The sequence below is a fragment of the Oncorhynchus mykiss genome, chromosome 21 (genome assembly GCF_057628025.1).
Source record: "Oncorhynchus mykiss isolate SJ-2025 chromosome 21, ASM5762802v1, whole genome shotgun sequence".
In the NCBI taxonomy this organism is placed as follows: domain Eukaryota; kingdom Metazoa; phylum Chordata; class Actinopteri; order Salmoniformes; family Salmonidae; genus Oncorhynchus; species Oncorhynchus mykiss.
Genome location: NC_143042.1, coordinates 35,806,315 through 35,865,353, shown reverse-complemented (window position 1 = coordinate 35,865,353; position 59,039 = coordinate 35,806,315). Strand labels below are relative to the sequence as shown.

The window sequence follows — 59,039 nt, the reverse complement described above, 5'->3', positions numbered from 1 at the left end:
ATAAATATATATTTTAAACAACTGCATTTTCACAAATGTAATATATAATCGCCAAGCCCATTCAAAAATAATTAGGGGACTGACTCCGGAAGAATGATGAAGTGGCTAGTCACTTTCATGGCGTATAGGCATACATTTACACACAAACACACTGGACCAACATTGTCCTTCTCGCGAGATAAATATAAATAATACGTTTTTTCATACCAGATTGACATCATTTACATTGTCATACTAGCCAGATTAATAAGAATAAATTATATGTTCCTTGGAGAACACAGAATGATCAAGCTATTGAGTAACAGAAGATCAGAGACCATTGACAGCCATTTTACCAGTAGGTATAGTAAGTTGTCATCTTTCATGTTCAACAACACACCAATCACATGTTACAACAGGAAACACAGCAGGTCAAAAGCAAGCTTACTGTAAGGCCAGGAAGGTCTTCCATATCACTAGAAATAGAAAGAAAGCATCCCTGGGTGGGCTCAAATCACCAACTTTTAAATGAACAGTCTAACGCGCCAACAAATTGCACCACAGAGACTTGTGGTTATACTGACCCTCAGCAGGCCAAAGTCTCATGGAAGCTCACGCCAAGTCAGGAAGGGGGACTTCACAATCTGAAAAATGTCATCCCTGGGTGGTGTCAAAGCACCAACCTTTAGATTGACAGTCAAACACACTAACTGATTGCACAAGAGAGGCTTGTGTTGGCATTGACCCTCAGCATGTCAATTTAACAGGAATCTCACAACAGGTACAGGACGTCACATCGACATCATGGAGCACAACAAACTGAAAACTGTCGTCCCTGGGTGGGCTCGAACCACCAACCTTTAGATTAACAGTCTAACGCGCTAACCAATTGTGCCACAGAGACTTGTGGTGTGTTTAATACTGACGCTAGATCGCTGGCCATTTGTGCTCTCATCCAACTGAACATGGAGTTTACGAAACAACAACACTTTGTTCCAATGGTTGTGTTAACGTGCATCGAAAGTGCAGCAACATTTTCAAGGAAGTAGCCCTGTAGTTTTCTAATGTTTGTTAGCTTTTTGAATGGCCTTAAAAGGGCAAAGATGTAGCGCAATGTTCGTCTGCGCAACATTATATTAAAAGGCATCTGGCAGGAGTAAATTCAGCCACAATCACAAATATATTATGATAAATATATATTTTAAACAACTGCATTTTCACAAATGTAATATATAATCGCCAAGCCCATTCAAAAATAATTAGGGGACTGACTCCGGAAGAATGATGAAGTGGCTAGTCACTTTCATGGCGTATAGGCATACATTTACACACAAACACACTGGACCAACAATGTCCTTCTTGCGAGATAAATATAAATAATATGTTTTTTCATACCAGATTGACATCATTTACGTTGTCATACTAGCCAGATTAATAAGAATAAATTATATGTTCCTTGGAGAACACAGAATGATCAAGCAATTGAGTAACAGAAGATCAGAGACCATTGACAGCCATTTTACCAGTAGGTATAGTAACTTGTCATCTTTCATGTTCAACATCACACCAATCACATGTTACAAGTGGAAACACAGCAGGTCAAAAGCAAGCTTACTGTAAGGCCAGGAAGGTCTTCCATATCACTAGAAATAGAAAGACAGCATCCCTGGGTGGGCTCAAATCACCAACTTTTAAATGAACAGTCTAACGCGCCAACAAATTGCACCACAGAGACTTGTGGTTATACTGACCCTCAGCAGGCCAAAGTCTCATGGAAGCTCACGCCAAGTCAGGAAGGGGGACTTCACAATCTGAAAAATGTCATCCCTGGGTGGTGTCAAAGTACCAACCTTTAGATTGACAGTCAAACACACTAACTGATTGCACGAGAGAGGCTTGTGTTGACATTGACCCTCAGCAAGTCAATTTAACAGGAATCTCATAACAGGTACAGGACGTCACATCGACATCATGGAGCACAACAAACTGAAAACTGTCGTCCCTGGGTGGGCTCGAACCACCAACCTTTAGATTAACAGCCTAACGCGCTAACCAATTGCGCCACAGAGACTTGTGGTGTATTTAATACTGACGCTAGATCGCTGGCCATTTGTGCTCTCATCCAACTGAACATGGAGTTTACGAAACAACAACACTTTGTTCCAATGGTTGTGTTAACGTGCATCGAAAGTGCAGCAACATTTTCAAGGAAGTAGCCCTGTAGTTTTCTAATGTTTGTTAGCTGTTTGAATGGCCTTAAAAGGGCAAAGATGTAGCGCAATGTTCGTCAGCGCAACATTATATTAAAAGGCATCTGGCAGGAGTAAATTCAGCCACAATCACAAATATATTATGATAAATATATATTTTAAACAACTGCATTTTCACAAATGTAATATATAATCGCCAAGCCCATTCAAAAATAATTAGGGGACTGACTCCGGAAGAATGATGAAGTGGCTAGTCACTTTCATGGCGTATAGGCATACATTTACACACAAACACACTGGACCAACATTGTCCTTCTCGCGAGATAAATATAAATAATATGTTTTTTCATACCAGATTGACATCATTTACGTTGTCATACTAGCCAGATTAATAAGAATAAATTATATGTTCCTTGGAGAACACAGAATGATCAAGCTATTGAGTAACAGAAGATCAGGGACCATTGACAGCAATTTTACCAGTAGGTATAGTAACTTGTCATCTTTCATGTTCAACAACACACCAATCACATGTTACAAGTGGAAACACAGCAGGTCAAAAGCAAGCTTACTGTAAGGCCAGGAAGGTCTTCCATATCACTAGAAATAGAAAGACAGCATCCCTGGGTGGGCTCAAATCACCAACTTTTAAATGAACAGTCTAACGCGCCAACAAATTGCACCACAGAGACTTGTGGTTATACTGACCCTCAGCAGGCCAAAGTCTCATGGAAGCTCACGCCAAGTCAGGAAGGGGGACTTCACAATCTGAAAAATGTCACCCTGGGTGGTGTCAAAGCACCAACCTTTAGATTGACAGTCAAACACACTAACTGATTGCACGAGAGAGGCTTGTGTTGGCATTGACCCTCAGCACGGCAATTTAACAGGAATCTCATAACAGGACGTCACATCGACATCATGGAGCACAACAAACTGAAAACTGTCGTCCCTGGGTGGGCTCGAACCACCAACCTTTAGATTAACAGTCTAACGCGCTAACCAATTGCGCCACAGAGACTTGTGGTGTATTTAATACTGACGCTAGATCGCTGGCCATTTGTGCTCTCATCCAACTGAACATGGAGTTTACGAAACAACAACACTTTGTTCCAATGGTTGTGTTAACGTGCATCGAAAGTGCAGCAACATTTTCAAGGAAGTAGCCCTGTAGTTTTCTAATGTTTGTTAGCTTTTTGAATGGCCTTAAAAGGGCAAAGATGTAGCGCAATGTTCGTCAGCGCAACATTATATTAAAAGGCATCTGGCAGGAGTAAATTCAGCCACAATCACAAATATATTATGATAAATATATATTTTAAACAACTGCATTTTCACAAATGTAATATATAATCGCCAAGCCCATTCAAAAATAATTAGGGGACTGACTCCGGAAGAATGATGAAGTGGCTAGTCACTTTCATGGCGTATAGGCATACATTTACACACAAACACACTGGACCAACAATGTCCTTCTTGCGAGATAAATATAAATAATATGTTTTTTCATACCAGATTGACATCATTTACGTTGTCATACTAGCCAGATTAATAAGAATAAATTATATGTTCCTTGGAGAACACAGAATGATCAAGCAATTGAGTAACAGAAGATCAGAGACCATTGACAGCCATTTTACCAGTAGGTATAGTAACTTGTCATCTTTCATGTTCAACAACACACCAATCACATGTTACAAGTGGAAACACAGCAGGTCAAAAGCAAGCTTACTGTAAGGCCAGGAAGGTCTTCCATATCACTAGAAATAGAAAGACAGCATCCCTGGGTGGGCTCAAATCACCAACTTTTAAATGAACAGTCTAACGCGCCAACAAATTGCACCACAGAGACTTGTGGTTATACTGACCCTCAGCAGGCCAAAGTCTCATGGAAGCTCACGCCAAGTCAGGAAGGGGGACTTCACAATCTGAAAAATGTCATCCCTGGGTGGTGTCAAAGTACCAACCTTTAGATTGACAGTCAAACACACTAACTGATTGCACGAGAGAGGCTTGTGTTGACATTGACCCTCAGCAAGTCAATTTAACAGGAATCTCATAACAGGTACAGGACGTCACATCGACATCATGGAGCACAACAAACTGAAAACTGTCGTCCCTGGGTGGGCTCGAACCACCAACCTTTAGATTAACAGCCTAACGCGCTAACCAATTGCGCCACAGAGACTTGTGGTGTATTTAATACTGACGCTAGATCGCTGGCCATTTGTGCTCTCATCCAACTGAACATGGAGTTTACGAAACAACAACACTTTGTTCCAATGGTTGTGTTAACGTGCATCGAAAGTGCAGCAACATTTTCAAGGAAGTAGCCCTGTAGTTTTCTAATGTTTGTTAGCTGTTTGAATGGCCTTAAAAGGGCAAAGATGTAGCGCAATGTTCGTCAGCGCAACATTATATTAAAAGGCATCTGGCAGGAGTAAATTCAGCCACAATCACAAATATATTATGATAAATATATATTTTAAACAACTGCATTTTCACAAATGTAATATATAATCGCCAAGCCCATTCAAAAATAATTAGGGGACTGACTCCGGAAGAATGATGAAGTGGCTAGTCACTTTCATGGCGTATAGGCATACATTTACACACAAACACACTGGACCAACATTGTCCTTCTCGCGAGATAAATATAAATAATATGTTTTTTCATACCAGATTGACATCATTTACGTTGTCATACTAGCCAGATTAATAAGAATAAATTATATGTTCCTTGGAGAACACAGAATGATCAAGCTATTGAGTAACAGAAGATCAGGGACCATTGACAGCAATTTTACCAGTAGGTATAGTAACTTGTCATCTTTCATGTTCAACAACACACCAATCACATGTTACAAGTGGAAACACAGCAGGTCAAAAGCAAGCTTACTGTAAGGCCAGGAAGGTCTTCCATATCACTAGAAATAGAAAGACAGCATCCCTGGGTGGGCTCAAATCACCAACTTTTAAATGAACAGTCTAACGCGCCAACAAATTGCACCACAGAGACTTGTGGTTATACTGACCCTCAGCAGGCCAAAGTCTCATGGAAGCTCACGCCAAGTCAGGAAGGGGGACTTCACAATCTGAAAAATGTCACCCTGGGTGGTGTCAAAGCACCAACCTTTAGATTGACAGTCAAACACACTAACTGATTGCACGAGAGAGGCTTGTGTTGGCATTGACCCTCAGCACGGCAATTTAACAGGAATCTCATAACAGGACGTCACATCGACATCATGGAGCACAACAAACTGAAAACTGTCGTCCCTGGGTGGGCTCGAACCACCAACCTTTAGATTAACAGTCTAACGCGCTAACCAATTGCGCCACAGAGACTTGTGGTGTATTTAATACTGACGCTAGATCGCTGGCCATTTGTGCTCTCATCCAACTGAACATGGAGTTTACGAAACAACAACACTTTGTTCCAATGGTTGTGTTAACGTGCATCGAAAGTGCAGCAACATTTTCAAGGAAGTAGCCCTGTAGTTTTCTAATGTTTGTTAGCTTTTTGAATGGCCTTAAAAGGGCAAAGATGTAGCGCAATGTTCGTCAGCGCAACATTATATTAAAAGGCATCTGGCAGGAGTAAATTCAGCCACAATCACAAATATATTATGATAAATATATATTTTAAACAACTGCATTTTCACAAATGTAATATATAATCGCCAAGCCCATTCAAAAATAATTAGGGGACTGACTCCGGAAGAATGATGAAGTGGCTAGTCACTTTCATGGCGTATAGGCATACATTTACACACAAACACACTGGACCAACATTGTCCTTCTTGCGAGATAAATATAAATAATATGTTTTTTCATACCAGATTGACATCATTTACGTTGTCATACTAGCCAGATTAATAAGAATAAATTATATGTTCCTTGGAGAACACAGAATGATCAAGCAATTGAGTAACAGAAGATCAGAGACCATTGACAGCCATTTTACCAGTAGGTATAGTAACTTGTCATCTTTCATGTTCAACAACACACCAATCACATGTTACAAGTGGAAACACAGCAGGTCAAAAGCAAGCTTACTGTAAGGCCAGGAAGGTCTTCCATATCACTAGAAATAGAAAGACAGCATCCCTGGGTGGGCTCAAATCACCAACTTTTAAATGAACAGTCTAACGCGCCAACAAATTGCACCACAGAGACTTGTGGTTATACTGACCCTCAGCAGGCCAAAGTCTCATGGAAGCTCACGCCAAGTCAGGAAGGGGGACTTCACAATCTGAAAAATGTCATCCCTGGGTGGTGTCAAAGTACCAACCTTTAGATTGACAGTCAAACACACTAACTGATTGCACGAGAGAGGCTTGTGTTGACATTGACCCTCAGCAAGTCAATTTAACAGGAATCTCATAACAGGTACAGGACGTCACATCGACATCATGGAGCACAACAAACTGAAAACTGTCGTCCCTGGGTGGGCTCGAACCACCAACCTTTAGATTAACAGTCTAACGCGCTAACCAATTGCGCCACAGAGACTTGTGGTGTATTTAATACTGACGCTAGATCGCTGGCCATTTGTGCTCTCATCCAACTGAACATGGAGTTTACGAAACAACAACACTTTGTTCCAATGGTTGTGTTAACGTGCATCGAAAGTGCAGCAACATTTTCAAGGAAGTAGCCCTGTAGTTTTCTAATGTTTGTTAGCTTTTTGAATGGCCTTAAAAGGGCAAAGATGTAGCGCAATGTTCGTCAGCGCAACATTATATTAAAAGGCATCTGGCAGGAGTAAATTCAGCCACAATCACAAATATATTATGATAAATATATATTTTAAACAACTGCATTTTCACAAATGTAATATATAATCGCCAAGCCCATTCAAAAATAATTAGGGGACTGACTCCGGAAGAATGATGAAGTGGCTAGTCACTTTCATGGCGTATAGGCATACATTTACACACAAACACACTGGACCAACAATGTCCTTCTTGCGAGATAAATATAAATAATATGTTTTTTCATACCAGATTGACATCATTTACGTTGTCATACTAGCCAGATTAATAAGAATAAATTATATGTTCCTTGGAGAACACAGAATGATCAAGCAATTGAGTAACAGAAGATCAGAGACCATTGACAGCCATTTTACCAGTAGTTATAGTAACTTGTCATCTTTCATGTTCAACATCACACCAATCACATGTTACAAGTGGAAACACAGCAGGTCAAAAGCAAGCTTACTGTAAGGCCAGGAAGGTCTTCCATATCACTAGAAATAGAAAGACAGCATCCCTGGGTGGGCTCAAATCACCAACTTTTAAATGAACAGTCTAACGCGCCAACAAATTGCACCACAGAGACTTGTGGTTATACTGACCCTCAGCAGGCCAAAGTCTCATGGAAGCTCACGCCAAGTCAGGAAGGGGGACTTCACAATCTGAAAAATGTCATCCCTGGGTGGTGTCAAAGTACCAACCTTTAGATTGACAGTCAAACACACTAACTGATTGCACGAGAGAGGCTTGTGTTGACATTGACCATTGGCAAGTCAATTTAACAGGAATCTCATAACAGGTACAGGACGTCACATCGACATCATGGAGCACAACAAACTGAAAACTGTCGTCCCTGGGTGGGCTCGAACCACCAACCTTTAGATTAACAGCCTAACGCGCTAACCAATTGCGCCACAGAGACTTGTGGTGTATTTAATACTGACGCTAGATCGCTGGCCATTTGTGCTCTCATCCAACTGAACATGGAGTTTACGAAACAACAACACTTTGTTCCAATGGTTGTGTTAACGTGCATCGAAAGTGCAGCAACATTTTCAAGGAAGTAGCCCTGTAGTTTTCTAATGTTTGTTAGCTGTTTGAATGGCCTTAAAAGGGCAAAGATGTAGCGCAATGTTCGTCAGCGCAACATTATATTAAAAGGCATCTGGCAGGAGTAAATTCAGCCACAATCACAAATATATTATGATAAATATATATTTTAAACAACTGCATTTTCACAAATGTAATATATAATCGCCAAGCCCATTCAAAAATAATTAGGGGACTGACTCCGGAAGAATGATGAAGTGGCTAGTCACTTTCATGGCGTATAGGCATACATTTACACACAAACACACTGGACCAACATTGTCCTTCTCGCGAGATAAATATAAATAATATGTTTTTTCATACCAGATTGACATCATTTACGTTGTCATACTAGCCAGATGAATAAGAATAAATTATATGTTCCTTGGAGAACACAGAATGATCAAGCTATTGAGTAACAGAAGATCAGAGACCATTGACAGCAATTTTACCAGTAGGTATAGTAACTTGTCATCTTTCATGTTCAACAACACACCAATCACATGTTACAAGTGGAAACACAGCAGGTCAAAAGCAAGCTTACTGTAAGGCCAGGAAGGTCTTCCATATCACTAGAAATAGAAAGACAGCATCCCTGGGTGGGCTCAAATCACCAACTTTTAAATGAACAGTCTAACGCGCCAACAAATTGCACCACAGAGACTTGTGGTTATACTGACCCTCAGCAGGCCAAAGTCTCATGGAAGCTCACGCCAAGACAGGAAGGGGGACTTCACAATCTGAAAAATGTCATCCCTGGGTGGTGTCAAAGCACCAACCTTTAGATTGACAGTCAAACACACTAACTGATTGCACGAGAGAGGCTTGTGTTGGCATTGACCCTCAGCACGGCAATTTAACAGGAATCTCATAACAGGTACAGGACGTCACATCGACATCATGGAGCACAACAAACTGAAAACTGTCGTCCCTGGGTGGGCTCGAACCACCAACCTTTAGATTAACAGCCTAACGCGCTAACCAATTGCGCCACAGAGACTTGTGGTGTATTTAATACTGACGCTAGATCGCTGGCCATTTGTGCTCTCATCCAACTGAACATGGAGTTTACGAAACAACAACACTTTGTTCCAATGGTTGTGTTAACGTGCATCGAAAGTGCAGCAACATTTTCAAGGAAGTAGCCCTGTAGTTTTCTAATGTTTGTTAGCTGTTTGAATGGCCTTAAAAGGGCAAAGATGTAGCGCAATGTTCGTCAGCGCAACATTATATTAAAAGGCATCTGGCAGGAGTAAATTCAGCCACAATCACAAATATATTATGATAAATATATATTTTAAACAACTGCATTTTCACAAATGTAATATATAATCGCCAAGCCCATTCAAAAATAATTAGGGGACTGACTCCGGAAGAATGATGAAGTGGCTAGTCACTTTCATGGCGTATAGGCATACATTTACACACAAACACACTGGACCAACATTGTCCTTCTCGCGAGATAAATATAAATAATATGTTTTTTCATACCAGATTGACATCATTTACGTTGTCATACTAGCCAGATGAATAAGAATAAATTATATGTTCCTTGGAGAACACAGAATGATCAAGCTATTGAGTAACAGAAGATCAGAGACCATTGACAGCAATTTTACCAGTAGGTATAGTAACTTGTCATCTTTCATGTTCAACAACACACCAATCACATGTTACAAGTGGAAACACAGCAGGTCAAAAGCAAGCTTACTGTAAGGCCAGGAAGGTCTTCCATATCACTAGAAATAGAAAGACAGCATCCCTGGGTGGGCTCAAATCACCAACTTTTAAATGAACAGTCTAACGCGCCAACAAATTGCACCACAGAGACTTGTGGTTATACTGACCCTCAGCAGGCCAAAGTCTCATGGAAGCTCACGCCAAGACAGGAAGGGGGACTTCACAATCTGAAAAATGTCATCCCTGGGTGGTGTCAAAGCACCAACCTTTAGATTGACAGTCAAACACACTAACTGATTGCACGAGAGAGGCTTGTGTTGGCATTGACCCTCAGCACGGCAATTTAACAGGAATCTCATAACAGGTACAGGACGTCACATCGACATCATGGAGCACAACAAACTGAGAACTGTCGTCCCTAGGTGGGCTCGAACCACCAACCTTTAGATTAACAGTCTAACACGCTAACCAATTGCGCCACAGAGACTTGTGGTGTATTTAATACTGACGCTAGATCGCTGGCCATTTGTGCTCTCATCCAACTGAACATGGAGTTTACGAAACAACAACACTTTGTTCCAATGGTTGTGTTAACGTGCATCGAAAGTGCAGCAACATTTTCAAGGAAGTAGCCCTGTAGTTTTCTAATGTTTGTTAGCTGTTTGAATGGCCTTAAAAGGGCAAAGATGTAGCGCAATGTTCGTCAGCGCAACATTATATTAAAAGGCATCTGGCAGGAGTAAATTCAGCCACAATCACAAATATATTATGATAAATATATATTTTAAACAACTGCATTTTCACAAATGTAATATATAATCGCCAAGCCCATTCAAAAATAATTAGGGGACTGACTCCGGAAGAATGATGAAGTGGCTAGTCACTTTCATGGCGTATAGGCATACATTTACACACAAACACACTGGACCAACATTGTCCTTCTCGCGAGATAAATATAAATAATATGTTTTTTCATACCAGATTGACATCATTTACGTTGTCATACTAGCCAGATGAATAAGAATAAATTATATGTTCCTTGGAGAACACAGAATGATCAAGCTATTGAGTAACAGAAGATCAGAGACCATTGACAGCAATTTTACCAGTAGGTATAGTAACTTGTCATCTTTCATGTTCAACAACACACCAATCACATGTTACAAGTGGAAACACAGCAGGTCAAAAGCAAGCTTACTGTAAGGCCAGGAAGGTCTTCCATATCACTAGAAATAGAAAGACAGCATCCCTGGGTGGGCTCAAATCACCAACTTTTAAATGAACAGTCTAACGCGCCAACAAATTGCACCACAGAGACTTGTGGTTATACTGACCCTCAGCAGGCCAAAGTCTCATGGAAGCTCACGCCAAGTCAGGAAGGGGGACTTCACAATCTGAAAAATGTCATCCCTGGGTGGTGTCAAAGCACCAACCTTTAGATTGACAGTCAAACACACTAACTGATTGCACGAGACAGGCTTGTGTTGGCATTGACCCTCAGCACGGCAATTTAACAGGAATCTCATAACAGGTACAGGACGTCACATCGACATCATGGAGCACAACAAACTGAAAACTGCCGTCCCTGGGTGGGCTCGAACCACCAACCTTTAGATTAACAGTCTAACGCGCTAACCAATTGCGCCACAGAGATTTGTGGTGTATTTAATACTGACGCTAGATCGCTGGCCATTTGTGCTCTCATCCAACTGAACATGGAGTTTACGAAACAACAACACTTTGTTCCAATGGTTGTGTTAACGTGCATCGAAAGTGCAGCAACATTTTCAAGGAAGTAGCCCTGTAATTTTCTAATGTTTGTTAGCTTTTTGAATGGCCTTAAAAGGGCGAAGATGTAGCGCAATGTTCGTCAGCGCAACATTATATTAAAAGGCATCTGGCAGGAGTAAATTCAGCCACAATCACAAATATATTATGATAAATATATATTTTAAACAACTGCATTTTCACAAATGTAATATATAATCGCCAAGCCCATTCAAAAATAATTAGGGGACTGACTCCGGAAGAATGATGAAGTGGCTAGTCACTTTCATGGCGTATAGGCATACATTTACACACAAACACACTGGACCAACATTGTCTATCTCGCGAGATAAATATAAATAATACGTTTTTTCATACCAGATTGACATCATTTACGTTGTCATACTAGCCAGATTAATAAGAATAAATTATATGTTCCTTGGAGAACACAGAATGATCAAGCTATTGAGTAACAGAAGATCAGAGACCATTGACAGCCATTTTACCAGTAGTTATAGTAACTTGTCATCTTTCATGTTCAACATCACACCAATCACATGTTACAAGTGGAAACACAGCAGGTCAAAAGCAAGCTTACTGTAAGGCCAGGAAGGTCTTCCATATCACTAGAAATAGAAAGACAGCATCCCTGGGTGGGCTCAAATCACCAACTTTTAAATGAACAGTCTAACGCGCCAACAAATTGCACCACAGAGACTTGTGGTTATACTGACCCTCAGCAGGCCAAAGTCTCATGGAAGCTCACGCCAAGTCAGGAAGGGTCAGTTCACATCTCCACAATCTGAAAAATGTCATCCCTGGGTGGTGTCAAAGCACCACTGATTGCACGAGAGAGGCTTGTGTTGACATTGACCCTCAGCACGGCAATTTAACAGGAATCTCATAACAGGTACAGGACGTCACATCGACATCATGGAGCACAACAAACTGAAAACTGTCATCCCTGGGTAGGCTCAAACCACCAACTTTTAAATGAACAGTCTAACGCGCCAACAAATTGCACCACAGAGACTTGTGGTTATACTGACCCTCAGCAGGCCAAAGTCTCATGGAAGCTCACGCCAAGTGAGGAAGGGGGACTTCACAATCTGAAAAATGTCATCCCTGGGTGGTGTCAAAGCACCAACCTTTAGATTGACAGTCAAACACACTAACTGATTGCACGAGAGAGGCTTGTGTTGGCATTGACCCTCAGCACGTCAATTTAACAGGAATCTCATAACAGGTACAGGACGTCACATCGACATCATGGAGCACAACAAACTGAAAACTGTCGTCCCTGGGTGGGCTCGAACCAACAACCTTTAGATTAACAGTCTAACGCGCTAACCAATTGCGCCACAGAGACTTGTGGTGTATTTAATACTGACGCTAGATCGCTGGCCATTTGTGCTCTCATCCAACTGAACATGGAGTTTACGAAACAACAACACTTTGTTCCAATGGTTGTGTTAACGTGCATCGAAAGTGCAGCAACATTTTCAAGGAAGTAGCCCTGTAGTTTTCTAATGTTTGTTAGCTTTTTGAATGGCCTTAAAAGGGAAAAGATGTAGCGCAATGTTCGTCAGCGCAACATTATATTAAAAGGCATCTGGCAGGAGTAAATTCAGCCACAATCACAAATATATTATGATAAATATATATTTTAAACAACTGCATTTTCACAAATGTAATATATAATCGCCAAGCCCATTCAAAAATAATTAGGGGACTGACTCCGGAAGAATGATGAAGTGGCTAGTCACTTTCATGGCGTATAGGCATACATTTACACACAAACACACTGGACCAACATTGTCCTTCTCGCGAGATAAATATAAATAATACGTTTTTTCATACCAGATTGACATCATTTACATTGTCATACTAGCCAGATGAATAAGAATAAATTATATGTTCCTTGGAGAACACAGAATGATCAAGCTATTGAGTAACAGAAGATCAGAGACCATTGACAGCCATTTTACCAGTAGGTATAGTAAGTTGTCATCTTTCATGTTCAACAACACACCAATCACATGTTACAACAGGAAACACAGCAGGTCAAAAGCAAGCTTACTGTAAGGCCAGGAAGGTCTTCCATATCACTAGAAATAGAAAGACAGCATCCCTGGGTGGGCTCAAATCACCAACTTTTAAATGAACAGTCTAACGCGCCAACAAATTGCACCACAGAGACTTGTGGTTATACTGACCCTCAGCAGGCCAAAGTCTCATGGAAGCTCACGCCAAGTCAGGAAGGGTCAGTTCACATCTCCACAATCTGAAAAATGTCATCCCTGGGTGGTGTCAAAGCACCAACCTTTAGATTGACAGTCAAACACACTAACTGATTGCACAAGAGAGGCTTGTGTTGGCATTGACCCTCAGCATGTCAATTTAACAGGAATCTCACAACAGGTACAGGACGTCACATCGACATCATGGAGCACAACAAACTGAAAACTGTCGTCCCTGGGTGGGCTCGAACCACCAACCTTTAGATTAACAGTCTAACGCGCTAACCAATTGCGCCACAGAGACTTGTGGTGTATTTAATACTGACGCTAGATCGCTGGCCATTTGTGCTCTCATCCAACTGAACATGGAGTTTACGAAACAACAACACTTTGTTCCAATGGTTGTGTTAACGTGCATCGAAAGTGCAGCAACATTTTCAAGGAAGTAGCCCTGTAGTTTTCTAATGTTTGTTAGCTTTTTGAATGGCCTTAAAAGGGCAAAGATGTAGCGCAATGTTCGTCAGCGCAACATTATATTAAAAGGCATCTGGCAGGAGTAAATTCAGCCACAATCACAAATATATTATGATAAATATATATTTTAAACAACTGCATTTTCACAAATGTAATATATAATCGCCAAGCCCATTCAAAAATAATTAGGGGACTGACTCCGGAAGAATGATGAAGTGGCTAGTCACTTTCATGGCGTATAGGCATACATTTACACACAAACACACTGGACCAACAATGTCCTTCTTGCGAGATAAATATAAATAATATGTTTTTTCATACCAGATTGACATCATTTACGTTGTCATACTAGCCAGATTAATAAGAATAAATTATATGTTCCTTGGAGAACACAGAATGATCAAGCTATTGAGTAACAGAAGATCAGAGACCATTGACAGCCATTTTACCAGTAGTTATAGTAACTTGTCATCTTTCATGTTCAACATCACACCAATCACATGTTACAACAGGAAACACAGCAGGTCAAAAGCAAGCTTACTGTAAGGCCAGGAAGGTCTTCCATATCACTAGAAATAGAAAGACAGCATCCCTGGGTGGGCTCAAATCACCAACTTTTAAATGAACAGTCTAACGCGCCAACAAATTGCACCACAGAGACTTGTGGTTATACTGACCCTCAGCAGGCCAAAGTCTCATGGAAGCTCACGCCAAGTGAGGAAGGGGGACTTCACAATCTGAAAAATGTCATCCCTGGGTGGTGTCAAAGCACCAACCTTTAGATTGACAGTCAAACACACTAACTGATTGCACGAGAGAGGCTTGTGTTGGCATTGACCCTCAGCACGTCAATTTAACAGGAATCTCATAACAGGTACAGGACGTCACATCGACATCATGGAGCACAACAAACTGAAAACTGTCGTCCCTGGGTGGGCTCAAACCACCAACCTTTAGATTAACAGCCTAACGCGCTAACCAATTGCGCCACAGAGACTTGTGGTATATTTAATACTGACGCTAGATCGCTGGCCATTTGTGCTCTCATCCAACTGAACATGGAGTTTACGAAACAACAACACTTTGTTCCAATGGTTGTGTTAACGTGCATCGAAAGTGCAGCAACATTTTCAAGGAAGTAGCCCTGTAGTTTTCTAATGTTTGTTAGCTGTTTGAATGGCCTTAAAAGGGCAAAGATGTAGCGCAATGTTCGTCAGCGCAACATTATATTAAAAGGCATCTGGCAGGAGTAAATTCAGCCACAATCACAAATATATTATGATAAATATATATTTTAAACAACTGCATTTTCACAAATGTAATATATAATCGCCAAGCCCATTCAAAAATAATTAGGGGACTGACTCCGGAAGAATGATGAAGTGGCTAGTCACTTTCATGGCGTATAGGCATACATTTACACACAAACACACTGGACCAACATTGTCCTTCTCGCGAGATAAATATAAATAATATGTTTTTTCATACCAGATTGACATCATTTACGTTGTCATACTAGCCAGATTAATAAGAATAAATTATATGTTCCTTGGAGAACACAGAATGATCAAGCTATTGAGTAACAGAAGATCAGAGACCATTGACAGCCATTTTACCAGTAGTTATAGTAACTTGTCATCTTTCATGTTCAACATCACACCAATCACATGTTACAACAGGAAACACAGCAGGTCAAAAGCAAGCTTACTGTAAGGCCAGGAAGGTCTTCCATATCACTAGAAATAGAAAGACAGCATCCCTGGGTGGGCTCAAATCACCAACTTTTAAATGAACAGTCTAACGCGCCAACAAATTGCACCACAGAGACTTGTGGTTATACTGACCCTCAGCAGGCCAAAGTCTCATGGAAGCTCACGCCAAGTCAGGAAGGGGGACTTCACAATCTGAAAAATGTCATCCCTGGGTGGTGTCAAAGCACCAACCTTCAGATTGACAGTCAAACACACTAACTGATTGCACGAGAGAGGCTTGTGTTGACATTGACCCTCAGCACGGCAATTTAACAGGAATCTCATAACAGGTACAGGACGTCACATCGACATCAAGGAGCACAACAAACTGAAAACTGTCGTCCCTGGGTGGGCTCGAACCACCAACCTTTACATTAACAGCCTAACGCGCTAACCAATTGCGCCACAGAGACTTGTGGTGTATTTAATACTGACGCTAGATCGCTGGCCATTTGTGCTCTCATCCAACTGAACATGGAGTTTACGAAACAACAACACTTTGTTCCAATGGTTGTGTTAACGTGCATCGAAAGTGCAGCAACATTTTCAAGGAAGTAGCCCTGTAGTTTTCTAATGTTTGTTAGCTGTTTGAATGGCCTTAAAAGGGCAAAGATGTAGCGCAATGTTCGTCAGCGCAACATTATATTAAAAGGCATCTGGCAGGAGTAAATTCAGCCACAATCACAAATATATTATGATAAATATATATTTTAAACAACTGCATTTTCACAAATGTAATATATAATCGCCAAGCCCATTCAAAAATAATTAGGGGACTGACTCCGGAAGAATGATGAAGTGGCTAGTCACTTTCATGGCGTATAGGCATACATTTACACACAAACACACTGGACCAACATTGTCCTTCTCGCGAGATAAATATAAATAATATGTTTTTTCATACCAGATTGACATCATTTACGTTGTCATACTAGCCAGATGAATAAGAATAAATTATATGTTCCTTGGAGAACACAGAATGATCAAGCTATTGAGTAACAGAAGATCAGAGACCATTGACAGCAATTTTACCAGTAGGTATAGTAACTTGTCATCTTTCATGTTCAACAACACACCAATCACATGTTACAAGTGGAAACACAGCAGGTCAAAAGCAAGCTTACTGTAAGGCCAGGAAGGTCTTCCATATCACTAGAAATAGAAAGACAGCATCCCTGGGTGGGCTCAAATCACCAACTTTTAAATGAACAGTCTAACGCGCCAACAAATTGCACCACAGAGACGTGTGGTTATACTGACCCTCAGCAGGCCAAAGTCTCATGGAAGCTCACGCCAAGTCAGGAAGGGTCAGTTCACATCTCCACAATCTGAAAAATGTCATCCCTGGGTGGTGTCAAAGCACCAACCTTTAGATTGACAGTCAAACACGCTAACTGATTGCACGAGAGAGGCTTGTGTTGGCATTGACCCTCAGCACGGCAATATAACAGGAATCTCATAACAGGTACAGGACGTCACATCGACATCATGGAGCACAACAAACTGAAAACTGTCATCCCTGGGTGGGCTTGAACCACAAACCTTTAGATTAACAGTCTAACGCGCTAACCAATTGCGCCACAGAGACTTGTGGTGTATTTAATCCTGATGCTAGATCGCTGGCCATTCGTGCTCTCATCCAACTGAACATGGAGTTTACGAAACAACAACACTTTGTTCCAATGGTTGTGTTAACGTGCATCGAAAGTGCAGCAACATTTTCAAGGAAGTAGCCCTGTAGTTTTCTAATGTTTGTTAGCTGTTTGAATGGCCTTAAAAGGGCAAAGATGTAGCGCAATGTTCGTCAGCGCAACATTATATTAAAAGGCATCTGGCAGGAGTAAATTCAGCCACAATCACAAATATATTATGATAAATATATATTTTAAACAACTGCATTTTCACAAATGTAATATATAATCGCCAAGCCCATTCAAAAATAATTAGGGGACTGACTCCGGAAGAATGATGAAGTGGCTAGTCACTTTCATGGCGTATAGGCATACATTTACACACAAACACACTGGACCAACATTGTCCTTCTCGCGAGATAAATATAAATAATATGTTTTTTCATACCAGATTGACATCATTTACGTTGTCATACTAGCCAGATGAATAAGAATAAATTATATGTTCCTTGGAGAACACAGAATGATCAAGCTATTGAGTAACAGAAGATCAGAGACCATTGACAGCAATTTTACCAGTAGGTATAGTAAGTTGTCATCTTTCATGTTCAACAACACACCAATCACATGTTACAACAGGAAACACAGCAGGTCAAAAGCAAGCTTACTGTAAGGCCAGGAAGGTCTTCCATATCACTAGAAATAGAAAGACAGCATCCCTGGGTGGGCTCAAATCACCAACTTTTAAATGAACAGTCTAACGCGCCAACAAATTGCACCACAGAGACTTGTGGTTATACTGACCCTCAGCAGGCCAAAGTCTCATGGAAGCTCACGCCAAGTCAGGAAGGGTCAGTTCACATCTCCACAATCTGAAAAATGTCATCCCTGGGTGGTGTCAAAGCACCAACCTTTAGATTGACAGTCAAACACGCTAACTGATTGCACGAGAGAGGCTTGTGTTGGCATTGACCCTCAGCACGGCAATTTAACAGGAATCTCATAACAGGTACGTCACATCGACATCATGGAGCACAACAAACTGAAAACTGTCATCCCTGGGTGGGCTCGAACCACCAACCTCTAGATTAACAGTCTAACGCAGTAACCAATTGCGCCACAGAGACTTGTGGTGTATTTAATACTGACGCTAGATCGCTGGCCATTTGTGCTCTCATCCAACTGAACATGGAGTTTACGAAACAAATCAAATCAAAATCAAATCAAATTTTATTTGTCACATACACATGGTTAGCAGATGTTAGTGCGAGTGTAGCGAAATGCTTGTGCTTCTAGTTCCGACAATGCAGTAATAACAAGTAATCTAACTAACAATTCCAAAACTACTGTCTTGTACACAGTGTAAGGGGATAAAGAATATGTACATAAGGATATATGAATGAGTGATGGTACAGAGCAGCATAGGCAAGATACAGTAGATGGTATCGAGTACAGTATGTACAAATGAGATGAGTATGTAAACAAAGTGGCATAGTATAGTATAAAGTGGCTAGTGATACATGTATTACATAAGGATACCGTCGATGATATAGAGTACAGTATATACGTATGCATATGAGATGAATAATGTAGGGTAAGTAACATTTATATAAGGTAGCATTGTTTAAAGTGGCTAGTGATATATTTACGTAATTTCCCATCAATTCCCATTATTAAAGTGGCTGGAGTTGAGTCAGTGTCAGTGTTAGTGGTGGCTGTTTAACAGTCTGATGGCCTTGAGATAGAAGCTGTTTTTCAGTCTCTCGGTCCCAGCTTTGATGCACCTGTACTGACCTCGCCTTCTGGATGATAGCGGGGTGAACAGGCAGTGGCTCGGGTGGTTGATGTCCTTGATGATCTTTATGGCCTTCCTGTGACATCGGGTGGTGTAGGTGTCCTGGAGGGCAGGTAGTTTGCCCCCGGTGATGCGTTGTGCAGACCTCACTACCCTCTGGAGAGCCTTACGGTTGAGGGCGGTGCAGTTGCCATACCAGGCGGTGATACAGCCCGCCAGTATGCTCTCGATTGTGCATCTGTAGAAGTTTGTGAGTGCTTTTGGTGACAAGCCGAATTTCTTCAGCCTCCTGAGGTTGAAGAGGCGCTGCTGCGCCTTCTTCACGATGCTGTCTGTGTGAGTGGACCAATTCAGTTTGTCTGTGATGTGTATGCCGAGGAACTTAAAACTTGCTACCCTCTCCACTACTGTTCCATCGATGTGGATAGGGGGGTGTTCCCTCTGCTGTTTCCTGAAGTCCACAATCATCTCCTTAGTTTTGTTGACGTTGAGTGTGAGGTTATTTTCCTGACACCACACTCCGAGGGCCCTCACCTCCTCCCTGTAGGCCGTCTCATCGTTGTTGGTAATCAAGCCTACCACTGTTGTGTCGTCCGCAAACTTGATGATTGAGTTGGAGGCGTGCGTGGCCACGCAGTCGTGGGTGAACAGGGAGTACAGGAGAGGGCTCAGAACGCACCCTTGTGGGGCCCCAGTGTTGAGGATCAGCGGGGAGGAGATGTTGTTGCCTACCCTCACCACCTGGGGGCGGCCCGTCAGGAAGTCCAGTACCCAGTTGCACAGGGCGGGGTCGAGACCCAGGGTCTCGAGCTTGATGACGAGCTTGGAGGGTACTTTGTTCCAATGGTTGTGTTAAAGTGCATCGAAAGTGCAGCAACATTTTCAAGGAAGTAGCCCTGTAGTTTTCTAATGTTTGTTAGCTTTTTGAATGGCCTTAAAAGGGCAAAGATGTAGCGCAATGTTCGTCAGCGCAACATTATATTAAAAGGCATCTGGCAAGAGTAAATTCAGCCACAATCACAAATATATTATGATAAATATATATTTTAAACAACTGCATTTTCACAAATGTAATATATAATCGCCAAGCCCATTCAAAAATAATTAGGGGACTGACTCCGGAAGAATGATGAAGTGGCTAGTCACTTTTATGGCGTATAGGCATACATTTACACACAAACACACTGGACCAACATTGTCCTTCTCGCGAGATAAGTATAAATAATACGTTTTTTCATACCAGATTGACATCATTTACGTTGTCATACTAGCCAGATTAATAAGAATAAATTATATGTTCCTTGGAGAACACAGAATGATCAAGCTATTGAGTAACAGAAGATCAGAGACCATTGACAGCCATTTTACCAGTAGGTATAGTAAGTTGTCATCTTTCATGTTCAACAACACACCAATCACATGTTACAACAGGAAACACAGCAGGTCAAAAGCAAGCTTACTGTAAGGCCAGGAAGGTCTTCCATATCACTAGAAATAGAAAGACAGCATCCCTGGGTGGGCTCAAATCACCAACTTTTAAATGAACAGTCTAACGCGCCAACAAATTGCACCACAGAGACTTGTGGTTATACTGACCCTCAGCAGGCCAAAGTCTCATGGAAGCTCACGCCAAGTCAGGAAGGGGGACTTCACAATCTGAAAAATGTCATCCCTGGGTGGTGTCAAAGCACCAATCTTTAGATTGACAGTCAAACACACTAACTGATTGCACGAGAGAGGCTTGTGTTGGCATTGACCCTCAGCACGGCAATTTAACAGGAATCTCATAACAGGTACAGGACGTCACATCGACATCATGGAGCACAACAAACTGAAAACTGTCGTCCCTGGGTGGGCTCGAACCACCAACCTTTAGATTAACAGTCTAACGCGCTAACCAATTGCGCCACAGAGACTTGTGGTGTAATTAACACTGACGCTAGATCGCTGGCCATTTGTGCTCTCATCCAACTGAACATGGAGTTTACGAAACAACAACACTTTGTTCCAATGGTTGTGTTAACGTGCATCGAAAGTGCAGCAACATTTTCAAGGAAGTAGCCCTGTAGTTTTCTAATGTTTGTTAGCTGTTTGAATGGCCTTAAAAGGGCAAAGATGTAGCGCAATGTTCGTCAGCGCAACATTATATTAAAAGGCATCTGGCAGGAGTAAATTCAGCCACAATCACAAATATATTATGATAAATATATATTTTAAACAACTGCATTTTCACAAATGTAATACATAATCGCCAAGCCCATTCAAAAATAATTAGGGGACTGACTCCGGAAGAATGATGAAGTGGCTAGTCACTTTCATGGCGTATAGGCATACATTTACACACAAACACACTGGACCAACATTGTCCTTCTCGCGAGATAAATATACATAATACGTTTTTTCATACCAGATTGACATCATTTACATTGTCATACTAGCCAGATTAATAAGAATAAATGATATGTTCCTTGGAGAACACAGAATGATCAAGCTATTGAGTAACAGAAGATCAGAGACCATTGACAGCCATTTTACCAGTAGGTATAGTAACTTGTCATCTTTCATGTTCAACAACACACCAATCACATGTTACAACAGGAAACACAGCAGGTCAAAAGCAAGCTTACTGTAAGGCCAGGAAGGTCTTCCATATCACTAGAAATAGAAAGACAGCATCCCTGGGTGGGCTCAAATCACCAACTTTTAAATGAACAGTCTAACGCGCCAACAAATTGCACCACAGAGACTTGTGGTTATACTGACCCTCAGCAGGCCAAAGTCTCATGGAAGCTCACGCCAAGTCAGGAAGGGTCAGTTCACATCTCCACAATCTGAAAAATGTCATCCCTGGGTGGTGTCAAAGCACCAACCTTTAGATTGACAGTCAAACACGCTAACTGATTGCACGAGAGAGGCTTGTGTTGGCATTGACCCTCAGCACGGCAATTTAACAGGAATCTCATAACAGGTACGTCACATCGACATCATGGAGCACAACAAACTGAAAACTGTCATCCCTGGGTGGGCTCGAACCACCAACCTTTAGATTAACAGTCTAACGCAGTAACCAATTGCACCACAGAGACTTGTGGTGTATTTAATACTGACGCTAGATCGCTGGCCATTTGTGCTCTCATCCAACTGAACATGGAGTTTACGAAACAAATCAAATCAAAATCAAATCAAATTTTATTTGTCACATACACATGGTTAGCAGATGTTAGTGCGAGTGTAGCGAAATGCTTGTGCTTCTAGTTCCGACAATGCAGTAATAACAAGTAATCTAACTAACAATTCCAAAACTACTGTCTTGTACACAGTGTAAGGGGATAAAGAATATGTACATAAGGATATATGAATGAGTGATGGTACAGAGCAGCATAGGCAAGATACAGTAGATGGTATCGAGTACAGTATGTACAAATGAGATGAGTATGTAAACAAAGTGGCATAGTATAGTATAAAGTGGCTAGTGATACATGTATTACATAAGGATACCGTCCATGATATAGAGTACAGTATATACGTATGCATATGAGATGAATAATGTAGGGTAAGTAACATTTATATAAGGTAGCATTGTTTAAAGTGGCTAGTGATATATTTACGTCATTTCCCATCAATTCCCATTATTAAAGTGGCTGGAGTTGAGTCAGTGTCAGTGTTAGTGGTGGCTGTTTAACAGTCTGATGGCCTTGAGATAGAAGCTGTTTTTCAGTCTCTCGGTCCCAGCTTTGATGCACCTGTACTGACCTCGCCTTCTGGATGATAGCGGGGTGAACAGGCAGTGGCTCGGGTGGTTGATGTCCTTGATGATCTTTATGGCCTTCCTGTGACATCGGGTGGTGTAGGTGTCCTGGAGGGCAGGTAGTTTGCCCCCGGTGATGCGTTGTGCAGACCTCACTACCCTCTGGAGAGCCTTACGGTTGAGGGCGGTGCAGTTGCCATACCAGGCGGTGATACAGCCCGCCAGTATGCTCTCGATTGTGCATCTGTAGAAGTTTGTGAGTGCTTTTGGTGACAAGCCAAATTTCTTCAGCCTCCTGAGGTTGAAGAGGCGCTGCTGCGCCTTCTTCACGATGCTGTCTGTGTGAGTGGACCAATTCAGTTTGTCTGTGATGTGTATGCCGAGGAACTTAAAACTTGCTACCCTCTCCACTACTGTTCCATCGATGTGGATAGGGGGGTGTTCCCTCTGCTGTTTCCTGAAGTCCACAATCATCTCCTTAGTTTTGTTGACGTTGAGTGTGAGGTTATTTTCCTGACACCACACTCCGAGGGCCCTCACCTCCTCCCTGTAGGCCGTCTCATCGTTGTTGGTAATCAAGCCTACCACTGTTGTGTCGTCCGCAAACTTGATGATTGAGTTGGAGGCGTGCGTGGCCACGCAGTCGTGGGTGAACAGGGAGTACAGGAGAGGGCTCAGAACGCACCCTTGTGGGGCCCCAGTGTTGAGGATCAGCGGGGAGGAGATGTTGTTGCCTACCCTCACCACCTGGGGGCGGCCCGTCAGGAAGTCCAGTACCCAGTTGCACAGGGCGGGGTCGAGACCCAGGGTCTCGAGCTTGATGACGAGCTTGGAGGGTACTTTGTTCCAATGGTTGTGTTAAAGTGCATCGAAAGTGCAGCAACATTTTCAAGGAAGTAGCCCTGTAGTTTTCTAATGTTTGTTAGCTTTTTGAATGGCCTTAAAAGGGCAAAGATGTAGCGCAATGTTCGTCAGCGCAACATTATATTAAAAGGCATCTGGCAGGAGTAAATTCAGCCACAATCACAAATATATTATGATAAATATATATTTTAAACAACTGCATTTTCACAAATGTAATATATAATCGCCAAGCCCATTCAAAAATAATTAGGGGACTGACTCCGGAAGAATGATGAAGTGGCTAGTCACTTTTATGGCGTATAGGCATACATTTACACACAAACACACTGGACCAACATTGTCCTTCTCGCGAGATAAGTATAAATAATATGTTTTTTCATACCAGATTGACATCATTTACGTTGTCATACTAGCCAGATTAATAAGAATAAATTATATGTTCCTTGGAGAACACAGAATGATCAAGCTATTGAGTAACAGAAGATCAGAGACCATTGACAGCCATTTTACCAGTAGGTATAGTAAGTTGTCATCTTTCATGTTCAACAACACACCAATCACATGTTACAACAGGAAACACAGCAGGTCAAAAGCAAGCTTACTGTAAGGCCAGGAAGGTCTTCCATATCACTAGAAATAGAAAGACAGCATCCCTGGGTGGGCTCAAATCACCAACTTTTAAATGAACAGTCTAACGCGCCAACAAATTGCACCACAGAGACTTGTGGTTATACTGGTCCCCTCAGCAGGCCAAAGTCTCATGGAAGCTCACGCCAAGTCAGGAAGGGGGACTTCACAATCTGAAAAATGTCATCCCTGGGTGGTGTCAAAGCACCAATCTTTAGATTGACAGTCAAACACACTAACTGATTGCACGAGAGAGGCTTGTGTTGGCATTGACCCTCAGCACGGCAATTTAACAGGAATCTCATAACAGGTACAGGACGTCACATCGACATCATGGAGCACAACAAACTGAAAACTGTCGTCCCTGGGTGGGCTCGAACCACCAACCTTTAGATTAACAGTCTAACGCGCTAACCAATTGCGCCACAGAGACTTGTGGTGTATTTAACACTGACGCTAGATCGCTGGCCATTTGTGCTCTCATCCAACTGAACATGGAGTTTACGAAACAACAACACTTTGTTCCAATGGTTGTGTTAACGTGCATCGAAAGTGCAGCAACATTTTCAAGGAAGTAGCCCTGTAGTTTTCTAATGTTTGTTAGCTGTTTGAATGGCCTTAAAAGGGCAAAGATGTAGCGCAATGTTCGTCAGCGCAACATTATATTAAAAGGCATCTGGCAGGAGTAAATTCAGCCACAATCACAAATATATTATGATAAATATATATTTTAAACAACTGCATTTTCACAAATGTAATACATAATCGCCAAGCCCATTCAAAAATAATTAGGGGACTGACTCCGGAAGAATGATGAAGTGGCTAGTCACTTTCATGGCGTATAGGCATACATTTACACACAAACACACTGGACCAACATTGTCCTTCTCGCGAGATAAATATACATAATACGTTTTTTCATACCAGATTGACATCATTTACATTGTCATACTAGCCAGATTAATAAGAATAAATGATATGTTCCTTGGAGAACACAGAATGATCAAGCTATTGAGTAACAGAAGATCAGAGACCATTGACAGCCATTTTACCAGTAGGTATAGTAACTTGTCATCTTTCATGTTCAACAACACACCAATCACATGTTACAACAGGAAACACAGCAGGTCAAAAGCAAGCTTACTGTAAGGCCAGGAAGGTCTTCCATATCACTAGAAATAGAAAGACAGCATCCCTGGGTGGGCTCAAATCACCAACTTTTTTTTAAATGAACAGTCTAACGCGCCAACAAATTGCACCACAGAGACTTGTGGTTATACTGACCCTCAGCAGGCCAAAGTCTCATGGAAGCTCACGCCAAGTCAGGAAGGGTCAGTTCACATCTCCACAATCTGAAAAATGTCATCCCTGGGTGGTGTCAAAGCACCAACCTTTAGATTGACAGTCAAACACGCTAACTGATTGCACGAGAGAGGCTTGTGTTGGCATTGACCCTCAGCACGGCAATTTAACAGGAATCTCATAACAGGTACAGGACGTCACATCGACATCATGGAGCACAATAAACTGAAAACTGTCATCCCTGGGGTGGGCTCAAACCACCAACCTTTAGATTAACAGCCTAACGCGCTAACCAATTGCGCCACAGAGACTTGTGGTGTAATTAATACTGACGCTAGATTGCTGGCCATTTGTGCTCTCATCCAACTGAACATGGAGTTTACGAAACAACAACACTTTGTTCCAATGGTTGTGTTAACGTGCATCGAAAGTGCAGCAACATTTTCAAGGAAGTAGCCCTGTAGTTTTCTAATGTTTGTTAGCTGTTTGAATGGCCTTAAAAGGGCAAAGATGTAGCGCAATGTTCGTCAGCGCAACATTATATTAAAAGGCATCTGGCAGGAGTAAATTCAGCCACAATCACAAATATATTATGATAAATATATATTTTAAACAACTGCATTTTCACAAATGTAATATATAATCGCCAAGCCCATTCAAAAATAATTAGGGGACTGACTCCGGAAGAATGATGAAGTGGCTAGTCACTTTCATGGCGTATAGGCATACATTTACACACAAACACACTGGACCAACATTGTCCATCTCGCGAGATAAATATAAATAATACGTTTTTTCATACCAGATTGACATCATTTACGTTGTCATACTAGCCAGATTAATAAGAATCAATTATATGTTCCTTGGAGAACACAGAATGATCAAGCTATTGAGTAACAGAAGATCAGAGACCATTGACAGCCATTTTACCAGTAGGTATAGTAAGTTGTCATCTTTCATGTTCAACAACACACCAATCACATGTTACAACAGGAAACACAGCAGGTCAAAAGCAAGCTTACTGTAAGGCCAGGAAGGTCTTCCATATCACTAGAAATAGAAAGACAGCATCCCTGGGTGGGCTCAAATCACCAACTTTTAAATGAACAGTCTAACGCGCCAACAAATTGCAGCACAGAGACTTGTGGTTATACTGACCCTCAGCAGGCCAAAGTCTCATGGAAGCTCACGCCAAGTCAGGAAGGGTCAGTTCACATCTCCACAATCTGAAAAATGTCATCCCTGGGTGGTGTCAAAGCACCACTGATTGCACGAGAGAGGCTTGTGTTGACATTGACCCTCAGCACGGCAATTTAACAGGAATCTCATAACAGGTACAGGACGTCACATCGACATCATGGAGCACAACAAACTGAAAACTGTCGTCCCTGGGTAGGCTCAAACCACCAACCTTTAGATTAACAGCCTAACGCGCTAACCAATTGCGCCACAGAGACTTGTGATGTATTTAATACTGACGCTAGATCGCTGGCCATTTGTACTCTCATCCAACTGAACATGGAGTTTACGAAACAACAACACTTTGTTCCAATGGTTGTGTTAACGTGCATCGAAAGTGCAGCAACATTTTCAAGGAAGTAGCCCTGTAGTTTTCTAATGTTTGTTAGCTGTTTGAATGGCCTTAAAAGGGCAAAGATGTAGCGCAATGTTCGTCAGCGCAACATTATATTAAAAGGCATCTGGCAGGAGTAAATTCAGCCACAATCACAAATATATTATGATAAATATATATTTTAAACAACTGCATTTTCACAAATGTAATATATAATCGCCAAGCCCATTCAAAAATAATTAGGGGACTGACTCCGGAAGAATGATGAAGTGGCTAGTCACTTTCATGGCGTATAGGCATACATTTACACACAAACACACTGGACCAACATTGTCCATCTCGCGAGATAAATATAAATAATACGTTTTTTCATACCAGATTGACATCATTTACGTTGTCATACTAGCCAGATTAATAAGAATCAATTATATGTTCCTTGGAGAACACAGAATGATCAAGCTATTGAGTAACAGAAGATCAGAGACCATTGACAGCCATTTTACCAGTAGGTATAGTAAGTTGTCATCTTTCATGTTCAACAACACACCAATCACATGTTACAACAGGAAACACAGCAGGTCAAAAGCAAGCTTACTGTAAGGCCAGGAAGGTCTTCCATATCACTAGAAATAGAAAGACAGCATCCCTGGGTGGGCTCAAATCACCAACTTTTAAATGAACAGTCTAACGCGCCAACAAATTGCACCACAGAGACTTGTGGTTATACTGACCCTCAGCAGGCCAAAGTCTCATGGAAGCTCACGCCAAGTCAGGAAGGGTCAGTTCACATCTCCACAATCTGAAAAATGTCATCCCTGGGTGGTGTCAAAGCACCACTGATTGCACGAGAGAGGCTTGTGTTGACATTGACCCTCAGCACGGCAATTTAACAGGAATCTCATAACAGGTACAGGACGTCACATCGACATCATGGAGCACAACAAACTGAAAACTGTCGTCCCTGGGTAGGCTCAAACCACCAACCTTTAGATTAACAGCCTAACGCGCTAACCAATTGCGCCACAGAGACTTGTGATGTATTTAATACTGACGCTAGATCGCTGGCCATTTGTACTCTCATCCAACTGAACATGGAGTTTACGAAACAACAACACTTTGTTCCAATGGTTGTGTTAACGTGCATCGAAAGTGCAGCAACATTTTCAAGGAAGTAGCCCTGTAGTTTTCTAATGTTTGTTAGCTGTTTGAATGGCCTTAAAAGGGCAAAGATGTAGCGCAATGTTCGTCAGCGCAACATTATATTAAAAGGCATCTGGCAGGAGTAAATTCAGCCACAATCACAAATATATTATGATAAATATATATTTTAAACAACTGCATTTTCACAAATGTAATATATAATCGCCAAGCCCATTCAAAAATAATTAGGGGACTGACTCCGGAAGAATGATGAAGTGGCTAGTCACTTTCATGGCGTATAGGCATACATTTACACACAAACACACTGGACCAACATTGTCCTTCTCGCGAGATAAATATAAATAATATGTTTTTTCATACCAGATTGACATCATTTACGTTGTCATACTAGCCAGATTAATAAGAATAAATGATATGTTCCTTGGAGAACACAGAATGATCAAGCTATTGAGTAACAGAAGATCAGAGACCATTGACAGCCATTTTACCAGTAGGTATAGTAACTTGTCATCTTTCATGTTCAACAACACACCAATCACATGTTACAACAGGAAACACAGCAGGTCAAAAGCAAGCTTACTGTAAGGCCAGGAAGGTCTTCCATATCACTAGAAATAGAAAGACAGCATCCCTGGGTGGGCTCAAATCACCAACTTTTAAATGAACAGTCTAACGCGCCAACAAATTGCACCACAGAGACTTGTGGTTATACTGACCCTCAGCAGGCCAAAGTCTCATGGAAGCTCACGCCAAGTCAGGAAGGGTCAGTTCACATCTCCACAATCTGAAAAATGTCATCCCTGGGTGGTGTCAAAGCACCACTGATTGCACGAGAGAGGCTTGTGTTGACATTGACCCTCAGCACGGCAATTTAACAGGAATCTCATAACAGGTACAGGACGTCACATCGACATCATGGAGCACAACAAACTGAAAACTGTCGTCCCTGGGTAGGCTCAAACCACCAACCTTTAGATTAACAGCCTAACGCGCTAACCAATTGCGCCACAGAGACTTGTGATGTATTTAATACTGACGCTAGATCGCTGGCCATTTGTACTCTCATCCAACTGAACATGGAGTTTACGAAACAACAACACTTTGTTCCAATGGTTGTGTTAACGTGCATCGAAAGTGCAGCAACATTTTCAAGGAAGTAGCCCTGTAGTTTTCTAATGTTTGTTAGCTGTTTGAATGGCCTTAAAAGGGCAAAGATGTAGCGCAATGTTCGTCAGCGCAACATTATATTAAAAGGCATCTGGCAGGAGTAAATTCAGCCACAATCACAAATATATTATGATAAATATATATTTTAAACAACTGCATTTTCACAAATGTAATATATAATCGCCAAGCCCATTCAAAAATAATTAGGGGACTGACTCCGGAAGAATGATGAAGTGGCTAGTCACTTTCATGGCGTATAGGCATACATTTACACACAAACACACTGGACCAACATTGTCCATCTCGCGAGATAAATATAAATAATACGTTTTTTCATACCAGATTGACATCATTTACGTTGTCATACTAGCCAGATTAATAGGAATCAATTATATGTTCCTTGGAGAACACAGAATGATCAAGCTATTGAGTAACAGAAGATCAGAGACCATTGACAGCCATTTTACCAGTAGGTATAGTAAGTTGTCATCTTTCATGTTCAACAACACACCAATCACATGTTACAACAGGAAACACAGCAGGTCAAAAGCAAGCTTACTGTAAGGCCAGGAAGGTCTTCCATATCACTAGAAATAGAAAGACAGCATCCCTGGGTGGGCTCAAATCACCAACTTTTAAATGAACAGTCTAACGCGCCAACAAATTGCAGCACAGAGACTTGTGGTTATACTGACCCTCAGCAGGCCAAAGTCTCATGGAAGCTCACGCCAAGTCAGGAAGGGTCAGTTCACATCTCCACAATCTGAAAAATGTCATCCCTGGGTGGTGTCAAAGCACCACTGATTGCACGAGAGAGGCTTGTGTTGACATTGACCCTCAGCACGGCAATTTAACAGGAATCTCATAACAGGTACAGGACGTCACATCGACATCATGGAGCACAACAAACTGAAAACTGTCGTCCCTGGGTAGGCTCAAACCACCAACCTTTAGATTAACAGCCTAACGCGCTAACCAATTGCGCCACAGAGACTTGTGATGTATTTAATACTGACGCTAGATCGCTGGCCATTTGTACTCTCATCCAACTGAACATGGAGTTTACGAAACAACAACACTTTGTTCCAATGGTTGTGTTAACGTGCATCGAAAGTGCAGCAACATTTTCAAGGAAGTAGCCCTGTAGTTTTCTAATGTTTGTTAGCTGTTTGAATGGCCTTAAAAGGGCAAAGATGTAGCGCAATGTTCGTCAGCGCAACATTATATTAAAAGGCATCTGGCAGGAGTAAATTCAGCCACAATCACAAATATATTATGATAAATATATATTTTAAACAACTGCATTTTCACAAATGTAATATATAATCGCCAAGCCCATTCAAAAATAATTAGGGGACTGACTCCGGAAGAATGATGAAGTGGCTAGTCACTTTCATGGCGTATAGGCATACATTTACACACAAACACACTGGACCAACATTGTCCTTCTCGCGAGATAAATATAAATAATATGTTTTTTCATACCAGATTGACATCATTTACGTTGTCATACTAGCCAGATTAATAAGAATAAATGATATGTTCCTTGGAGAACACAGAATGATCAAGCTATTGAGTAACAGAAGATCAGAGACCATTGACAGCCATTTTACCAGTAGGTATAGTAACTTGTCATCTTTCATGTTCAACAACACACCAATCACATGTTACAACAGGAAACACAGCAGGTCAAAAGCAAGCTTACTGTAAGGCCAGGAAGGTCTTCCATATCACTAGAAATAGAAAGACAGCATCCCTGGGTGGGCTCAAATCACCAACTTTTAAATGAACAGTCTAACGCGCCAACAAATTGCACCACAGAGACTTGTGGTTATACTGACCCTCAGCAGGCCAAAGTCTCATGGAAGCTCACGCCAAGTCAGGAAGGGTCAGTTCACATCTCCACAATCTGAAAAATGTCATCCCTGGGTGGTGTCAAAGCACCACTGATTGCACGAGAGAGGCTTGTGTTGACATTGACCCTCAGCACGGCAATTTAACAGGAATCTCATAACAGGTACAGGACGTCACATCGACATCATGGAGCACAACAAACTGAAAACTGTCGTCCCTGGGTAGGCTCAAACCACCAACCTTTAGATTAACAGCCTAACGCGCTAACCAATTGCGCCACAGAGACTTGTGATGTATTTAATACTGACGCTAGATCGCTGGCCATTTGTACTCTCATCCAACTGAACATGGAGTTTACGAAACAACAACACTTTGTTCCAATGGTTGTGTTAACGTGCATCGAAAGTGCAGCAACATTTTCAAGGAAGTAGCCCTGTAGTTTTCTAATGTTTGTTAGCTGTTTGAATGGCCTTAAAAGGGCAAAGATGTAGCGCAATGTTCGTCAGCGCAACATTATATTAAAAGGCATCTGGCAGGAGTAAATTCAGCCACAATCACAAATATATTATGATAAATATATATTTTAAACAACTGCATTTTCACAAATGTAATATATAATCGCCAAGCCCATTCAAAAATAATTAGGGGACTGACTCCGGAAGAATGATGAAGTGGCTAGTCACTTTCATGGCGTATAGGCATACATTTACACACAAACACACTGGACCAACATTGTCCTTCTCGCGAGATAAATATAAATAATATGTTTTTTCATACCAGATTGACATCATTTACGTTGTCATACTAGCCAGATTAATAAGAATAAATGATATGTTCCTTGGAGAACACAGAATGATCAAGCTATTGAGTAACAGAAGATCAGAGACCATTGACAGCCATTTTACCAGTAGGTATAGTAAGTTGTCATCTTTCATGTTCAACAACACACCAATCACATGTTACAACAGGAAACACAGCAGGTCAAAAGCAAGCTTACTGTAAGGCCAGGAAGGTCTTCCATATCACTAGAAATAGAAAGACAGCATCCCTGGGTGGGCTCAAATCACCAACTTTTAAATGAACAGTCTAACGCGCCAACAAATTGCACCACAGAGACTTGTGGTTATACTGACCCTCAGCAGGCCAAAGTCTCATGGAAGCTCACGCCAAGTCACGAAGGGTCAGTTCACATCTCCACAATCTGAAAAATGTCATCCCTGGGTGGTGTCAAAGCACCAACCTTTAGATTGACAGTCAAACACACTAACTGATTGCACGAGAGAGGCTTGTGTTGGCATTGACCCTCAGCACGGCAATTTAACAGGAATCTCATAACAGGTACAGGACGTCACATCGACATCATGGAGCACAACAAACTGAAAACTGTCGTCCCTGGGTGGGCTTGAACCACCAACCTTTAGATTAACAGTCTAACGCGCTAACCAATTGCGCCACAGAGACTTGTGGTGTATTTAATCCTGACGCTAGATCACTGGCCATTCGTGCTCTCATCCAACTGAACATGGAGTTTACGAAACAACAACACTTTGTTCCAATGGTTGTGTTAACGTGCATCGAAAGTGCAGCAACATTTTCAAGGAAGTAGCCCTGTAGTTTTCTAATGTTTGTTAGCTGTTTGAATGGCCTTAAAAGGGCAAAGATGTAGCGCAATGTTCGTCAGCGCAACATTATATTAAAAGGCATCTGGCAGGAGTAAATTCAGCCACAATCACAAATATATTATGATAAATATATATTTTAAACAACTGCATTTTCACAAATGTAATAAATAATCGCCAAGCCCATTCAAAAATAATTAGGGGACTGACTCCGGAAGAATGATGAAGTGGCTAGTCACTTTCATGGCGTATAGGCATACATTTACACACAAACACACTGGACCAACATTGTCCTTCTCGCGAGATAAATATAAATAATATGTTTTTTCATACCAGATTGACATCATTTACGTTGTCATACTAGCCAGATTAATAAGAATAAATTATATGTTCCTTGGAGAACACAGAATGATCAAGCTATTGAGTAACAGAAGATCAGAGACCATTGACAGCCATTTTACCAGTAGGTATAGTAAGTTGTCATCTTTCATGTTCAACAACACACCAATCACATGTTACAACAGGAAACACAGCAGGTCAAAAGCAAGCTTACTGTAAGGCCAGGAAGGTCTTCCATATCACTAGAAATAGAAAGACAGCATCCCTGGGTGGGCTCAAATCACCAACTTTTAAATGAACAGTCTAACGCGCCAACAAATTGCACCACAGAGACTTGTGGTTATACTGACCCTCAGCAAGCCAAAGTCTCATGGAAGCTCACGCCAAGTCAGGAAGGGGGACTTCACAATCTGAAAAATGTCATGCCTGGGTGGTGTCAAAGCACCAACCTTTAGATTGACAGTCAAACACACTAACTGATTGCACGAGAGAGGCTTGTGTTGGCATTGACCCTCAGCACGGCAATTTAACAGGAATCCCATAACAGGTACAGGACGTCACATCGACCACAACAAACTGAAAACTGTCGTCCCTGGGTGGGCTCGAACCACCAACATTTAGATTAACAGTCTAACGCGCTAACCAATTGCGCCACAGAGACTTGTGGTGTATTTAATACTGATGCTAGATCGCTGGCCATTTGTACTCTCATCCAACTGAACATGGAGTTTACGAAACAACAACACTTTGTTCCAATGGTTGTGTTAACGTGCATCGAAAGTGCAGCAACATTTTCAAGGAAGTAGCCCTGTAGTTTTCTAATGTTTGTTAGCTTTTTGAATGGCCTTAAAAGGGAAAAGATGTAGCGCAATGTTCGTCAGCGCAACATTATATTAAAAGGCATCTGGCAGGAGTAAATTCAGCCACAATCACAAATATATTATGATAAATATATATTTTAAACAACTGCATTTTCACAAATGTAATATATAATCGCCAAGCCCATTCAAAAATAATTAGGGGACTGACTCCGGAAGAATGATGAAGTGGCTAGTCACTTTCATGGCGTATAGGCATACATTTACACACAAACACACTGGACCAACATTGTCCTTCTCGCGAGATAAATATAAATAATATGTTTTTTCATACCAGATTGACATCATTTACATTGTCATACTAGCCAGATGAATAAGAATAAATTATATGTTCCTTGGAGAACACAGAATGATCAAGCTATTGAGTAACAGAAGATCAGAGACCATTGACAGCCATTTTACCAGTAGGTATAGTAAGTTGTCATCTTTCATGTTCAACAACACACCAATCACATGTTACAACAGGAAACACAGCAGGTCAAAAGCAAGCTTACTGTAAGGCCAGGAAGGTCTTCCATATCACTAGAAATAGAAAGACAGCATCCCTGGGTGGGCTCAAATCACCAACTTTTAAATGAACAGTCTAACGCGCCAACAAATTGCACCACAGAGTCTTGTGGTTATACTGACCCTCAGCAGGCCAAAGTCTCATGGAAGCTCACGCCAAGTCAGGAAGGGTCAGTTCACATCTCCACAATCTGAAAAATGTCATCCCTGGGTGGTGTCAAAGCACCAACCTTTAACCAACGCTAACTGATTGCACGAGAGAGGCTTGTGTTGGCATTGACCCTCAGCACGGCAATTTAACAGGAATCTCATAACAGGTACAGGACGTCACATCGACATCATGGAGCACAACAAACTGAAAACTGTCATCCCTGGGTGGGCTCGAACCACCAACCTTTAGATTAACAGTCTAACGCAGTAACCAATTGCGCCACAGAGACTTGTGGTGTATTTAATACTGACGCTAGATCGCTGGCCATTTGTGCTCTCATCCAACTGAACATGGAGTTTACGAAACAAATCAAATCAAAATCAAATCAAATTTTATTTGTCACATACACATGGTTAGCAGATGTTAGTGCGAGTGTAGCGAAATGCTTGTGCTTCTAGTTCCGACAATGCAGTAATAACAAGTAATCTAACTAACAATTCCAAAACTACTGTCTTGTACACAGTGTAAGGGGATAAAGAATATGTACATAAGGATATATGAATGAGTGATGGTACAGAGCAGCATAGGCAAGATACAGTAGATGGTATCGAGTACAGTATGTACAAATGAGATGAGTATGTAAACAAAGTGGCATAGTATAGTATAAAGTGGCTAGTGATACATGTATTACATAAGGATACCGTCGATGATATAGAGTACAGTATATACGTATGCATATGAGATGAATAATGTAGGGTAAGTAACATTTATATAAGGTAGCATTGTTTAAAGTGGCTAGTGATATATTTACGTCATTTCCCATCAATTCCCATTATTAAAGTGGCTGGAGTTGAGTCAGTGTCAGTGTTAGTGGTGGCTGTTTAACAGTCTGATGGCCTTGAGATAGAAGCTGTTTTTCAGTCTCTCGGTCCCAGCTTTGATGCACCTGTACTGACCTCGCCTTCTGGATGATAGCGGGGTGAACAGGCAGTGGCTCGGGTGGTTGATGTCCTTGATGATCTTTATGGCCTTCCTGTGACATCGGGTGGTGTAGGTGTCCTGGAGGGCAGGTAGTTTGCCCCCGGTGATGCGTTGTGCAGACCTCACTACCCTCTGGAGAGCCTTACGGTTGAGGGCGGTGCAGTTGCCATACCAGGCGGTGATACAGCCCGCCAGTATGCTCTCGATTGTGCATCTGTAGAAGTTTGTGAGTGCTTTTGGTGACAAGCCGAATTTCTTCAGCCTCCTGAGGTTGAAGAGGCGCTGCTGCGCCTTCTTCACGATGCTGTCTGTGTGAGTGGACCAATTCAGTTTGTCTGTGATGTGTATGCCGAGGAACTTAAAACTTGCTACCCTCTCCACTACTGTTCCATCGATGTGGATAGGGGGGTGTTCCCTCTGCTGTTTCCTGAAGTCCACAATCATCTCCTTAGTTTTGTTGACGTTGAGTGTGAGGTTATTTTCCTGACACCACACTCCGAGGGCCCTCACCTCCTCCCTGTAGGCCGTCTCATCGTTGTTGGTAATCAAGCCTACCACTGTTGTGTCGTCCGCAAACTTGATGATTGAGTTGGAGGCGTGCGTGGCCACGCAGTCGTGGGTGAACAGGGAGTACAGGAGAGGGCTCAGAACGCACCCTTGTGGGGCCCCAGTGTTGAGGATCAGCGGGGAGGAGATGTTGTTGCCTACCCTCACCACCTGGGGGCGGCCCGTCAGGAAGTCCAGTACCCAGTTGCACAGGGCGGGGTCGAGACCCAGGGTCTCGAGCTTGATGACGAGCTTGGAGGGTACTTTGTTCCAATGGTTGTGTTAAAGTGCATCGAAAGTGCAGCAACATTTTCAAGGAAGTAGCCCTGTAGTTTTCTAATGTTTGTTAGCTTTTTGAATGGCCTTAAAAGGGCAAAGATGTAGCGCAATGTTCGTCAGCGCAACATTATATTAAAAGGCATCTGGCAGGAGTAAATTCAGCCACAATCACAAATATATTATGATAAATATATATTTTAAACAACTGCATTTTCACAAATGTAATATATAATCTCCAAGCCCATTCAAAAATAATTAGGGGACTGACTCCGGAAGAATGATGAAGTGGCTAGTCACTTTTATGGCGTATAGGCATACATTTACACACAAACACACTGGACCAACATTGTCCTTCTCGCGAGATAAATATAAATAATACGTTTTTTCATACCAGATTGACATCATTTACGTTGTCATACTAGCCAGATTAATAAGAATAAATTATATGTTCCTTGGAGAACACAGAATGATCAAGCTATTGAGTAACAGAAGATCAGAGACCATTGACAGCCATTTTACCAGTAGGTATAGTAACTTGTCATCTTTCATGTTCAACAACACACCAATCACATGTTACAACAGGAAACACAGCAGGTCAAAAGCAAGCTTACTGTAAGGCCAGGAAGGTCTTCCATATCACTAGAAATAGAAAGACAGCATCCCTGGGTGGGCTCAAATCACCAACTTTTAAATGAACAGTCTAACGCGCCAACAAATTGCACCACAGAGACTTGTGGTTATACTGACCCTCAGCAGGCAAAAAGTCTCATGGAAGCTCACGCCAAGTCAGGAAGGGGGACTTCACAATCTGAAAAATGTCATCCCTGGGTGGTGTCAAAGCACCAACCTTTAGATTGACAGTCAAACACACTAACTGATTGCACGAGAGAGGCTTGTGTTGGCATTGACCCTCAGCACGGCAATTTAACAGGAATCTCATAACAGGTACAGGACGTCACATCGACATCATGGAGCACAACAAACTGAAAACTGTCGTCCCTGGGTGGGCTCGAACCACCAACCTTTAGATTAACAGTCTAACGCGCTAACCAATTGCGCCACAGAGACTTGTGGTGTACTTAACACTGACGCTAGATCGCTGGCCATTTGTGCTCTCATCCAACTGAACATGGAGTTTACGAAACAACAACACTTTGTTCCAATGGTTGTGTTAACGTGCATCGAAAGTGCAGCAACATTTTCAAGGAAGTAGCCCTGTAGTTTTCTAATGTTTGTTAGCTGTTTGAATGGCCTTAAAAGGGCAAAGATGTAGCGCAATGTTCGTCAGCGCAACATTATATTAAAAGGCATCTGGCAGGAGTAAATTCAGCCACAATCACAAATATATTATGATAAATATATATTTTAAACAACTGCATTTTCACAAATGTAATATATAATCTCCAAGCCCATTCAAAAATAATTAGGGGACTGACTCCGGAAGAATGATGAAGTGGCTAGTCACTTTTATGGCGTATAGGCATACATTTACACACAAACACACTGGACCAACATTGTCCTTCTCGCGAGATAAATATAAATAATACGTTTTTTCATACCAGATTGACATCATTTACGTTGTCATACTAGCCAGATTAATAAGAATAAATGATATGTTCCTTGGAGAACACAGAATGATCAAGCTATTGAGTAACAGAAGATCAGAGACCATTGACAGCCATTTTACCAGTAGGTATAGTAACTTGTCATCTTTCATGTTCAACAACACACCAATCACATGTTACAACAGGAAACACAGCAGGTCAAAAGCAAGCTTACTGTAAGGCCAGGAAGGTCTTCCATATCACTAGAAATAGAAAGACAGCATCCCTGGGTGGGCTCAAATCACCAACTTTTAAATGAACAGTCTAACGCGCCAACAAATTGCACCACAGAGACTTGTGGTTATACTGACCCTCAGCAGGCCAAAGTCTCATGGAAGCTCACGCCAAGTCAGGAAGGGTCAGTTCACATCTCCACAATCTGAAAAATGTCATCCCTGGGTGGTGTCAAAGCACCAACCTTTAGATTGACAGTCAAACACGCTAACTGATTGCACGAGAGAGGCTTGTGTTGGCATTGACCCTCAGCACGGCAATTTAACAGGAATCTCATAAAAGGTACAGGACGTCACATCGACATCATGGAGCACAATAAACTGAAAACTGTCGTCCCTGGGGTGGGCTCGAACCACCAACCTTTAGATTAACAGCCTAACGCGCTAACCAATTGCGCCACAGAGACTTGTGGTGTAATTAGTACTGACGCTAGATCGCTGGCCATTTGTGCTCTCATCCAACTGAACATGGAGTTTACGAAACAAATCAAATCAAAATCAAATCAAATTTTATTTGTCACATACACATGGTTAGCAGATGTTAGTGCGAGTGTAGCGAAATGCTTGTGCTTCTAGTTCCGACAATGCAGTAATAACAAGTAATCTAACTAACAATTCCAAAACTACTGTCTTGTACACAGTGTAAGGGGATAAAGAATATGTACATAAGGATATATGAATGAGTGATGGTACAGAGCAGCATAGGCAAGATACAGTAGATGGTATCGAGTACAGTATGTACAAATGAGATGAGTATGCAAACAAAGTGGCATAGTATAGTATAAAGTGGCTAGTGATACATGTATTACATAAGGATACCGTCGATGATATAGAGTACAGTATATACGTATGCATATGAGATGAATAATGTAGGGTAAGTAACATTTATATAAGGTAGCATTGTTTAAAGTGGCTAGTGATATATTTACGTAATTTCCCATCAATTCCCATTATTAAAGTGGCTGGAGTTGAGTCAGTGTCAGTGTTAGTGGTGGCTGTTTAACAGTCTGATGGCCTTGAGATAGAAGCTGTTTTTCAGTCTCTCGGTCCCAGCTTTGATGCACCTGTACTGACCTCGCCTTCTGGATGATAGCGGGGTGAACAGGCAGTGGCTCGGGTGGTTGATGTCCTTGATGATCTTTATGGCCTTCCTGTGACATCGGGTGGTGTAGGTGTCCTGGAGGGCAGGTAGTTTGCCCCCGGTGATGCGTTGTGCAGACCTCACTACCCTCTGGAGAGCCTTACGGTTGAGGGCGGTGCAGTTGCCATACCAGGCGGTGATACAGCCCGCCAGGATGCTCTCGATTGTGCATCTGTAGAAGTTTGTGAGTGCTTTTGGTGACAAGCCAAATTTCTTCAGCCTCCTGAGGTTGAAGAGGCGCTGCTGCGCCTTCTTCACGATGCTGTCTGTGTGAGTGGACCAATTCAGTTTGTCTGTGATGTGTATGCCGAGGAACTTAAAACTTGCTACCCTCTCCACTACTGTTCCATCGATGTGGATAGGGGGGTGTTCCCTCTGCTGTTTCCTGAAGTCCACAATCATCTCCTTAGTTTTGTTGACGTTGAGTGTGAGGTTATTTTCCTGACACCACACTCCGAGGGCCCTCACCTCCTCCCTGTAGGCCGTCTCATCGTTGTTGGTAATCAAGCCTACCACTGTTGTGTCGTCCGCAAACTTGATGATTGAGTTGGAGGCGTGCGTGGCCACGCAGTCGTGGGTGAACAGGGAGTACAGGAGAGGGCTCAGAACGCACCCTTGTGGGGCCCCAGTGTTGAGGATCAGCGGGGAGGAGATGTTGTTGCCTACCCTCACCACCTGGGGGCGGCCCGTCAGGAAGTCCAGTACCCAGTTGCACAGGGCGGGGTCGAGACCCAGGGTCTCGAGCTTGATGACGAGCTTGGAGGGTACTTTGTTCCAATGGTTGTGTTAAAGTGCATCGAAAGTGCAGCAACATTTTCAAGGAAGTAGCCCTGTAGTTTTCTAATGTTTGTTAGCTTTTTGAATGGCCTTAAAAGGGCAAAGATGTAGCGCAATGTTCGTCAGCGCAACATTATATTAAAAGGCATCTGGCAGGAGTAAATTCAGCCACAATCACAAATATATTATGATAAATATATATTTTAAACAACTGCATTTTCACAAATGTAATATATAATCTCCAAGCCCATTCAAAAATAATTAGGGGACTGACTCCGGAAGAATGATGAAGTGGCTAGTCACTTTTATGGCGTATAGGCATACATTTACACACAAACACACTGGACCAACATTGTCCTTCTCGCGAGATAAATATAAATAATACGTTTTTTCATACCAGATTGACATCATTTACGTTGTCATACTAGCCAGATTAATAAGAATAAATGATATGTTCCTTGGAGAACACAGAATGATCAAGCTATTGAGTAACAGAAGATCAGAGACCATTGACAGCCATTTTACCAGTAGGTATAGTAACTTGTCATCTTTCATGTTCAACAACACACCAATCACATGTTACAACAGGAAACACAGCAGGTCAAAAGCAAGCTTACTGTAAGGCCAGGAAGGTCTTCCATATCACTAGAAATAGAAAGACAGCATCCCTGGGTGGGCTCAAATCACCAACTTTTAAATGAACAGTCTAACGCGCCAACAAATTGCACCACAGAGACTTGTGGTTATACTGACCCTCAGCAGGCAAAAAGTCTCATGGAAGCTCACGCCAAGTCAGGAAGGGGGACTTCACAATCTGAAAAATGTCATCCCTGGGTGGTGTCAAAGCACCAACCTTTAGATTGACAGTCAAACACACTAACTGATTGCACGAGAGAGGCTTGTGTTGGCATTGACCCTCAGCACGGCAATTTAACAGGAATCTCATAACAGGTACAGGACGTCACATCGACATCATGGAGCACAACAAACTGAAAACTGTCATCCCTGGGTGGGCTCGAACCACCAAACTTTAGATTAACAGTCTAACGCGCTAACCAATTGCGCCACAGAGACTTGTGGTGTACTTAACACTGACGCTAGATCGCTGGCCATTTGTGCTCTCATCCAACTGAACATGGAGTTTACGAAACAACAACACTTTGTTCCAATGGTTGTGTTAACGTGCATCGAAAGTGCAGCAACATTTTCAAGGAAGTAGCCCTGTAGTTTTCTAATGTTTGTTAGCTGTTTGAATGGCCTTAAAAGGGCAAAGATGTAGCGCAATGTTCGTCAGCGCAACATTATATTAAAAGGCATCTGGCAGGAGTAAATTCAGCCACAATCACAAATATATTATGATAAATATATATTTTAAACAACTGCATTTTCACAAATGTAATATATAATCGCCAAGCCCATTCAAAAATAATTAGGGGACTGACTCCGGAAGAATGATGAAGTGGCTAGTCACTTTCATGGCGTATAGGCATACATTTACACACAAACACACTGGACCAACATTGTCCTTCTCGCGAGATAAATATACATAATACGTTTTTTCATACCAGATTGACATCATTTACATTGTCATACTAGCCAGATTAATAAGAATAAATGATATGTTCCTTGGAGAACACAGAATGATCAAGCTATTGAGTAACAGAAGATCAGAGACCATTGACAGCCATTTTACCAGTAGGTATAGTAACTTGTCATCTTTCATGTTCAACAACACACCAATCACATGTTACAACAGGAAACACAGCAGGTCAAAAGCAAGCTTACTGTAAGGCCAGGAAGGTCTTCCATATCACTAGAAATAGAAAGACAGCATCCCTGGGTGGGCTCAAATCACCAACTTTTAAATGAACAGTCTAACGCGCCAACAAATTGCACCACAGAGACTTGTGGTTATACTGACCCTCAGCAGGCCAAAGTCTCATGGAAGCTCACGCCAAGTCAGGAAGGGTCAGTTCACATCTCCACAATCTGAAAAATGTCATCCCTGGGTGGTGTCAAAGCACCAACCTTTAGATTGACAGTCAAACACGCTAACTGATTGCACGAGAGAGGCTTGTGTTGGCATTGACCCTCAGCACGGCAATTTAACAGGAATCTCATAAAAGGTACAGGACGTCACATCGACATCATGGAGCACAATAAACTGAAAACTGTCGTCCCTGGGGTGGGCTCGAACCACCAACCTTTAGATTAACAGCCTAACGCGCTAACCAATTGCGCCACAGAGACTTGTGGTGTAATTAGTACTGACGCTAGATCGCTGGCCATTTGTGCTCTCATCCAACTGAACATGGAGTTTACGAAACAAATCAAATCAAAATCAAATCAAATTTTATTTGTCACATACACATGGTTAGCAGATGTTAGTGCGAGTGTAGCGAAATGCTTGTGCTTCTAGTTCCGACAATGCAGTAATAACAAGTAATCTAACTAACAATTCCAAAACTACTGTCTTGTACACAGTGTAAGGGGATAAAGAATATGTACATAAGGATATATGAATGAGTGATGGTACAGAGCAGCATAGGCAAGATACAGTAGATGGTATCGAGTACAGTATGTACAAATGAGATGAGTATGTAAACAAAGTGGCATAGTATAGTATAAAGTGGCTAGTGATACATGTATTACATAAGGATACCGTCGATGATATAGAGTACAGTATATACGTATGCATATGAGATGAATAATGTAGGGTAAGTAACATTTATATAAGGTAGCATTGTTTAAAGTGGCTAGTGATATATTTACGTAATTTCCCATCAATTCCCATTATTAAAGTGGCTGGAGTTGAGTCAGTGTCAGTGTTAGTGGTGGCTGTTTAACAGTCTGATGGCCTTGAGATAGAAGCTGTTTTTCAGTCTCTCGGTCCCAGCTTTGATGCACCTGTACTGACCTCGCCTTCTGGATGATAGCGGGGTGAACAGGCAGTGGCTCGGGTGGTTGATGTCCTTGATGATCTTTATGGCCTTCCTGTGACATCGGGTGGTGTAGGTGTCCTGGAGGGCAGGTAGTTTGCCCCCGGTGATGCGTTGTGCAGACCTCACTACCCTCTGGAGAGCCTTACGGTTGAGGGCGGTGCAGTTGCCATACCAGGCGGTGATACAGCCCGCCAGGATGCTCTCGATTGTGCATCTGTAGAAGTTTGTGAGTGCTTTTGGTGACAAGCCAAATTTCTTCAGCCTCCTGAGGTTGAAGAGGCGCTGCTGCGCCTTCTTCACGATGCTGTCTGTGTGAGTGGACCAATTCAGTTTGTCTGTGATGTGTATGCCGAGGAACTTAAAACTTGCTACCCTCTCCACTACTGTTCCATCGATGTGGATAGGGGGGTGTTCCCTCTGCTGTTTCCTGAAGTCCACAATCATCTCCTTAGTTTTGTTGACGTTGAGTGTGAGGTTATTTTCCTGACACCACACTCCGAGGGCCCTCACCTCCTCCCTGTAGGCCGTCTCATCGTTGTTGGTAATCAAGCCTACCACTGTTGTGTCGTCCGCAAACTTGATGATTGAGTTGGAGGCGTGCGTGGCCACGCAGTCGTGGGTGAACAGGGAGTACAGGAGAGGGCTCAGAACGCACCCTTGTGGGGCCCCAGTGTTGAGGATCAGCGGGGAGGAGATGTTGTTGCCTACCCTCACCACCTGGGGGCGGCCCGTCAGGAAGTCCAGTACCCAGTTGCACAGGGCGGGGTCGAGACCCAGGGTCTCGAGCTTGATGACGAGCTTGGAGGGTACTTTGTTCCAATGGTTGTGTTAAAGTGCATCGAAAGTGCAGCAACATTTTCAAGGAAGTAGCCCTGTAGTTTTCTAATGTTTGTTAGCTTTTTGAATGGCCTTAAAAGGGCAAAGATGTAGCGCAATGTTCGTCAGCGCAACATTATATTAAAAGGCATCTGGCAGGAGTAAATTCAGCCACAATCACAAATATATTATGATAAATATATATTTTAAACAACTGCATTTTCACAAATGTAATATATAATCTCCAAGCCCATTCAAAAATAATTAGGGGACTGACTCCGGAAGAATGATGAAGTGGCTAGTCACTTTTATGGCGTATAGGCATACATTTACACACAAACACACTGGACCAACATTGTCCTTCTCGCGAGATAAATATAAATAATACGTTTTTTCATACCAGATTGACATCATTTACGTTGTCATACTAGCCAGATTAATAAGAATAAATGATATGTTCCTTGGAGAACACAGAATGATCAAGCTATTGAGTAACAGAAGATCAGAGACCATTGACAGCCATTTTACCAGTAGGTATAGTAACTTGTCATCTTTCATGTTCAACAACACACCAATCACATGTTACAACAGGAAACACAGCAGGTCAAAAGCAAGCTTACTGTAAGGCCAGGAAGGTCTTCCATATCACTAGAAATAGAAAGACAGCATCCCTGGGTGGGCTCAAATCACCAACTTTTAAATGAACAGTCTAACGCGCCAACAAATTGCACCACAGAGACTTGTGGTTATACTGACCCTCAGCAGGCAAAAAGTCTCATGGAAGCTCACGCCAAGTCAGGAAGGGGGACTTCACAATCTGAAAAATGTCATCCCTGGGTGGTGTCAAAGCACCAACCTTTAGATTGACAGTCAAACACACTAACTGATTGCACGAGAGAGGCTTGTGTTGGCATTGACCCTCAGCACGGCAATTTAACAGGAATCTCATAACAGGTACAGGACGTCACATCGACATCATGGAGCACAACAAACTGAAAACTGTCGTCCCTGGGTGGGCTCGAACCACCAACCTTTAGATTAACAGTCTAACGCGCTAACCAATTGCGCCACAGAGACTTGTGGTGTACTTAACACTGACGCTAGATCGCTGGCCATTTGTGCTCTCATCCAACTGAACATGGAGTTTACGAAACAACAACACTTTGTTCCAATGGTTGTGTTAACGTGCATCGAAAGTGCAGCAACATTTTCAAGGAAGTAGCCCTGTAGTTTTCTAATGTTTGTTAGCTGTTTGAATGGCCTTAAAAGGGCAAAGATGTAGCGCAATGTTCGTCAGCGCAACATTATATTAAAAGGCATCTGGCAGGAGTAAATTCAGCCACAATCACAAATATATTATGATAAATATATATTTTAAACAACTGCATTTTCACAAATGTAATATATAATCGCCAAGCCCATTCAAAAATAATTAGGGGACTGACTCCGGAAGAATGATGAAGTGGCTAGTCACTTTCATGGCGTATAGGCATACATTTACACACAAACACACTGGACCAACATTGTCCTTCTCGCGAGATAAATATACATAATACGTTTTTTCATACCAGATTGACATCATTTACATTGTCATACTAGCCAGATTAATAAGAATAAATGATATGTTCCTTGGAGAACACAGAATGATCAAGCTATTGAGTAACAGAAGATCAGAGACCATTGACAGCCATTTTACCAGTAGGTATAGTAACTTGTCATCTTTCATGTTCAACAACACACCAATCACATGTTACAACAGGAAACACAGCAGGTCAAAAGCAAGCTTACTGTAAGGCCAGGAAGGTCTTCCATATCACTAGAAATAGAAAGACAGCATCCCTGGGTGGGCTCAAATCACCAACTTTTAAATGAACAGTCTAACGCGCCAACAAATTGCACCACAGAGACTTGTGGTTATACTGACCCTCAGCAGGCCAAAGTCTCATGGAAGCTCACGCCAAGTCAGGAAGGGTCAGTTCACATCTCCACAATCTGAAAAATGTCATCCCTGGGTGGTGTCAAAGCACCAACCTTTAGATTGACAGTCAAACACGCTAACTGATTGCACGAGAGAGGCTTGTGTTGGCATTGACCCTCAGCACGGCAATTTAACAGGAATCTCATAAAAGGTACAGGACGTCACATCGACATCATGGAGCACAATAAACTGAAAACTGTCGTCCCTGGGGTGGGCTCGAACCACTAACCTTTAGATTAACAGCCTAACGCGCTAACCAATTGCGCCACAGAGACTTGTGGTGTAATTAGTACTGACGCTAGATCGCTGGCCATTTGTGCTCTCATCCAACTGAACATGGAGTTTACGAAACAAATCAAATCAAAATCAAATCAAATTTTATTTGTCACATACACATGGTTAGCAGATGTTAGTGCGAGTGTAGCGAAATGCTTGTGCTTCTAGTTCCGACAATGCAGTAATAACAAGTAATCTAACTAACAATTCCAAAACTACTGTCTTGTACACAGTGTAAGGGGATAAAGAATATGTACATAAGGATATATGAATGAGTGATGGTACAGAGCAGCATAGGCAAGATACAGTAGATGGTATTGAGTACAGTATGTACAAATGAGATGAGTATGTAAACAAAGTGGCATAGTATAGTATAAAGTGGCTAGTGATACATGTATTACATAAGGATACCGTCGATGATATAGAGTACAGTATATACGTATGCATATGAGATGAATAATGTAGGGTAAGTAACATTTATATAAGGTAGCATTGTTTAAAGTGGCTAGTGATATATTTACGTAATTTCCCATCAATTCCCATTATTAAAGTGGCTGGAGTTGAGTCAGTGTCAGTGTTAGTGGTGGCTGTTTAACAGTCTGATGGCCTTGAGATAGAAGCTGTTTTTCAGTCTCTCGGTCCCAGCTTTGATGCACCTGTACTGACCTCGCCTTCTGGATGATAGCGGGGTGAACAGGCAGTGGCTCGGGTGGTTGATGTCCTTGATGATCTTTATGGCCTTCCTGTGACATCGGGTGGTGTAGGTGTCCTGGAGGGCAGGTAGTTTGCCCCCGGTGATGCGTTGTGCAGACCTCACTACCCTCTGGAGAGCCTTACGGTTGAGGGCGGTGCAGTTGCCATACCAGGCGGTGATACAGCCCGCCAGGATGCTCTCGATTGTGCATCTGTAGAAGTTTGTGAGTGCTTTTGGTGACAAGCCAAATTTCTTCAGCCTCCTGAGGTTGAAGAGGCGCTGCTGCGCCTTCTTCACGATGCTGTCTGTGTGAGTGGACCAATTCAGTTTGTCTGTGATGTGTATGCCGAGGAACTTAAAACTTGCTACCCTCTCCACTACTGTTCCATCGATGTGGATAGGGGGGTGTTCCCTCTGCTGTTTCCTGAAGTCCACAATCATCTCCTTAGTTTTGTTGACGTTGAGTGTGAGGTTATTTTCCTGACACCACACTCCGAGGGCCCTCACCTCCTCCCTGTAGGCCGTCTCATCGTTGTTGGTAATCAAGCCTACCACTGTTGTGTCGTCCGCAAACTTGATGATTGAGTTGGAGGCGTGCGTGGCCACGCAGTCGTGGGTGAACAGGGAGTACAGGAGAGGGCTCAGAACGCACCCTTGTGGGGCCCCAGTGTTGAGGATCAGCGGGGAGGAGATGTTGTTGCCTACCCTCACCACCTGGGGGCGGCCCGTCAGGAAGTCCAGTACCCAGTTGCACAGGGCGGGGTCGAGACCCAGGGTCTCGAGCTTGATGACGAGCTTGGAGGGTACTTTGTTCCAATGGTTGTGTTAAAGTGCATCGAAAGTGCAGCAACATTTTCAAGGAAGTAGCCCTGTAGTTTTCTAATGTTTGTTAGCTTTTTGAATGGCCTTAAAAGGGCAAAGATGTAGCGCAATGTTCGTCAGCGCAACATTATATTAAAAGGCATCTGGCAGGAGTAAATTCAGCCACAATCACAAATATATTATGATAAATATATATTTTAAACAACTGCATTTTCACAAATGTAATATATAATCGCCAAGCCCATTCAAAAATAATTAGGGGACTGACTCCGGAAGAATGATGAAGTGGCTAGTCACTTTTATGGCGTATAGGCATACATTTACACACAAACACACTGGACCAACATTGTCCTTCTCGCGAGATAAATATAAATAATACGTTTTTTCATACCAGATTGACATCATTTACGTTGTCATACTAGCCAGATTAATAAGAATAAATTATATGTTCCTTGGAGAACACAGAATGATCAAGCTATTGAGTAACAGAAGATCAGAGACCATTGACAGCCATTTTACCAGTAGGTATAGTAACTTGTCATCTTTCATGTTCAACAACACACCAATCACATGTTACAACAGGAAACACAGCAGGTCAAAAGCAAGCTTACTGTAAGGCCAGGAAGGTCTTCCATATCACTAGAAATAGAAAGACAGCATCCCTGGGTGGGCTCAAATCACCAACTTTTAAATGAACAGTCTAACGCGCCAACAAATTGCACCACAGAGACTTGTGGTTATACTGACCCTCAGCAGGCCAAAGTCTCATGGAAGCTCACACCAAGTCAGGAAGGGGGACTTCACAATCTGAAAAATGTCATCCCTGGGTGGTGTCAAAGCACCAACCTTTAGATTGACAGTCAAACACACTAACTGATTGCACGAGAGAGGCTTGTGTTGGCATTGACACTCAGCACGGCAATTTAACAGGAATCTCATAACAGGTACAGGACGTCACATCGACATCATGGAGCACAACAAACTGAAAACTGTCGTCCCTGAACCACCAACCTTTAGATTAACAGTCTAACGCGCTAACCAATTGCGCCACAGAGACTTGTGGTGTATTTAATCCTGACGCTAGATCGCTGGCCATTCGTGCTCTCATCCAACTGAACATGGAGTTTACGAAACAACAACACTTTGTTCCAATGGTTGTGTTAACGTGCATCGAAAGTGCAGCAATATTTTCAAGGAAGTAGCCCTGTAGTTTTCTAATGTTTGTTAGCTTTTTGAATGGCCTTAAAAGGGCAAAGATGTAGCGCAATGTTCGTCAGCGCAACATTATATTAAAAGGCATCTGGCAGGAGTAAATTCAGCCACAATCACAAATATATTATGATAAATATATATTTTAAACAACTGCATTTTCACAAATGTAATATATAATCGCCAAGCCCATTCAAAAATAATTAGGGGACTGACTCCGGAAGAATGATGAAGTGGCTAGTCACTTTCATGGCGTATAGGCATACATTTACACACAAACACACTGGACCAACATTGTCCTTCTCGCGAGATAAATATAAATAATATGTTTTTTCATACCAGATTGACATCATTTACGTTGTCATACTAGCCAGATTAATAAGAATAAATTATATGTTCCTTGGAGAACACAGAATGATCAAGCTATTGAGTAACAGAAGATCAGAGACCATTGACAGCCATTTTACCAGTAGGTATAGTAACTTGTCATCTTTCATGTTCAACAACACACCAATCACATGTTACAACAGGAAACACAGCAGGTCAAAAGCAAGCTTACTGTAAGGCCAGGAAGGTCTTCCATATCACTAGAAATAGAAAGACAGCATCCCTGGGTGGGCTCAAATCACCAACTTTTAAATGAACAGTCTAACGCGCCAACAAATTGCACCACAGAGACTTGTGGTTATACTGACCCTCAGCAGGCCAAAGTCTCATGGAAGCTCACGCCAAGTCACGAAGGGTCAGTTCACATCTCCACAATCTGAAAAATGTCATCCCTGGGTGGTGTCAAAGCACCAACCTTTAGATTGACAGTCAAACACACTAACTGATTGCACGAGAGAGGCTTGTGTTGGCATTGACCCTCAGCACGGCCATTTAACAGGAATCTCATAACAGGTACAGGACGTCACATCGACATCATGGAGCACAACAAACTGAAAACTGTCGTCCCTGGGTGGGCTTGAACCACCAACCTTTAGATTAACAGTCTAACGCGGTAACCAATTGCGCCACAGAGACTTGTGGTGTATTTAATCCTGACGCTAGATCGCTGGCCATTCGTGCTCTCATCCAACTGAACATGGAGTTCACGAAACAACAACACTTTGTTCCAATGGTTGTGTTAACGTGCATCGAAAGTGCAGCAGCATTTTCAAGGAAGTAGCCCTGTAGTTTTCTAATGTTTGTTAGCTTTTTGAATGGCCTTAAAAGGGCAAAGATGTAGCGCAATGTTCGTCAGCGCAACATTATATTAAAAGGCATCTGGCAGGAGTAAATTCAGCCACAATCACAAATATATTATGATAAATATATATTTTAAACAACTGCATTTTCACAAATGTAATATATAATCGCCAAGCCCATTCAAAAATAATTAGGGGACTGACTCCGGAAGAATGATGAAGTGGCTAGTCACTTTCATGGCGTATAGGCATACATTTACACACAAACACACTGGACCAACATTGTCCTTCTCGCGAGATAAATATAAATAATATGTTTTTTCATACCAGATTGACATCATTTACGTTGTCATACTAGCCAGATTAATAAGAATAAATGATATGTTCCTTGGAGAACACAGAATGATCAAGCTATTGAGTAACAGAAGATCAGAGACCATTGACAGCCATTTTACCAGTAACTTGTCATCTTTCATGTTCAACAACACACCAATCACATGTTACAACAGGAAACACAGCAGGTCAAAAGCAAGCTTACTGTAAGGCCAGGAAGGTCTTCCATATCACTAGAAATAGAAAGACAGCATCCCTGGGTGGGCTCAAATCACCAACTTTTAAATGAACAGTCTAACGCGCCAACAAATTGCACCACAGAGACTTGTGGTTATACTGACCCTCAGCAGGCCAAAGTCTCATGGAAGCTCACGCCAAGTCACGAAGGGTCAGTTCACATCTCCACAATCTGAAAAATGTCATCCCTGGGTGGTGTCAAAGCACCAACCTTTAGATTGACAGTCAAACACACTAACTGATTGCACGAGAGAGGCTTGTGTTGGCATTGACCCTCAGCACGGCAATTTAACAGGAATCTCATAACAGGTACAGGACGTCACATCGACATCATGGAGCACAACAAACTGAAAACTGTCGTCCCTGGGTGGGCTTGAACCACCAACCTTTAGATTAACAGTCTAACGCGCTAACCAATTGCACCACAGAGACTTGTGGTGTATTTAATCCTGACGCTAGATCTCTGGCCATTCGTGCTCTCATCCAACTGAACATGGAGTTTACGAAACAACAACACTTTGTTCCAATGGTTGTGTTAACGTGCATCGAAAGTGCAGCAACATTTTCAAGGAAGTAGCCCTGTAGTTTTCTAATGTTTGTTAGCTGTTTGAATGGCCTTAAAAGGGCAAAGATGTAGCGCAATGTTCGTCAGCGCAACATTATATTAAAAGGCATCTGGCAGGAGTAAATTCAGCCACAATCACAAATATATTATGATAAATATATATTTTAAACAACTGCATTTTCACAAATGTAATATATAATCGCCAAGCCCATTCAAAAATAATTAGGGGACTGACTCCGGAAGAATGATGAAGTGGCTAGTCACTTTCATGGCGTATAGGCATACATTTACACACAAACACACTGGACCAACATTGTCCTTCTCGCGAGATAAATATAAATAATATGTTTTTTCATACCAGATTGACATCATTTACGTTGTCATACTAGCCAGATTAATAAGAATAAATGATATGTTCCTTGGAGAACACAGAATGATCAAGCTATTGAGTAACAGAAGATCAGAGACCATTGACAGCCATTTTACCAGTAGGTATAGTAACTTGTCATCTTTCATGTTCAACAACACACCAATCACATGTTACAACAGGAAACACAGCAGGTCAAAAGCAAGCTTACTGTAAGGCCAGGAAGGTCTTCCATATCACTAGAAATAGAAATACAGCATCCCTGGGTGGGCTCAAATCACCAACTTTTAAATGAACAGTCTAACGCGCCAACAAATTGCACCACAGAGACTTGTGGTTATACTGACCCTCAGCAGGCCAAAGTCTCATGGAAGCTCACGCCAAGTCAGGCGTCAGTTCACATCTCCACAATCTGAAAAATGTCATCCCTGGGTGGTGTCAAAGCACCAACCTTTAGACTGACAGTCAAACACACTAACTGATTGCACGAGAGAGGCTTGTGTTGGCATTGACCCTCAGCACGGCAATTTAACAGGAATCTCATAACAGGTACAGGACGTCACATCGACATCATGGAGCACAACAAACTGAAAACTGTCGTCCCTGGGTGGGCTTGAACCACCAACCTTTAGATTAACAGTCTAACGCGCTAACCAATTGCGCCACAGAGACTTGTGGTGTATTTAATCCTGACGCTAGATCGCTGGCCATTCGTGCTCTCATCCAACTGAACATGGAGTTTACGAAACAACAACACTTTGTTCCAATGGTTGTGTTAACGTGCATCGAAAGTGCAGCAACATTTTCAAGGAAGTAGCCCTGTAGTTTTCTAATGTTTGTTAGCTGTTTGAATGGCCTTAAAAGGGCAAAGATGTAGCGCAATGTTCGTCAGCGCAACATTATATTAAAAGGCATCTGGCAGGAGTAAATTCAGCCACAATCACAAATATATTATGATAAATATATATTTTAAACAACTGCATTTTCACAAATGTAATATATAATCGCCAAGCCCATTCAAAAATAATTAGGGGACTGACTCCGGAAGAATGATGAAGTGGCTAGTCACTTTCATGGCGTATAGGCATACATTTACACACAAACACACTGGACCAACATTGTCCTTCTCGCGAGATAAATATAAATAATATGTTTTTTCATACCAGATTGACATCATTTACGTTGTCATACTAGCCAGATTAATAAGAATAAATGATATGTTCCTTGGAGAACACAGAATGATCAAGCTATTGAGTAACAGAAGATCAGAGACCATTGACAGCCATTTTACCAGTAGGTATAGTAACTTGTCATCTTTCATGTTCAACAACACACCAATCACATGTTACAACAGGAAACACAGCAGGTCAAAAGCAAGCTTACTGTAAGGCCAGGAAGGTCTTCCATATCACTAGAAATAGAAAGACAGCATCCCTGGGTGGGCTCAAATCACCAACTTTTAAATGAACAGTCTAACGCGCCAACAAATTGCACCACAGAGACTTGTGGTTATACTGACCCTCAGCAGGCCAAAGTCTCATGGAAGCTCACGCCAAGTCACGAAGGGTCAGTTCACATCTCCACAATCTGAAAAATGTCATCCCTGGGTGGTGTCAAAGCACCAACCTTTAGATTGACAGTCAAACACACTAACTGATTGCACGAGAGAGGCTTGTGTTGGCATTGACCCTCAGCACGGCCATTTAACAGGAATCTCATAACAGGTACAGGACGTCACATCGACATCATGGAGCACAACAAACTGAAAACTGTCGTCCCTGGGTGGGCTTGAACCACCAACCTTTAGATTAACAGTCTAACGCGCTAACCAATTGCGCCACAGATACTTGTGGTGTATTTAATCCTGACGCTAGATCGCTGGCCATTCGTGCTCTCATCCAACTGAACATGGAGTTTACGAAACAACAACACTTTGTTCCAATGGTTGTGTTAACGTGCATCGAAAGTGCAGCAACATTTTCAAGGAAGTAGCCCTGTAGTTTTCTAATGTTTGTTAGCTTTTTGAATGGCCTTAAAAGGGCAAAGATGTAGCGCAATGTTCGTCAGCGCAACATTATATTAAAAGGCATCTGGCAGGAGTAAATTCAGCCACAATCACAAATATATTATGATAAATATATATTTTAAACAACTGCATTTTCACAAATGTAATATATAATCGCCAAGCCCATTCAAAAATAATTAGGGGACTGACTCCGGAAGAATGATGAAGTGGCTAGTCACTTTCATGGCGTATAGGCATACATTTACACACAAACACACTGGACCAACATTGTCCTTCTCGCGAGATAAATATAAATAATATGTTTTTTCATACCAGATTGACATCATTTACGTTGTCATACTAGCCAGATTAATAAGAATAAATGATATGTTCCTTGGAGAACACAGAATGATCAAGCTATTGAGTAACAGAAGATCAGAGACCATTGACAGCCATTTTACCAGTAACTTGTCATCTTTCATGTTCAACAACACACCAATCACATGTTACAACAGGAAACACAGCAGGTCAAAAGCAAGCTTACTGTAAGGCCAGGAAGGTCTTCCATATCACTAGAAATAGAAAGACAGCATCCCTGGGTGGGCTCAAATCACCAACTTTTAAATGAACAGTCTAACGCGCCAACAAATTGCACCACAGAGACTTGTGGTTATACTGACCCTCAGCAGGCCAAAGTCTCATGGAAGCTCACGCCAAGTCACGAAGGGTCAGTTCACATCTCCACAATCTGAAAAATGTCATCCCTGGGTGGTGTCAAAGCACCAACCTTTAGATTGACAGTCAAACACACTAACTGATTGCACGAGAGAGGCTTGTGTTGGCATTGACCCTCAGCACGGCAATTTAACAGGAATCTCATAACAGGTACAGGACGTCACATCGACATCATGGAGCACAACAAACTGAAAACTGTCATCCCTGGGTGGGCTTGAACCACCAACCTTTAGATTAACAGTCTAACGCGCTAACCAATTGCACCACAGAGACTTGTGGTGTATTTAATCCTGACGCTAGATCTCTGGCCATTCGTGCTCTCATCCAACTGAACATGGAGTTTACGAAACAACAACACTTTGTTCCAATGGTTGTGTTAACGTGCATCGAAAGTGCAGCAACATTTTCAAGGAAGTAGCCCTGTAGTTTTCTAATGTTTGTTAGCTGTTTGAATGGCCTTAAAAGGGCAAAGATGTAGCGCAATGTTCGTCAGCGCAACATTATATTAAAAGGCATCTGGCAGGAGTAAATTCAGCCACAATCACAAATATATTATGATAAATATATATTTTAAACAACTGCATTTTCACAAATGTAATATATAATCGCCAAGCCCATTCAAAAATAATTAGGGGACTGACTCCGGAAGAATGATGAAGTGGCTAGTCACTTTCATGGCGTATAGGCATACATTTACACACAAACACACTGGACCAACATTGTCCTTCTCGCGAGATAAATATAAATAATATGTTTTTTCATACCAGATTGACATCATTTACGTTGTCATACTAGCCAGATTAATAAGAATAAATGATATGTTCCTTGGAGAACACAGAATGATCAAGCTATTGAGTAACAGAAGATCAGAGACCATTGACAGCCATTTTACCAGTAGGTATAGTAACTTGTCATCTTTCATGTTCAACAACACACCAATCACATGTTACAACAGGAAACACAGCAGGTCAAAAGCAAGCTTACTGTAAGGCCAGGAAGGTCTTCCATATCACTAGAAATAGAAATACAGCATCCCTGGGTGGGCTCAAATCACCAACTTTTAAATGAACAGTCTAACGCGCCAACAAATTGCACCACAGAGACTTGTGGTTATACTGACCCTCAGCAGGCCAAAGTCTCATGGAAGCTCACGCCAAGTCAGGCGTCAGTTCACATCTCCACAATCTGAAAAATGTCATCCCTGGGTGGTGTCAAAGCACCAACCTTTAGACTGACAGTCAAACACACTAACTGATTGCACGAGAGAGGCTTGTGTTGGCATTGACCCTCAGCACGGCAATTTAACAGGAATCTCATAACAGGTACAGGACGTCACATCGACATCATGGAGCACAACAAACTGAAAACTGTCGTCCCTGGGTGGGCTTGAACCACCAACCTTTAGATTAACAGTCTAACGCGCTAACCAATTGCGCCACAGAGACTTGTGGTGTATTTAATCCTGACGCTAGATCGCTGGCCATTCGTGCTCTCATCCAACTGAACATGGAGTTTACGAAACAACAACACTTTGTTCCAATGGTTGTGTTAACGTGCATCGAAAGTGCAGCAACATTTTCAAGGAAGTAGCCCTGTAGTTTTCTAATGTTTGTTAGCTTTTTGAATGGCCTTAAAAGGGCAAAGATGTAGCGCAATGTTCGTCAGCGCAACATTATATTAAAAGGCATCTGGCAGGAGTAAATTCAGCCACAATCACAAATATATTATGATAAATATATATTTTAAACAACTGCATTTTCACAAATGTAATATATAATCGCCAAGCCCATTCAAAAATAATTAGGGGACTGACTCCGGAAGAATGATGAAGTGGCTAGTCACTTTCATGGCGTATAGGCATACATTTACACACAAACACACTGGACCAACATTGTCCTTCTCGCGAGATAAATATAAATAATATGTTTTTTCATACCAGATTGACATCATTTACGTTGTCATACTAGCCAGATTAATAAGAATAAATGATATGTTCCTTGGAGAACACAGAATGATCAAGCTATTGAGTAACAGAAGATCAGAGACCATTGACAGCCATTTTACCAGTAGGTATAGTAACTTGTCATCTTTCATGTTCAACAACACACCAATCACATGTTACAACAGGAAACACAGCAGGTCAAAAGCAAGCTTACTGTAAGGCCAGGAAGGTCTTCCATATCACTAGAAATAGAAAGACAGCATCCCTGGGTGGGCTCAAATCACCAACTTTTAAATGAACAGTCTAACGCGCCAACAAATTGCACCACAGAGACTTGTGGTTATACTGACCCTCAGCAGGCCAAAGTCTCATGGAAGCTCACGCCAAGTCACGAAGGGTCAGTTCACATCTCCACAATCTGAAAAATGTCATCCCTGGGTGGTGTCAAAGCACCAACCTTTAGATTGACAGTCAAACACACTAACTGATTGCACGAGAGAGGCTTGTGTTGGCATTGACCCTCAGCACGGCAATTTAACAGGAATCTCATAACAGGTACAGGACGTCACATCGACATCATGGAGCACAACAAACTGAAAACTGTCGTCCCTGGGTGGGCTTGAACCACCAACCTTTAGATTAACAGTCTAACGCGCTGACCAATTGCGCCACAGAGACTTGTGGTGTATTTAATCCTGACGCTAGATCGCTGGCCATTCGTGCTCTCATCCAACTGAACATGGAGTTTACGAAACAACAACACTTTGTTCCAATGGTTGTGTTAACGTGCATCGAAAGTGCAGCAACATTTTCAAGGAAGTAGCCCTGTAGTTTTCTAATGTTTGTTAGCTGTTTGAATGGCCTTAAAAGGGCAAAGATGTAGCGCAATGTTCGTCAGCGCAACATTATATTAAAAGGCATCTGGCAGGAGTAAATTCAGCCACAATCACAAATATATTATGATAAATATATATTTTAAACAACTGCATTTTCACAAATGTAATATATAATCGCCAAGCCCATTCAAAAATAATTAGGGGACTGACTCCGGAAGAATGATGAAGTGGCTAGTCACTTTCATGGCGTATAGGCATACATTTACACACAAACACACTGGACCAACATTGTCCTTCTCGCGAGATAAATATAAATAATATGTTTTTTCATACCAGATTGACATCATTTACGTTGTCATACTAGCCAGATTAATAAGAATAAATGATATGTTCCTTGGAGAACACAGAATGATCAAGCTATTGAGTAACAGAAGATCAGAGACCATTGACAGCCATTTTACCAGTAGGTATAGTAACTTGTCATCTTTCATGTTCAACAACACACCAATCACATGTTACAACAGGAAACACAGCAGGTCAAAAGCAAGCTTACTGTAAGGCCAGGAAGGTCTTCCATATCACTAGAAATAGAAATACAGCATCCCTGGGTGGGCTCAAATCACCAACTTTTAAATGAACAGTCTAACGCGCCAACAAATTGCACCACAGAGACTTGTGGTTATACTGACCCTCAGCAGGCCAAAGTCTCATGGAAGCTCACGCCAAGTCAGGCGTCAGTTCACATCTCCACAATCTGAAAAATGTCATCCCTGGGTGGTGTCAAAGCACCAACCTTTAGACTGACAGTCAAACACACTAACTGATTGCACGAGAGAGGCTTGTGTTGGCATTGACCCTCAGCACGGCAATTTAACAGGAATCTCATAACAGGTACAGGACGTCACATCGACATCATGGAGCACAACAAACTGAAAACTGTCGTCCCTGGGTGGGCTTGAACCACCAACCTTTAGATTAACAGTCTAACGCGCTAACCAATTGCGCCACAGAGACTTGTGGTGTATTTAATCCTGACGCTAGATCGCTGGCCATTCGTGCTCTCATCCAACTGAACATGGAGTTTACGAAACAACAACACTTTGTTCCAATGGTTGTGTTAACGTGCATCAAAAGTGCAGCAACATTTTCAAGGAAGTAGCCCTGTAGTTTTCTAATGTTTGTTAGCTTTTTGAATGGCCTTAAAAGGGCAAAGATGTAGCGCAATGTTCGTCAGCGCAACATTATATTAAAAGGCATCTGGCAGGAGTAAATTCAGCCACAATCACAAATATATTATGATAAATATATATTTTAAACAACTGCATTTTCACAAATGTAATATATAATCGCCAAGCCCATTCAAAAATA

At 41.9% G+C, this 59,039-nt stretch overlaps 12 non-coding genes across 12 annotated transcripts; all 12 read right to left on the bottom strand.

Annotated features, from left to right (window-relative positions):
- Positions 1-3,136: 3,136 nt before the first annotated feature.
- On the bottom strand, positions 3,137-3,210 carry trnan-guu (transfer RNA asparagine (anticodon GUU)). Its single transcript has one exon. It is a non-coding gene; the product is annotated as a tRNA-Asn (tRNA).
- Positions 3,211-5,463: 2,253 nt separating this feature from the next.
- On the bottom strand, positions 5,464-5,537 carry trnan-guu (transfer RNA asparagine (anticodon GUU)). The gene has a single exon. It is a non-coding gene; the product is annotated as a tRNA-Asn (tRNA).
- A 1,093-nt stretch (positions 5,538-6,630) lies between these two features.
- Positions 6,631-6,704, bottom strand: trnan-guu (transfer RNA asparagine (anticodon GUU)). Its single transcript has one exon. It is a non-coding gene; the product is annotated as a tRNA-Asn (tRNA).
- Positions 6,705-13,955: 7,251 nt separating this feature from the next.
- trnan-guu (transfer RNA asparagine (anticodon GUU)) lies at positions 13,956-14,029 on the bottom strand. The gene has a single exon. It is a non-coding gene; the product is annotated as a tRNA-Asn (tRNA).
- Positions 14,030-21,218: 7,189 nt separating this feature from the next.
- Positions 21,219-21,292, bottom strand: trnan-guu (transfer RNA asparagine (anticodon GUU)). Its single transcript has one exon. It is a non-coding gene; the product is annotated as a tRNA-Asn (tRNA).
- A 3,682-nt stretch (positions 21,293-24,974) lies between these two features.
- On the bottom strand, positions 24,975-25,048 carry trnan-guu (transfer RNA asparagine (anticodon GUU)). The gene has a single exon. It is a non-coding gene; the product is annotated as a tRNA-Asn (tRNA).
- An 8,011-nt stretch (positions 25,049-33,059) lies between these two features.
- trnan-guu (transfer RNA asparagine (anticodon GUU)) lies at positions 33,060-33,133 on the bottom strand. The gene has a single exon. It is a non-coding gene; the product is annotated as a tRNA-Asn (tRNA).
- A 4,833-nt stretch (positions 33,134-37,966) lies between these two features.
- trnan-guu (transfer RNA asparagine (anticodon GUU)) lies at positions 37,967-38,040 on the bottom strand. The gene has a single exon. It is a non-coding gene; the product is annotated as a tRNA-Asn (tRNA).
- Positions 38,041-45,488: 7,448 nt separating this feature from the next.
- On the bottom strand, positions 45,489-45,562 carry trnan-guu (transfer RNA asparagine (anticodon GUU)). The gene has a single exon. It is a non-coding gene; the product is annotated as a tRNA-Asn (tRNA).
- Positions 45,563-52,751: 7,189 nt separating this feature from the next.
- On the bottom strand, positions 52,752-52,825 carry trnan-guu (transfer RNA asparagine (anticodon GUU)). The gene has a single exon. It is a non-coding gene; the product is annotated as a tRNA-Asn (tRNA).
- A 3,439-nt stretch (positions 52,826-56,264) lies between these two features.
- Positions 56,265-56,338, bottom strand: trnan-guu (transfer RNA asparagine (anticodon GUU)). The gene has a single exon. It is a non-coding gene; the product is annotated as a tRNA-Asn (tRNA).
- Positions 56,339-57,439: 1,101 nt separating this feature from the next.
- On the bottom strand, positions 57,440-57,513 carry trnan-guu (transfer RNA asparagine (anticodon GUU)). The gene has a single exon. It is a non-coding gene; the product is annotated as a tRNA-Asn (tRNA).
- Positions 57,514-59,039: the final 1,526 nt, after the last annotated feature.